The 62,769-nt window shown below is 33.8% G+C and overlaps 1 protein-coding gene across 1 annotated transcript; it reads right to left on the bottom strand.

Moving 5' to 3' along the window:
* Positions 1-56,524: 56,524 nt before the first annotated feature.
* LOC143052516 (uncharacterized) lies at positions 56,525-62,411 on the bottom strand. Its single transcript, XM_076225565.1, has 2 exons — positions 62,313-62,411; positions 56,525-58,440 (listed from the first exon to the last, which is right to left on the bottom strand). The coding sequence occupies exon 2, from the start codon at positions 58,392-58,394 to the stop codon at positions 57,492-57,494; it is 903 nt and encodes a 300-aa protein (XP_076081680.1). The 5' UTR covers positions 58,395-58,440; positions 62,313-62,411; the 3' UTR covers positions 56,525-57,491.
* Between the last annotated feature and the right edge of the window lie 358 nt (positions 62,412-62,769).

The raw sequence follows: 62,769 nt of genomic DNA, 5'->3' as shown, positions 1-62,769 counted from the left end.
ACTCTTGTTGTATTGCCCTCATAATCTGAAAATGTTTAAAGTAATGTAAGGCATGCTGTAAAATGTGGAATGGACTTTAATATCAGTTTTCATGATTTGGTGATTAAACTGTTTCTTTTACTCAGATTAACCATAAACAGAGTTGGCAATCCAATAATTCCTCCTAAATCACCATGTTTGACTTCTGTGTTGATTTGAAACATCATATATTTGGGTTTTGTTCACTTCTTAAGTAAAAATGGTAAGATGAAAAAAAGTGAAAATCTGCCAGATGGGGTAGGGATGTAATGTTTCATTTTTTTTTTTATAAGAAATGAGTGCAGACTAGTATTCTTTATTGTAATATGTTCCAAAGTAAGAAGTCTATGCATCATAGGTGTCATGACTGGTTTCAAGTTTGTTATGTCTTGGTTAAGGGGGATATATATTTTTACACTAAATCAATGAAGGAACTTTTTTTACCTATGCAATTTGTAAGTTTATCAATAAAAAGTTGATTAAGTGCAACTATGATAAAACAAGCCTTAAATTCCACCCCTGAGAGTAAAAATTGCTGATTCAGCAAATTTTGCCTGATCTGTAGGTAATAATGTAAAAATTTTCATAGAAAGTAGAACTTCATTATATTTATGTAACTTGCAATACATTTTTAATTATAAATGCTCGCTTTAACTTTTCGCAGTGTCTGACACATGTGCAACCACTGAAATTTGAGACGCGACATTCTACGGTTGCATGTTCATTCTATTATTTTCACCGAAATAAATAAATTGCATAATTTCTTATTTTTTTTCAACATAAGTACAGCTATACTAGCTTTCTTAAGGTTTAATTAGTAGTTCTGACGTTACATGACACCAGTAGGAGCTTTTGGGGAACCAGTAAGTGGTTAAGGGGTCCTTACTTATTCATTTAGCTCTCATATTGGTATGAAATAGAGATAGAAATAGGGGTTTCTGTACATTGAATAGACATTATTTTTGACAAAGAATGTATTTATGATGCTATATCAGCAAGATTAAATGATTTATTCATTTTCCATGCAAATACCATTAGTTGTTAAGATTTTCTGACAGTGAAAAGCACAATAAATGCAAATTGATTATGTAAGGGGACATAATTTAACTTAATGCATACATGAGAAATAGACAATCAGTCAACTTAGAGATGTATTCTAGTACATGTATTGTCAAACAGGTTACGGAATAATAGTTAACTGCAATCTAAACACTCTTGTTGTATTGCCCTCATAATCTGAAAATGTTTAAAGTAATGTAAGGCATGCTGTAAAATGTGGAATGGACTTTAATATCAGTTTTCATGATTTGGTGATTAAACTGTTTCTTTTACTCAGATTAACCATAAACAGAGTTGGCAATCCAATAATTCCTCCTAAATCACCATGTTTGACTTCTGTGTTGATTTGAAACATCATATATTTGGGTTTTGTTCACTTCTTAAGTAAAAATGGTAAGATGAAAAAAAGTGAAAATCTGCCAGATGGGGTAGGGATGTAATGTTTCATTTTTTTTTTATAAGAAATGAGTGCAGACTAGTATTCTTTATTGTAATATGTTCCAAAGTAAGAAGTCTATGCATCATAGGTGTCATGACTGGTTTCAAGTTTGTTATGTCTTGGTTAAGGGGGATATATATTTTTACACTAAATCAATGAAGGAACTTTTTTTACCTATGCAATTTGTAAGTTTATCAATAAAAAGTTGATTAAGTGCAACTATGATAAAACAAGCCTTAAATTCCACCCCTGAGAGTAAAAATTGCTGATTCAGCAAATTTTGCCTGATCTGTAGGTAATAATGTAAAAATTTTCATAGAAAGTAGAACTTCATTATATTTATGTAACTTGCAATACATTTTTAATTATAAATGCTCGCTTTAACTTTTCGCAGTGTCTGACACATGTGCAACCACTGAAATTTGAGACGCGACATTCTACGGTTGCATGTTCATTCTATTATTTTCACCGAAATAAATAAATTGCATAATTTCTTATTTTTTTTCAACATAAGTACAGCTATACTAGCTTTCTTAAGGTTTAATTAGTAGTTCTGACGTTACATGACACCAGTAGGAGCTTTTGGGGAACCAGTAAGTGGTTAAGGGGTCCTTACTTATTCATTTAGCTCTCATATTGGTATGAAATAGAGATAGAAATAGGGGTTTCTGTACATTGAATAGACATTATTTTTGACAAAGAATGTATTTATGATGCTATATCAGCAAGATTAAATGATTTATTCATTTTCCATGCAAATACCATTAGTTGTTAAGATTTTCTGACAGTGAAAAGCACAATAAATGCAAATTGATTATGTAAGGGGACATAATTTAACTTAATGCATACATGAGAAATAGACAATCAGTCAACTTAGAGATGTATTCTAGTACATGTATTGTCAAACAGGTTACGGAATAATAGTTAACTGCAATCTAAACACTCTTGTTGTATTGCCCTCATAATCTGAAAATGTTTAAAGTAATGTAAGGCATGCTGTAAAATGTGGAATGGACTTTAATATCAGTTTTCATGATTTGGTGATTAAACTGTTTCTTTTACTCAGATTAACCATAAACAGAGTTGGCAATCCAATAATTCCTCCTAAATCACCATGTTTGACTTCTGTGTTGATTTGAAACATCATATATTTGGGTTTTGTTCACTTCTTAAGTAAAAATGGTAAGATGAAAAAAAGTGAAAATCTGCCAGATGGGGTAGGGATGTAATGTTTCATTTTTTTTTTATAAGAAATGAGTGCAGACTAGTATTCTTTATTGTAATATGTTCCAAAGTAAGAAGTCTATGCATCATAGGTGTCATGACTGGTTTCAAGTTTGTTATGTCTTGGTTAAGGGGGATATATATTTTTACACTAAATCAATGAAGGAACTTTTTTTACCTATGCAATTTGTAAGTTTATCAATAAAAAGTTGATTAAGTGCAACTATGATAAAACAAGCCTTAAATTCCACCCCTGAGAGTAAAAATTGCTGATTCAGCAAATTTTGCCTGATCTGTAGGTAATAATGTAAAAATTTTCATAGAAAGTAGAACTTCATTATATTTATGTAACTTGCAATACATTTTTAATTATAAATGCTCGCTTTAACTTTTCGCAGTGTCTGACACATGTGCAACCACTGAAATTTGAGACGCGACATTCTACGGTTGCATGTTCATTCTATTATTTTCACCGAAATAAATAAATTGCATAATTTCTTATTTTTTTTCAACATAAGTACAGCTATACTAGCTTTCTTAAGGTTTAATTAGTAGTTCTGACGTTACCTGACACCAGTAGGAGCTTTTGGGGAACCAGTAAGTGGTTAAGGGGTCCTTACTTATTCATTTAGCTCTCATATTGGTATGAAATAGAGATAGAAATAGGGGTTTCTGTACATTGAATAGACATTATTTTTGACAAAGAATGTATTTATGATGCTATATCAGTAAGATTAAATGATTTATTCATTTTCCATGCAAATACCATTAGTTGTTAAGATTTTCTGACAGTGAAAAGCACAATAAATGCAAATTGATTATGTAAGGGGACATAATTTAACTTAATGCATACATGAGAAATAGACAATCAGTCAACTTAGAGATGTATTCTAGTACATGTATTGTCAAACAGGTTACGGAATAATAGTTAACTGCAATCTAAACACTCTTGTTGTATTGCCCTCATAATCTGAAAATGTTTAAAGTAATGTAAGGCATGCTGTAAAATGTGGAATGGACTTTAATATCAGTTTTCATGATTTGGTGATTAAACTGTTTCTTTTACTCAGATTAACCATAAACAGAGTTGGCAATCCAATAATTCCTCCTAAATCACCATGTTTGACTTCTGTGTTGATTTGAAACATCATATATTTGGGTTTTGTTCACTTCTTAAGTAAAAATGGTAAGATGAAAAAAAGTGAAAATCTGCCAGATGGGGTAGGGATGTAATGTTTCATTTTTTTTTTATAAGAAATTAGTGCAGACTAGTATTCTTTATTGTAATATGTTCCAAAGTAAGAAGTCTATGCATCATAGGTGTCATGACTGGTTTCAAGTTTGTTATGTCTTGGTTAAGGGGGATATATATTTTTACACTAAATCAATGAAGGAACTTTTTTTACCTATGCAATTTGTAAGTTTATCAATAAAAAGTTGATTAAGTGCAACTATGATAAAACAAGCCTTAAATTCCACCCCTGAGAGTAAAAATTGCTGCTTCAGCAAATTTTGCCTGATCTGTAGGTAATAATGTAAAAATTTTCATAGAAAGTAGAACTTCATTATATTTATGTAACTTGCAATACATTTTTAATTATAAATCTCGCTTTAACTTTTCGCAGTGTCTGACACATGTGCAACCACTGAAATTTGAGACGCGACATTCTACGGTTGCATGTTCATTCTATTATTTTCACCGAAATAAATAAATTGCATAATTTCTTATTTTTTTTCAACATAAGTACAGCTATACTAGCTTTCTTAAGGTTTAATTAGTAGTTCTGACGTTACATGACACCAGTAGGAGCTTTTGGGGAACCAGTAAGTGGTTAAGGGGTCCTTACTTATTCATTTAGCTCTCATATTGGTATGAAATAGAGATAGAAATAGGGGTTTCTGTACATTGAATAGACATTATTTTTGACAAAGAATGTATTTATGATGCTATATCAGCAAGATTAAATGATTTATTCATTTTCCATGCAAATACCATTAGTTGTTAAGATTTTCTGACAGTGAAAAGCACAATAAATGCAAATTGATTATGTAAGGGGACATAATTTAACTTAATGCATACATGAGAAATAGACAATCAGTCAACTTAGAGATGTATTCTAGTACATGTATTGTCAAACAGGTTACGGAATAATAGTTAACTGCAATCTAAACACTCTTGTTGTATTGCCCTCATAATCTGAAAATGTTTAAAGTAATGTAAGGCATGCTGTAAAATGTGGAATGGACTTTAATATCAGTTTTCATGATTTGGTGATTAAACTGTTTCTTTTACTCAGATTAACCATAAACAGAGTTGGCAATCCAATAATTCCTCCTAAATCACCATGTTTGACTTCTGTGTTGATTTGAAACATCATATATTTGGGTTTTGTTCACTTCTTAAGTAAAAATGGTAAGATGAAAAAAAGTGAAAATCTGCCAGATGGGGTAGGGATGTAATGTTTCATTTTTTTTTTATAAGAAATGAGTGCAGACTAGTATTCTTTATTGTAATATGTTCCAAAGTAAGAAGTCTATGCATCATAGGTGTCATGACTGGTTTCAAGTTTGTTATGTCTTGGTTAAGGTGGCACGGTAGTATTTGCATTCCAGAATTTAGGTTGCTCTTTTGTGTACCCTACTTAGGTAAATGTATCTAAACAGTGTGATTGGACAAAAAATACAGTATCAACTGAACATACTTTCCCAAACCGAGGGATGAATCAGGTGTAGAAAAATATGAAATAATTTTACATACAGATGAAAATGAATTTTTGAGAATTTTTTTAAATTTTGTATTCACTGCACCATAAAAGACCTAAAATTACTAGTGGCCTTAGGTTTCTAAAAATAGCAAAAAAAGTAAACGGTCATGATACATATTCAAATTCATTTCTGAATAGTAAAATGAAAGTACTTCAGTTAAGTGTGAATGTAGATTTTTTTGCAGTGTTAGAAAGTGGTGAAAATTCTAAAAAGGCTATCATTATCCCTATGGGCCAGGAAATACTACCGTGCCACCTTGAAGAACAAGATAAATCATTGTTTTAACCTCATTAAGAGCCAATAATTGTAAAATTTCATTGAACGTATGTTATGTATGTATGTACTAATGTAAGGGAGCTGGGTGTTGCTGGAATGTTGCTACATATAATTGTAAAGTTCAAAATCCGGAAGCTGGAATCATCTCCTATGTCGTTAAGTTTTGTTCTCACCGACCAAGTATGTTGCTAATGGTGAGCAGTGGGGGCCTCTAACTGCCTAAGAGGAGGCCCGCTCCGGTCATGCTCCATGGATTCCGTACATAGTCAACCAAAATTTTGCCAGAAAGATCTAGAGGAAACCTGGCCCCCTATCCCCCTCTAAATCCGCCTCTGATTAGTTTTGATTATAGGCAAGGTATCGCTATCTCGATTATACGTGAGGCTCCGCAGTATTGGCCACCTACCAGGAGGTAACTCTATCCTGGACCCGCTCATGGGCGGATTTAGGGAAGGGTAGTGCCCCCCTTCTTGGGAAAATATTTGGTTGCTTATATAGGGAATCACTGACGCGTGACTGGCGAGGCCCCCCTATTAGGCAGTCATTGGGCCCCAACTAGATCCGCCTGTGTCGCTAGAGTACCTCAGACCCTTCACCGAGGTACTGGCGAAGGGCGTACAACTAAAAAGGTATTGCTACGCCACTGCATTTTTCACTTTATATGTACCCTTCAGATTTAAGTTTTTTTTTTTTCTTTTAATGTGTGCTAAGTGTTTTGTGTTATTGCATATTATTATTCATAGATTGAATAACCGATTTTAATTCGTATCGCAAGTGATTTTTTTTCAATCTGTGTAGATGTGTTTTAATAATCGGGAAGAGTTTCAGACCTTTATCATATAAAAGACAATATAGTATCAAAAGGGACCAGATCAACTTGTTTTTTAAAACGAAATTAAGAAGTTGCAATCACAGAATAATCAATAAAATCAATAGCATTCCAGGCACTAGTAAGAAACTGATTTTATTGTAGTGTCCTAGGATCACATATGAATGAACAACAGATTGAAATAAAAAAAAAGGTGCATAAACGAGCTGCTTGCTACAGGGCGGATCCAGTCATTTTAAAAAGGAGGGTTCCTTATCCAGGACAAAGAGGGGGTTCCAACTACATGTCCCCATTCAAATGCATTGATCGTCCAAAAAAGGAGGTTCAACCCCCGGAAACCCTTCCAACCCCCTGGATCCGCCACTGTGTTATGTGCACAATAACGCAGTTTCACAAACATGCTAAATCAGTTGAAATAGCCATCACTTACTGAGAGGTGTTTAAAAACCAGACTTAAATGATTTCATAAACCCACACGTAAAACACTGTCTTTTTTAGTGGGGTTCGTGTTGCTTAATCTTTAGCTTTCTAGTTTGTTTCTTTTGTGCTATTATTTTTCTGTTTGTCTTTTTATGTTTTAGTCATGGCGTTGCCTATCAGTTTTCAATCTATGCGTTTGACTGTCTCTCTGGAATCTGTTGTCCCTCTTTTGTAACGCCTTCCAATGCATATTCTTTTTTACAGTCTATTTGTATAGTAATTGTGTATTTACATTCTATGTATTGACTATCTTTGATGTATCAATGTTCTTTTCCCTTATACTTGTATTCTCTATGTGCCCCTGTGTTGGCCCTTGATTAGTAATTTTATACTTCTTATCTTATCTATCTATCTATCTAACTATGCTTAAGCAAACAGACAGCAGAACAACTTGTGACACAAGAGTGCACACGCTGAAATGTCTCGCATACTTTACTTATCATTTGTACATGTATTATGTTGATAGTCCTAATGATAGAGCTTTATTACATTTGTCACATAAACTTAAAATTGACCAAGAAAACTAATCATTGACCAATGAACCATGAAAATGAGTTCAAGGTCAGATGAATCATGCAAGGCAGACATGTTCATCTAACAATTCTACCATACAACAAATATAGTTGACATATTGCTTAAGAAAAACAGACACAAACACTTAACACTGAACAATGAACCGTGAAAATGAGGTCAAGGTCAAATAAAACCTGCGCGACTGACATAGATCATAAAATATTATCAAACACCGAATATCATAGTTGACCTATTGCACATAGTATTAAAAAAATAAAAACTCCAAAAACTTAATTTTGACCAATGAACCATGAAATTGAGGTCAAGGCCAGATGACACATGTCAGCTGGACATGCACACCTTACAATATTTCCACACACCAAATATAGTAAACCTATTACATACCGAGTATGAGAATAACAGTCCAAAACACAAAAACTTTACTATAATCACTGAACCATGAAAACGAGGTCAAGGTCAGATGACACCTGTCAGTTGTACTTGTAGTCCTTACAGTCCTTCCATACACCGAACATATTAGATCTAATGCATATATAACAATGTCTAAGATATGGACTTGACCACCAAATCTTAAGCTTGTGCACCGATCTATGAAATGAGTCTGAAGTCAAGTGAAAACTATCTGACGGGCATGAGGACATTGCAAGGTACCCACATACTAAATGCTAAATAATAGTTATCCTATATTGCTTTTAATAAGAGAGAATTAAACATTTCAAAAAACCTAAACTAAATTTTTCACGTAAGTCACTTAACCATGAAAATGAGGTCAAGGACATCGAACATGTCACTGACGGAAACTTCGTAACACGAGGCATCTACATGTATATTATTAATTCGTATATTTTAACAAATTTGATTCGTTTAGAGATAGTCACATGTTAAACTATATTTTCGAAGGTAGAGAGAAAACGGCGGATCACAAAAAGCATATTGACCGGCAAAAAGCATAGTGCACGGTTATTTTTAGAATATCTAAAAACCGATTTACTTTGTGACGTCATGTAATGAATTCCAGGATATTGTTTAACGTTTTGAAACAAATGATATCTGTGATCGATTATTTGACGAAAAAAAATCTTCAAATACATAAGATGTCCAAAAAAATAGTAAATGAAATAACAACTAATATGTTGATATTGTCAAGGGGACAATGTAATATCTATAAAGTTCCAACAAACCTAAATGACGATTTTGATACAAACATGGTCGGAAATTAATAATATATCAAATATAGCCTTTGTATGAGGTCAATACAAGATATATCGACCCAAAGAAGTATATCGACCTCGGACTTCGTCCTCAGTCAATATACTTCTTTCAGGTCAATATATATATCCTTGTATCGATCTCATACAAAGGCTATATTTGTATAATACGAAGTATGAAGCCGCCGCGATTCACTATCCCTATGTCGAGCTTTTTGCGACAAAAGTCGCAGGATCGAAAAAAAAAAAAAAAAACCGTGATACACGGATAATACAAACCATAGATGTAATGTACAAACATATCACAGGCACTTGTCTCAGAAAAAATTTATATTAAGGTATATAGGGGAAAAAAATCTGAGACAAGTGCCTGTGAAACATATCCAAACTTCCAGGACAAACTTCAATGGGCAATTATACAATTGAATTTGCTACACCAAAGTTTATTTTTGAAACCACCTAGACAATTGACAGCTTTAGAGATCAACTACATTGTAATATCCTTGCGCTAATATGCAGCTGTTCCGTCTCTATCCTCAAATATTAAGCAAAGCAAGGATTTGTATAGTCTAACTATACAAATCCTTAAACAAATTCAAACCAAATACCAAATATGTTATACTACATAAAACCTGGGAACAGTATATATAACATCACGTCATTATATATATATATGTTCCTCATAAAACTTGTATTTTTAATCACAATCTGTATATATTATCAGAGAGATCGTAAATACACACAATTGTATAATACAGACATAGATCATAAAATATTATCAAACACCATGTTGTACTGTTATACCACTGTCCCAGGTTAGGGGGAGGGTTGGGATCCCGCTAACATGTTTAACCCTGCCACATTATTTATGTATGTGCCTGTCCCAAGTCAGGAGCCTGTAATTCAGTGGTTGTCGTTTGTTTATGTGTTACATATTTGTTTTTTTCGTTCATTTTTTTTACATAAATAAGGCCGTTAGTTTTCTCGTTTGAATTGTTGTACATTGTCTTATCGGGGCCTTTTATAGCTGACTATGCGGTATGGGATTTGCTCATTGTTGAAGGCCGTACGGTGACCTATAGACTAGTTGTTAATGTCTGTGTCATTTTGGTCTTTTGTGGATAGTTGGCTCATTGGCAATCATACCACATCTTCTTTTTTTATATGTCTCTGATATTATATACAAACCCTTAAAGGACCTTAAAATATGAATTTATACTTTTATAAAAAAATATTGTGTTTGTCAATCTTGCTTGAGCGACACTGTGTATTCTTTATTAATTATGTTTGCAAGAATGGGGCGATTTGGTGTGGGGCGACTTGTCTTACAAACGAAAACTGGAACATCCTAGATATTGACATTGTGATTAATCACGGAAAACAGTGATTTGCGAATGAAGATTGGATTACTTATACCGAGGTTATAATGTATCGAAGCTTATTTTTGTGGTAAGAATATAGTCATGTGTAATGAATTGATGTGAAAATCATGGATAACATAAGATATTTTATTGGTTTAAAATCCAAACTTATAGGATAAAAACCAAGGGCACGACAAAAACATAGGTCTGTCTTTATAGTTTTTACCACAGAACACCAAAGAATTAAGAATACCACAGAACACCGCAGAATACCAATAAACACTCTAAATATACTACAGAACTACACAAATCACATTTAAACTACTGAAATATCACAGTCGTTTGAATTTTAGTGATAAATAAACCAAAAAATAGAAAAAAGTCGGTAGATATATATATAATATAGGCCATATTATATACATGATATATATATATATCTAGCGACTTTTTTCTATTTATTTTGTTTATTTATCACTAAAATTCAAACGACTGTGGAAATATACAACGGAATATACAACGGAACCAGGGGCGGATTTAGGCGGGGGCGTGGCGGGCGTGCGCCCCCCCTAAAATTTGCAAAGCATGGGTTGTCCTCAGCTCAATAAAGTATCTGAACAGACGACGAATATTAATCTTGTCGCATTGCATCTGTTTTAACATTCAAAGAAGTATATAAAACAGTAAGTTTAACAGAATCAACGTGATTACTAATAAACTGACCTACGGTTTATTTATAAGTTCTATAAATATATTATACTTCATCGCGGTACTGCGTTTGGTGAAAAAATATCATAGGCTTTTAGCAGTTCAAGTAAAACAATGTGACATGGTAGTTGCGGATTTTATAAACAATTGCTTTGATAAGTTCAAAAACAACCCTACCTCACTTTCCCACGAAGTAGGGGAAAGTGCCCTACCCGCGATTCGGTTGGTTATTTCATTATGGCACGGCCAAGAAAACAGTCCTGTTTAAATTCTTTCTTAATGAAAGATAGGAATACTGGTTCAAGCGAAAGGTTCGTTTATTAATTTGTATCATTGTTTAACATCTCTGTATGATATCAATATATGTTTGTCACTTTCAACCTGTAAAGCTTGCCGAAGCATGCATAAACGGTGAAGGCCCCCAACCCGTACTACCGTATTACATAGGATCCCACGAAAATAAACATATCTTCGCAAGGACCTCATTCTGATTTTACAGGTTTGCGGTAGAAATGTATATAAAAAGTTTGACACGACCTCCGGAAATAGAAGAAAAAAAAATTAAGAAAAGACAATTAAAAATCGCTGGCAAAAGTAGAAATTCTTGTTTTCAAAATCTTATATTGGTCGGTGAGCTATTATTGAGTCAATGAATAGAAGCTCGCAGATTTCTTGTTAATTATAGTGATTACAAATTGTCAGGGGTGGATTTATGCGGGTTTAGCTTGATACTTAAATTTCTCGCTAATTTTACCACAAAATATTTATTTCTCGCCACGCTTGGCAAGATATCGACATTGCACCCTCTCTAGAGGAATATTTCAATAATTTCGATAATAATACCTTCAAAAAAAATTCTACTCGCTCCGCTCGGCGGAAATTTAAGTTTGCACACCCCCTAACTGAAAATCCTGGATCCGCCTCTGGGAACATTATGATCATGATGATAACTTTATAAAATGCAAATCTATTAATACAGTCTGTGGTGTTCTGTGGTATACAGATGCCACCTTTGTCTGTTGGTTGTACTCAAACATGATGTATTTTGGTATCAGGTACGTTCGTTCTGATAACATGTTTGTCCTGGTTCTGTTCGCCCAGAGGTCGTTCTCCCTACTTGTATTATAGGATTTAAACAACTTTTTAAAGGAATTTATTGGTGTATAAACTCGACCAATTCACTCACATGTGATATGTTTAGGAGTGACTTGGTCCAGTTTATACACCAATAAATTCCTGTACATTTTCTTTGTTCAGTGGACCGTGAAATTGGGGATCAAAAATTTAGTTTGGCATTAGGCCTAAAATAAAATATTGTTTGTTTCCCCAATCCCGACCGACCCTGCAAAAACAGTGCTACTCATAAAATTTTATTGTCAAATTTAAGTCAAATATTATTTTATTCATTTTTGATTTTCAGGCTTGCAGGATCGTCCAATGTTGTTCAAGCTTTTTGGAAAAAAATAAGATTATTTTCCTACCTTCCGACCCACACCTGGCTTGGTAGGGTCAGGATTGGGGAAACAAACAATATATTAATTTAGGCCTTAAAATCAGTAAAAACATCATATCATAGTTTACAGACTATTTGCAAAGATCTTTCTCTATCTTTTTACAATGTTTTAGCACTTATGGTTTTATTAACAGTTTGAAAATAGGCACTGGCTACGGTTACATGGAAATGTAACAATAATAAAAATATTATAATTGTTACATTGGAGTCTAATTGCCGGAATGGAAAGTTGGGTAAGGAACCGATTAATTACGAATGTAACAATAATTATAAAGGCTACGGTTACATTGAGTTAATGTTACATGAAAAACAGCAATGTACGTACGCTAGAACTTAAAAGTGAAACCATTGCACTATATATTTCGCCTTTGGAGTACTCAGTCCTAATCTGGAGTAGTACCTTAAAGAACATCAAAACCATGAATACGTAAAACTATTTACACACCATTTGTTGAATAATAATATTTATTATTAGCTCACCTGGCCTAAAAGGCCATGTGAGCTTTTCTCATCACTTGGCGTCCGTCGTCGTCGTCGTTAACAATTTTTCAAACATCTTCTCCTCTGAAACTACTGAATGGATTTGAATGAAACTTAGCATGATTGTTCCTTAGATTATCCTGCACAAAGTGTGTGCTTCGATTTTTGATCCGTCAAAAAACATGGCCGCCGTTACTTAAAATAGAACATAGGGGTCAAATGCAGTTTTTGGCTTATATCTCAAAAACGAAAGCATTTAGAGCAAATCTGACATGGGGTAAAAATGTTCATTAGGTCAAGATCTATCAGCCCTGAAATTTTCAGATGAATCAAACAAACCATTGTTGGGTTGCTGCCACTTAATGTAATTTTAAGGAAATTTTTTGGTCATTATCTTGAATATTATTATAGATAAAGATAAACTGTAAACAGCAAAAATGATCAGCAAAGTAAGATCTACAAATAAGTTAATATGACCAAAATTGTCAATTGAACCCTTAAGGGGTTCTTGTCCTTTAATGACAATTTTTCACAATTTGTTCATCACCATGATCACATTTGCTAACTTTAAAAAATCTTCTCTGAAACTACTGAATGGATTTGGATGAAACTTAGCATGATTGTTCCTTAGATTATCCTGCACAAAGTGTGTGCTTCGATGTTTGATCCGTCAAAAAACATGGCCGCTGTTACTTAAAATAGAACATAGGGGTCAAATGCAGTTTTTGGCTTATATCTCAAAAACGAAAGCATTTAGAGCAAATCTGACATGGGGTAAAAATGTTCATTAGGTCAAGATCTATCAGCCCTGAAATTTTCAGATGAATCAAACAAACCATTGTTGGGTTGCTGCCACTTAATTGGTAATTTTAAGGAAATTTTGCAGTTTTTGGTCATTATCTTGAATATTATTATAGATAAAGATAAACTGTAAACAGCAAAAATGATCAGCAAAGTAAGATCTACAAATAAGTTAATATGACCAAAATTGTCAATTGACCCCTTAAGGGGTTATTGTCCTTTAATGACAATTTTTCACAATTTGTTCATCATATTTGCTAACTTTAAAAAATCTTCTCCTCTAAAACTACTGAACCAAATTCAACCAAACTTCAACTGAATGATCAGTAGGGTGTATAAAATAAAGTTTGTGCTTTATTTTTTATTTCGTCAAAAAACATGGCCGTCATGGCTAAAAATAGAACACAGGGTAAAATGCAGTTTTTGGCTTATATCTCAAAAACTCCAGCATTTAGAGCAAATAAGACAAGAAGTTAAAGTATTTATTAGGTCAAGGTCTACCTGTCCTGAAATTTTCAGCCGAATTGGGTAACTGGTTTTTCAGGTATAATGCCCCTGAATTGATGATTTTAAAGAAATTTTGCAGTTTTTGGTTATTATCTTGAATATTATTATAGATACAGATAAACTGTTAATAGCAAAAATGTTAAGCAAAGTAAGATCTACAAATAAGTCAATTTGACCAAAATTGTCAATTGACCCCTTAAGGAGTTATTGCCCTTTAAAGACTTTTTTCACAATTTGTTCATCATGTTGACTTACTTTAAAAAATCTTCTCCTTTGAAACTGCTGTATCAATTTCAGCCAAACTTAGGCTAAATGAGTTTCAAGTATCTAGTATAAATTTTATATTTCATTTCCTTGTATGTCAGAAACATAGCTCCTATGGCTAAAATAGAACATAGGAGAAAATGATTTTTTTTTTGCTTTTGAAGAAAATAGGACGATTCAAAGAACATTTAAATAAATTGAAAAGCCAAAATAATCATTGATGTGAGATTTAACCAAAAAAATTAAGGTGAGGGATTCAGGCTCTTGAGAGCCTCTTGTTTCTCATTATTATCAGTATTATTTAGTACATAAGAAAGAATTAAGCAATAAAACTATAGATTTAAATTTTATTAATCTAGCGTACGTACATTGTGTGTGTGGTTTTTTATACGACCGCAAAAATTTTAATTTTTTGGTCGTATATTGCTATCACGTTGGCGTCGTCGTCCTGCGTCGTCGTCGTCGTCGTCGTCGTCCAAATACTTTTAGTTTTCGCACTCTAACTTTAGTAAAAGTGAATAGAAATCAATGAAATTTTAACACAAGGTTTATGACCACAAAAGGAAGGTTGGGATTGATTTTGGGAATTTTGGTCCCAACATTTTAGGAATTAGGGGCCAAAAAGGGCCCAAATAAGCATTTTCTTGGTTTTCGCACTATAACTTTAGTTTAAGTGAATAGAAATCTATGAAATTTTGACACAAGGTTTATGAACACAAAAGGACGGTTGGGATTGATTTTGGGAGTTTTGGTTCCAACAGTTTAGGAATTAAGGGCCAAAAAAGGGCCCAAATAAGCATTATTCTTGGTTTTTGCACCATAACTTTAGTATAAGTAAATAGAAATCTATGAAATTTAAACACAAGGTTTATGACCATAAAAGGAAGGTTGGGTTTGATTTTGGGAGTTTTGGTCCCAACAGTTTAGGAATAAGGGGCCCAAAGGGTCCAAATTGAACTTTGTGTGATTTCATCAAAAATTGAATAATTGGGGTTCTTTGATATGCCGAATCTAACTATGTATGTAGATTCTTAATTTTTGGTCCCGTTTTCAAATTGGTCTACATTAAGGTCCAAAGGGTCCAAAATTAATCTTAGTTGGATTTTAACAAAAATCGAATCCTAGGGGTTCTTTGATATGCTGAATTTAAAAATGTACTTAGATTTTTAATTATTGGCCTAGTTTTCAAGTTGGTCCAAATGGGGGTCCAAAATTAAACTTTGTTTGATTTCATCAAAAATTGAATAAATGGGTTCTTTGATATGCCAAATCTAACTGTGTATGTAGATTCTTAATTTTTGGTCCAGTTTTCAAATTGGTCTACATTAAGGTCTAAAGGGTCCAAAATTAAACTAAGTTTGATTTTAACAAAAATTAAATTCTTGGGCTTATTTGATATGCTTTATCTAAACATGTACTTTGATTTTTGATAATGGGCCCAGTTTTCAAGTTGGTCCAAATCAGGATTCCATATCAAGTATTGTGCAATAGCAAGAAATTTTCAATTGCACAGTATTGCACAATAGCAAGAAATATCTAATTGCACAATATTGTGCAATAGCAATTAATTTTCAATTGGAGTTATCTTTCTTTGTATAGAATAGTAGTTGATAATATATGTTGGAAATTTGCCAGACATGACTATGATGTCATTTTCTATTTTTATTTGCCAATAACTTTATGTAAATAACTTCATTGGAAATTTGCCAATATAAAATGTTGCTGATGAAGCTTTTTTTCCTTATCTTATCTAAAATGTTTTTAGATAATGTATGTTGGACATTTGCCAGACATGACTATGATGTCATTTTCTATTTTTATTTGCCAATAACTTTATGTAAATAACTTCATTGGAAATTTGCCAATATCAAATGTTGCTGATGAAGTTTTTTTTATTGTTTTATACAATAAACAATGTATATTCACTTTTACTACCAACCAATCTTTACCATTCAGTGAAAACAAGCACTTTATTTTACATTTTAATATTTTATGATGTATTTAAAAGAGTAGTTATTGTTGCAAACTCCATTAGAAATTTGAATTGATATCAGTTTTGGAAAAAGGGAAACGGGGATGTGAAAAAAATGGGGGGGGGGGGGGGGGATTAAATTTTTCTCATTTCAGATTTCATAAATAAAAAGAAAATTTCTTAAAACATTTTTTTGATAGGATTAATATTCAAGAGCATAGTGAATTGCTCAAAGGCAAAAAAAAATTTTTAAGTTCATTAGACCACATTCATTCTGTGTCAGAAACCTATGCTGTGTCAACTATTTAATTTTAGATTTAAATAAGTTTGAAGAAGAAATCTTTAATTGATTTGTAAAATCTTGACATTTGTTTTGTGTAAAAAACCCATGTAATGTCAAAAATTTGATCACAATCCAAATTCAGAGCTGTATCACGCTTGAATGTTTTGTCCATACTTGCCCCAACTGTTCAGGGTTCGACCTCTGCGGTCGTATAAAGCTGCGCCCTGCAGAGCACCTGGTTTTCATTAAACTGAGTGATATTTTGTTTTGGCAGACCTTTTTTGTATGAACATCTCCCAGCATCATTTTAACTGCCTAGACAGAATGATACATGCATTCATATAAAATACTTCATTTTGTATAGAAAATAACAAAGACTGAAAATGAGGCTAAAAATAAAGAACATACATGAAATATTTTATTAATTGAATGCTTCTTTTGATAACTTCTTTGGGGGTGTAAAAGCGTTGATTGAAGTACATTTTGTATGAAGCGCAGAAGGTTAAGTTTCATTGTCAAGTTCATATCTCCGCTGCTATAAGCAATAGGTCTAGTAATTATATTTGGCTCTGTGTACCTCCTTCTAGAGTAAGTATATTTGATAAGGCAGCCATGCAGAGTTTGCATTCATAAAATTCATCACCATTAGAGTTTTGTGGTCTTTGTATTTCCAGCTCATTTAGTTTTTATACGAATCGCAATTTGTTTACAGTCGTATATTGGTATCATGTCGGCGTCGTCGTCAGCGTCATCCAAAGACAGATGGTTTCCAGATAATAACTTTAGTATAAGTAAATAGAAATCAATAAAATTTTAATACATTGTTTATAACCACAAAAGAAAGTTTTGGGTTGATGTTTGGGGTTATGGTCCCTTAGGTTTAGGAAATAGGGGCCCATAGGGTGCCCAAAACAAGCATTTTTATACGACCGCAAAATTTGAAAAATTTTTCGTCGTATATTACTATCACGTTGGCGTCGTCGTCGTCGTCGTCGTCCGAATACTTTTAGTTTTCGCACTCTAACTTTAGTAAAAGTGAATGGAAATCTATGAAATTTTAACACAAGGTTTATGACCACAAAAGGAAGGTTGGTATTGATTTTGGGAGTTTTGGTCCCAATATTTTAGGAATTAGGGGCCAAAAAGGGCCCAAATAAGCATTTTCTTGGTTTTCGCACTATAACTTTAGTTTAAGTTAATAGAAATCTATGAAATTTTGACACAAGGTTTATGACCACAAAAGAACGATTGGGATTGATTTTGGGAGTTTTGGTTTCAACAGTTTAGGAATTAGGGGCCAAAAAAGGGCCCAAATAAGCATTATTCTTGGTTTTTGCACAATAACTTTAGTTTAAGTAAATAGAAATCAATGAAATTTAAACACAATGTTAATGACTACAAAAGGAAGGTTGGTATTGATTTTGGGAGTTTAGGTCCCAACAGTTTAGGAATTAGGGGCCAAAAAGGGACCCAAATAAGCATTTTTCTTGGTTTTCGCACCATAACGTTAGTATAAGTAAATAGAAATCTATGAAATTTAAACACAAGGTTTATGACCATAAAAGGAAGGTTGTTATTGATTTTGGGAGTTTTGGTCCCAACAGAATAAGGGGACCAAAGGGTCCAAAATTAAACTTTGTTTGAATTCATCAAAATTGAATAATTGGGGTTCTTTGATATGCCGAATCTAACTGTCATGACTGTGTATGTAGATTCTTAACTTTTGGTCCCGTTTTCAAATTGGTCTACATTAAGGTCCAAAGGGTCCAAAATTAAACTTAGTTTGATTTTGACAAAAAATGAATCAGTTAGGTTCTTTGATATGCTGAATCTAAAAATGTACTTAGATTCTTGATTATTGGCCCAGTTTTCAAGTTGGTCCAAATCGGGGTCCAAAATTAAACTTTGTTTGACTTCATCAAAAATTGAATAAATGGGGTTCTTTGATATACCAAATCTAACTGTGTATGTAGATTCTTCATTTTTGGTCCTGTTTTCAAATTGGTCTACACTAAAGTCCAAAGGGTCCAAAATTAAACTTAGTCTGATTTTAACAAAAATTGAAATCTTGGGGTTCTTTGATATGCTGAATCCAAAAATGTACTTAGATTTTTTATTATGGGCCCAGTTTTCAAGTTGGTCCAAATCAGGATCTAAAATTATTATATTAAGTATTGTGCAATAGCAAGTCTTTTCAATTGCACAGTATTGCGCAATGGCAAGAAATATCTAATTGCACAATATTGTGAAATAGCAAATTTTTTTTTAATTAGAGTTATCTTTCTTTGTCCAGAATAGTAAGCAAGAAATATCTAATTGCAAAATATTGTGCAATAGCAAGATTTTTTTTTAATTGGAGTTATCTTTCTTTGTCCAGAATCAACTTAAATCTTTGTTATATACAATATACAATGTATATTCACTTTTTACTACCAACTGATAAATTAAAATAATCTTTACCATTCAGTGATAACAAGCAGTTTTTTTACATCTTAATATTTTATGATGTATTTAAATGAGTAGTTATTGTTGCAAACTCCATTAGAAATTTTAATTGAGATTAGTTTTGGAATAAGGGAAAGGGGGATGTGATTAAAAAAATTGGGTTCAATTTTTATACGACCGCAAAAATTTTAATTTTTTGGTCGTATATTGCTATCACGTTGGCGTCATCGTCTGCGTCGTCGTCGTCGTCCGAATACTTTTAGTTTTCGCACTCTAACTTTAGTAAAAGTGAATAGAAATCAATGAAATTTTAACACAAGGTTTATGACCACAAAAGGAAGGTTGGGATTGATTTTGGGAGTTTTGGTCCCAACATTTTAGGAATTAGGGGCCAAAAAGGGCCCAAATAAGCATTTTTTTTTGGTTTTCGCACTATAACTTTAGTTTAAGTGAATAGAAATCTATGAAATTTTGACACAAGGTTTATGACCACAAAAGGAAGGTTGGGATTGATTTTGGGAGTTTTGGTTCCAACAGTTTAGGAATTAAGGGCCAAAAAAGGGCCCAAATAAGCATTATTCTTGGTTTTTGCACCATAACTTTAGTATAAGTAAATAGAAATCTATGAAATTTAAACACAAGGTTTATGACCATAAAAGGAAGGTTGGGTTTGATTTTGGGAGTTTTGGTCCTAACAGTTTAGGAATAAGGGGCCCAAAGGGTCCAAAATTGAACTTTGTGTGATTTCATCAAAAATTGAATAATTGGGGTTCTTTGATATGCCGAATCTAACTATGTATGTAGATTCTTAATTTTTGGTCCCGTTTTCAAATTGGTCTACATTAAGGTCCAAAGGGTCCAAAATTAAACTTAGTTTGATTTTAACAAAAATTGAATCCTTGGGATTCTTTGATATGCTGAATTTAAAAATGTACTTAGATTTTTAATTATTGGCCTAGTTTTCAAGTTGGTCCAAATGGGGGTCCAAAATTAAACTTTGTTTGATTTCATCAAAAATTGAATAAATGGGTTCTTTGATATGCCAAATCTAACTGTGTATGTAGATTCTTAAGTTTTGGTCCAGTTTTCAAATTGGTCTACATTAAGGTCCAAAGGGTCCAAAATTAAACTAAGTTTGATTTTAACAAAAATTAAATTCTTGGGCTTATTTGATATGCTTTATCTAAATATGTACTTTGATTTTTGATTATGGGCCCAGTTTTCAAGTTGGTCCAAATCAGGATTCCATATCAAGTATTGTGCAATAGCAAGAAATTTTCAATTGCACAGTATTGCACAATAGCAAGAAATATCTAATTGCACAATATTGTGCTATAGCAATTAATTTTCAATTGGAGTTATCTTTCTTTGTATAGAATAGTAGTTGATAATATATGTTGGAAATTTGCCAGACATGACTATGATGTCATTTTCTATTTTTATTTGCCAATAACTTTATGTAAATAACTTCATTGGAAATTTGCCAATATAAAATAATGCTGATGAAGCTTTTTTTCCTTATCTTATCTAAAATGTTTTTAGATAATGTATGTTGGACATTTGCCAGACATGACTATGATGTCATTTTCTATTTTTATTTGCCAATAACTTTATGTAAATAACTTCATTGGAAATTTGCTAATATAAAATGTTGCTGATGAAGTTTTTTTTATTGTTTTATACAATAAACAATGTATATTCACTTTTACTACCAACCAATCTTTACCATTCAGTGATAACAAGCACTTTATTTTACATTTTAATATTTTATGATGTATTTAAAAGAGTAGTTATTGTTGCAAACTCCATTATAAATTTGAATTGATATCAGTTTTGGAAAAAGGGAAACGGGGATGTGAAAAAAAAGGGGGGGGGGTTTAAATTTTTCTCATTTCAGATTTCATAAATAAAAAGAAAATTTCTTCAAACATTTTTTTGAGAGGATTAATATTCAACAGCATAGTGAATTGCTCAAAGGCAAAAAAAAACTTTTAAGTTCATTAGACCACATTCATTCTGTGTCAGAAACCTATGCTGTGTCAACTATTTAATTTTAGATTTAAAAAGTTTGAAGAAGAAATCTTTAATTGATTTGTAAAATCTTGACATTGTTTTGTGTAAAAAAAAACCCATGTAATGTCAAACATTTGATCATAATCCAAATTCAGAGCTGTATCACGCTTGAATGTTTTGTCCATACTTGCCCCAACTGTTCAGGGTTCGACCTCTGCGGTCGTATAAAGCTGCGCCCTGCGGAGCACCTGGTTGTAAGTTTCAAGAAAATAAATTGGAGTTGTCTTTCTTCGTCAAGAATGGTTATTGAATTACCTAAAACCAATGCTTTTTGAAATATTCTTTGTTTAAAATAGTAGTTGAATCAACCTAAATCAATGCTATATATACAGTATACAATGCAATATTCACTTTTACTTTAAATTTAGTTTCTATTTTGTTTCGCATTTTACATGTTCCCTAATATTTTACATAAATGACATACATGACATGCATGTGTTTCTATACTTAAAAAAACTGTTCCTGTAATATGATGTACTGAGCTGACAAAAGCCATACTAATTGCAAATATTCTTTTGTTCGCATGGTGCTTCTCACAATTTTATGATTTTCTTCTCTTATTCAGATTGCAGGCCATTCTGATAAAACAAAGGACGTCAATTCACAAAGAAAACGAAGAAAAAAATGTCGGACCCATTTAGTGATAAACCCCATGACTGTACAGTATGTGGTAAAGGGTTTGGTACGAGTCAGATTTTACAAAATCATTTGAAAATAAATACTGTTGAAAAACCCTATGAATGTACTGTAAAATTGTCGGAAACATTTAGTGATAAACCCTATGAATGTACAGTATGCGGTAAAGGGTTTGGTTCAAGTCAGAGTTTACAAAAACATGGGAAAATACATACTGGTGAAAAACCCTATGAATGTACGGTATGCGATAAAAGGTTTGGTGTGAGTGATTATTTGAGGGATCATATGAGATTACATACTGGTGAAAAACCCCATGAGTGTACAGTCTGCGGTAAAAACTTTAGTTTGAGAAATTACTTAAATAGGCACATGAAAATACATACTGGTGAAAAGCCCCATGAATGTATAGTATGTGGTAAGAGGTTTAGTATGAGTAATCCCTTGAAGAAGCACATGAGAGTACATACTGGTGAAAAACCCCATGAATGTACATTATGTGGTAGAGGGTTTACTAGGAGAACTCAAGTGAAGGAGCACATGCGAATACATACTGGTGAAAAACCACATAAATGTACAGAATGCGATAAAGAATTTATTACAAGTAACCAACTTACGAAGCACATGAAAATACATTCTAGTGATCCTGGGGACAAACCCCATGAGTGTACAGTATGCGGCAAAGTGTTCAGTACGATTCCAAACTTAGAGAGACATGAGTATATACATACTGAATATAAACCTTATAAATGTGGAGAATGTGGTAAAGAGTTTAGTCAGGAACAGAGCTTAATACAACATTTTTTTGTGCATTCTCCAAACAAACCTTTATAATGTATACACATGATACATGTGGAAGATGGTTTTTGGTGGTTGGAACTTACAGATAAAAACACATGAAGCACACACTGTCGATTACCCTCATAAATGTGACACATTTACAACGTGATAAACAATTCATTCAAAGTAGTGATTTACGGAGAAACATAAGATAAACCTTATAAATGTGATGGACAATTCATTTTAAGGATTGACTTAAAGAGACACATGAAAACATAGTACTGGTGAAAATTGGAACTGACAAAGGCATATGAGAACACACACTGGTGAAAATGGGAACTGACAACATGGACAAAGGCATATGAGAACACACACTGGTGAAAATGGGAACTGACAAAGGCATATGAGAACACACACTCGTAATACACATTATAAATGTGATGAACATTCATTCAGAGGATTGACTTGCAGAGACACATGAACACACACTGGTGAAAATGGGAACTGACAAAGGCATATGAGACTGACACACACTCGTAATACACATTATAAATGTGATGAACATTCATTCAGAGGATTGACTTGCAGAGACACATAACACATACTGGTGAAAATGGGAACTGACAAAGGCATTATGAGAACACACACTGGTAGTACACATCATAAATGTGATGAACATTCATTCAAAAGATTGACTTACAGAGACACATGAACATATACGTGATAAACCTAATAAATGCAGTGTATGGGGAAGTGAGTTTGGTAAAAATGGGAACTTACAAAGGCACATAAGAACAAATACGGGTGATAAACCTTATAAATGTGATGTGTTTGGAAAAGGTTTGAGCCAGAATCATAGCAAAGATACATTTGTTAGAAACCACTCTGGGGATTCATCTAAATCTTAAACGTGCATTTTTTCCATGCATTATGTTTACACACACATTGAGTGTATTCTTTGTTCCCAATTTTTAAAGAGAGACGGATTTTTATAGATACTTCATGTTTCTGAATTCTTTTTTAGCTCTCTTGGTATTTTGGCGTGTGTCGTCGTCGTTCACTCTTTACACATGTTACATTTTAAACTTTTTCTAGAGAACCACTGAATGTTCCTTATGAGGTGCTGACCTATTTTTTGTTACTCTGTATCTGGTGGGGGACTTAGTTTAACATATGACCCTATGGGAAATACATACAAATGTCTTTAGAGAACCATTGAATGGAATAAAACCAAACATAGCATGAATGTTCCTAATGAGGTGTTGACCAAATATTGGTACTTTGAAGCTGATCTATCATCCAAGATGGCCACCGTGGGGGGCTAAGTTCAACATAGGACCTATTGGAAATACATGCATACAAATGTCTTATTTAAGAGAACCAGATAATGGAATAAAACAAAACATAGCATGCCTGTTCCTAATGAGGTGTTGACCAATTGTTATTACTTTGTAGCTGATCCATCATCCAAGATTCCAGCCAGCGGGGTACTTATTATAACATAAGACCCTATTGGAAATGCATACAAAAATCAAGAACCACTGAATGGAAAGAAACCAAACAGCATGAATGTACCTTATATGGTGCTATCCGATTGTTGTAAGTTTGTAGCCTATCCATCACCCAAGACGGCTGCCAGAGGGGGACTTAGTTTAACATAGGACCCTAATGAGAAATACATACAAATGTTGTCGTTAAGAGAACCACATAATCGAATAAAATATTAAACCAAATTTTGCCTCAATCATTATTTAAGTATCTGTTATGATTTTTATCTTTTTTTTATATGATGTCAAAAAGCCAAGTAGAGTCAGGTGAGCGACACAGGCTCTTGGGAGCTTCCAGTTTTCTATTGTATAATTGTATGTTGTTCATTTTTTAGCTCACCTGGCCGAAAGGCCAAGTGAGCTTTTCTCATCACTTGGCGTCCGGCGTCCGTCGTCGTCCGTCGTCCGTCGTCGTCGTCGTCCGTCGTCCGTCGTCGTCGTCGTCCTGCGTTAACTTTTACAAAAATCTTCTCCTCTGAAACTACTGGGCCAAATTTAACCAAACTTGGCCACAATCATCATTGGGGTATCTAGTTTAAAAAATGTGTCCGATGACCCGGCCAACCAACCAAAATGGCCGCCATGGCTAAAAATAGAACATAGGGGTAAAATGCAGTTTTTGGCTTATAACTCAAAAACCAAAGCATTTAGAGCAAATCTGACATGGAGTAATATTGTTCATCAGGTCAAGATCTATCTGCCCTGAAATTTTCAGATGAATCGGACATTTCGTTGTTGGGTTGCTGCCCCTGAAATGATAATTTTAAGGAAATTTTGCTGTTTTTGGTTATTATCTTGAATATTATTATAGATAGAGATAAACTGTAAACAGCAATAATGTTCAGCAAAGTAAGATCTACAAATAAGTCAACATGATCAAAATGGTCAGTTGACCACTTTAGGAGTTATTGCCCTTTATAGTAAATTTTTAACCATTTTTCGTAAATCTTAGTAATCTTTTAGAAAAATCTTCTCCTCTGAAACTATTGGGCCAAATTTAACCAAACTTGGCCATAATCATCATTGGGGTATCTAGTTTAAAAAATGTGTCCGGTGACCCGCCCAACAAACCAAGATGGCCGCCACGGCTAAAAATAGAACATAGGGGTAAAATGCAGTTTTTGGCTTATAACTCAAAAACCAAAGCATTAAGAGCAAATCTGACAGGAAGTAAAATTGTTGATCAGGTCACGATCTATCTGCCCTGGAATTTTCAGATGAAGCGATAATCGGTTGATAGGTTGCTGCCCCTGAATTGGTAATTTTGAGGAAATTTTGCTGTTTTTTTGTGATTATCTTGAATATTATTATAGATAGAGATAAACTGTAAACAGCAATAATGTACAGCAAAGTAAGAACTACAAATAAGTCAACATGACCAAAATGGTCAGTTGACCACTTTAGGAGTTATTGCCCTTTATAGTCAATTTTTAACCATTTTTTGTAAATCTTAGTAATCTTTTAGAAAAATCTTCTCTGAAACTACTGGGCCAAATTTAACCAAACTTAGCCATAATCATCATTGGGGTATCTAGTTAAAAAAATGTGTCCGGTAACTCGGCCAACAAACCAAGATGGCCACCATGGCTAAAAATAGAACATGGGGGTAAAATGCAGTTTTTGGCTTATAACTCAAAAACCAAAGCATTAAGAGCAAATCTGACAGGAAGTAAAATTGTTGATCAGGTCACGATCTATCTGCCCTGGAATTTTCAGATGAAGCGATAATCGGTTGATAGGTTGCTGCCCCTGAATTGGTAATTTTGAGGAAATTTTGCTGTTTTTTTGTTATTATCTTGAATATTATTATAGATAGAGATAAACTGTAAACAGCAATAATGTACAGCAAAGTAAGAACTAAAAATAAGTCGTATTACCAAAATAGTCAATTGACCCCCTAAGGAGTTATTGCCCTTCATAGTCAATTTTTAACAATTTTCTTAAGATTTGAAGATTTTCAATAACATTTTCCACAGAAAGTACTGTTATAGATAGAGATAATTGTAAGCAGCAAGAATGTTTAGTAAAGTAAGATCTACAAACACATCACCATCACCAAAACACAATTTTGTCATGAATCCATCTGTGTCCATTGTTTAATATTCACATAGACCAAGGTGAGCGACACAGGCTCTTTAGAGCCTCTAGTTTAAATTAATTATTGTTTAAACTAGTACACGAAAATCAGTCTTGTCAAGCAGACACGCACACTAGTTAGAAATCTCATAAATATGATATATATTAAGTAATGGGTTTTGTTAGTGTTAATTCACAGCCTCACATGAGAGGCCTCACAATATACATGATATATGACGAATGTGATAAAAGAACTTGCCAGAGACAAACTATATATTACTTTAAAGGAGCAGGAGCATAAAGGCCTGGGTTTGGCCCAAGAAAATGAAATGTTTGATAACTATTTCAAATTGGCACATTATTTAGAAATGCATAGGGTCAAGAAATGTAAATGAAAAGCATAAGGTTTTTATCTGATGACATCACAATCACGTCAATACATGATATGGACTGTTTTCACAAAAAAGATGAACAATACAGTATTTATGCAGTTTTCTGTCTTTATTTCCATCTTGTGCAGACAAGAAACAACAAAATAATTCCACATTCCTGACATGATACAGACAGTTTGGCATCCCAGTGATAAATTCATTTAAGTTAACCATGATAGATACATGATATGTACTTTAGAAATGTATGAACAGTGTATGCATACACATAAGTATCTGTTACGAATTAGACGATTATCTATACCAAATATTAAAGGTAATAGATTGTAGTCAGTATAGGTAACAGTACATCTGTAACAATAGGGAAAGTCCATATGATAACTTAAAGTCAGCTATAAAAGAGAATAATGGTCAAAAAGAACAGAGCAACAATGACGCTAAGATGAGATAAATCTTTCAGACAGACATGTATCTGATATAAAAAAAAAAAAAAGAAGATGTGGTATGATTGCCAATGAAACAACCATCCACAAGAGACCAAATGACACAGTAATTAACAACTAGAGGTCACCGTACTGTCCTCAAAAATGAGCAAAGCCTGATGTTCAGTAGTTGTCGTTTGTTTATGTGGTTCATACGTGTTTCCCGTTTCTCATTTTTATGAGCATTTTTATATAGATTATACCGTTGGTTTTCTCGTTTGAATGATTTTACTCTAGTAATTTTTAGGACACTATATCTTTATCGGTCACCTTACAATCATTCCATAAAAAATTATACCAAATATAGTAGACCTATTAATAACCACCACTGAACCATGAACATGAGGATAGGTCAGATGACACCTATCAGTTGGACATGTACATCATTACATCTTACAATTCTTTTGTACACCAAATATACTAGATGTTTTGCTTACGATATCTGAGATTTGGACTTCTCAACCAAAACTTAACTTTGTTCACTGATCCATGTTATCCGGTCGAGGTCAAGTGAGATCTGACAGACATGAGGACCTTGCAAGGTACGCACATACCAAATATTAGTTATCCTCTTGCTCATAATAAAAAAAGAAAATTAAGTTATCGACCAAGCAAGTCGGTATATGGCATTTAATCTGCACGGCTCTGGTGGCCCATATTAACCTAAACGACGTAGGAGTTCGGGTTAAAGGGTCAGCCCGAGCAATGCATATTAAATGGTATATACCGATTTGATTGACCAATAACTGTTTTTAGTCATGACGCCGCCAATTAACGTGAACATTTTTAAAATATGAGTACGATATTCTGCAATTCATGGCTCAAATGAAAGTTTCTGATAGAAAAAGAAAATTTCGATTTAAGGATAGATCTTTTTTGATCGATTCTGGTAAATTAATTCAATAATGTGGTCATTTTTAAAATTTCCAGTTAACAAAACTTTAAATTTTTCGAAAAACTAAGGATTTTCTTATCCTAGTCATATATATATTACCTTAGCCGTATTTGGCACAACTTTTTTGAATTTTGGATCATCAGTGCTCTTCATCTTTGTACTTGTTTGGCTTTAAATATATATTTTTAGCTCACCTGGCCCGAAGGGCCAAGTGAGCTTTTCCCATCACTTGGCGTCCGTCGTCGTTAACTTTTACAAAAATCTTCTCCTCTGAAACTACTGGGCCAAATTAAACCAAACTTGGCCACAATTATCATTTGGGTATCTAGTTTAAAAAATATGTGGCGTGACCCGGCCAACCAACCAAGATGGCCGCCATGGCTAAAAATAGAACATAGGGGTAAAATGCAGTTTTTGGCTTATAACTCAAAAACCAAAGCATTTAGAGCAAATCTGACAAGGGGTAAAATTGTTTATCAGGTCAAGATCTTTCTGCCCTCAAATTTTCAGATGAATCCGACAACCCGTTGTTGGGTTGCTGCCCCTGAATTGGTAATTTTAGGGATTTTTTGCAGTTTCTGGTTATTATCTTGAATATTATTATAGATAGAGATAAACTGTAAACAGCAATAATGTTCAGCAAAATTAGATTTACACATAAGTCAACATGACCAAAATGGTCAGTTGACCCCTTTAGGAGTTATTGACCTTTATAGTCAATTTTTAACCGTTTTTCGTAAATCTTAGAAATCTTTTACAAAAATCTTTTCCTCTGAAACTACTGGGCCAAATTAATCCAAACTTGTCCACAATCATCTTTGGGGTATCTAGTTTAAAAATGTGTGGCGTGACCCGGCCAACCAACCAAGATGGCTGCCATGGCTAAATCTAGAACATAGGGGTAAAATGCAGTTTTTGGCTTATAACTCAAAAACCAAAGCATTTAGAGCAAATCTGACAAGGGGGTAAAATTGTTTATCAGGTCAAGATCTATCTGTCCTGAAATTTTCAGATGAATCAGACAACCTGTTGTTGGGTTGCTGCCCCTGAATTGGTATTTTTAAGGAAATTTTGCTGTTTTTGGTTATTATCTTGATTATTATTATAGATAGAGATAAACTGTAAACAGCAATAATGTTCAGCAAAGTAAGATTTACAAATATGTCAACACGAACGAAATGGTCAGTTGACCCCTTTAGGAGTTATTGCCCTTTATAGTCAAATTTTAACCATTTTTTCGTAAATCTCAGTAATCTTTTACAAAAATCTTCTCTGAAACTACTGTGCCAAATGAAACCAAACTTGGCCACAATCATCATTGGGGTATCTAGTTTAAAAAATGTGTGGCGTGACCCGGCCAACCAACCAAGATGGCCGCCATGGCTAAAAATAGAACATAGGGGTAAAATGCAGTTTTTGGCTTATAACTCAAAGACCAAAGCATTTAGAGCAAATCTGACAGGGGTTTAATTGTTTATCAGGTCAAGATCTTTCTGCCCTCAAATTTTCAGATGAATCCAACAACCTGTTGTTGGGTTGCTGCCCCTGAATTGGTAATTTTAGGGAATTTTTGCTGTTTTTGTTTATTATCTTGAATATTATTATAGATAGAGATGAATAGTAAACAGCAATAATGTTCAGCAAAACAATATCTACAAATAAGTTTTCATGACCAAAATAGTCAATTGACCCCTTAAGGAGTTATTGCCCTTTATAGTTAATTTTTAGCATTTTTCATAAATTTTTGTAAATTTTTAGAAAATATTTTCCACTGTAATTACTGGGCCAAGTTCATTATAGATAGAGATAATTGTAGCACACAATGTTCAGTAAAGTAAGATCTACAAACACATCACCATCACCAAAACACAATTATGTCACGAATTTATCTATGTCCATTGTTTAATATGCACATAGACCAAGGTGAGCGACACAGGCTCTTGAGAGCCTCTAGTTTACTATGTATGATAATTACAACTGTTTATTATTGAATAAGTAAAATCCAGAGTGTATCGAAAGAGTCCGGTATGCGAGAACAAGTTGATATTTGACCAAGTTGTTGGATAATTGACAAGTGATAATGGTTTGATTTAGGTTGCACTTTATAAATACAGCTGTTTCTCAAACCGCACCTCTTTATACACATGCATATTGTTTACATTGAAATCTGTGGAAACCTTCATTCGAGGTAGGGATAATTAAGAAAATATGCCGCACAGCCCTATATTTTGACCTTTGAAAAAAATTGAAGCGATATGAACTTTCAATTCTAGGATAAGATTTTTTTTCAAAACTTCATAGTAAAAGTGGTACAGTTTTAGCCGTAAAAGGAGTTCCTATGGGAAATTGCATTGTCAATATTTACAGAAATGCAACCTATATAGGGTGAAAAAAGAGAACATTCAGAATTTAACCAAAGGAGTAGGTTCAGTTAGACCAAATAAGCTTTTTTGTAAGTTCCAGACAATAACTTGTGTTTTAGTGTATGAATCTCTCTGAAATTATAACACAAGTTTCCATACTACAAAGGGATGGTTAGGATTGATTTTTGGGGGTTATTGCTAAAACATTTAGGAATTGGGGGAAAAACAAGGCTTTTACTGGTTACTGGACAATTAAGACAATTTGAAAGCAGTGTAAGGGAGGTAATTCAATCACATTTAAAGAACAATGTATTTATATGAGTAGTTATGGCTGCAAACTCCAAAAGCCAAAAATTAAATATAATTTCAAATCATATCACCAATTCTAAGTTCTTTGACTACAGTTATTCTGTCAGAAACCTATTGCAGTAAAACCTGTATAAACCGACTGGCTACGGGACTATGGAAAAGGGCCAGTTTGGACAGTGGGCCGGTGTATTCACGTTTCCTTTTTGTCCAGAAGTTGGTTAATCAATTTATGATGGCCGATGTATTGCATGTAAAAGTACTTTCTGATTGTAAATTGAAAAAATGTAAATAAAAAACGTGAAAAAGTAATAACTTTAAAAAAATCGTTGTTTTGAATCTTCTTAATTCATTGTCTATAGAAATTTAAGAAACTTGTTGTTCCCTGAATTTTTAACCGTTTTTTTACATATCCTTGTATGTCAAATAGACCTCAGTAGCATCAGTCTCCAACTTGTCAGTTTCACATTCAATTGTGGTCATTGGCATTGTTTTCATTTACATTTGCAACGTTTCATTCTTGCATTGTTTGAATTGTGACTTGAGAGTTTTGTTTTACTTCCATCATTCATTTGAAACGTTTGTATAGCCGATTAAATAAGCAGAACTTCATCAAACGAAATATTATCACGATCGAGACATTGTCGCACAGTGTACTTTATCCATGGTTTGTTGTCATATGGGTGTTCTTCATTATCAGGGTCGTTGGTTTAGGGGTTCACAAAAGGGAACTTAGGATTTAAAAAATACGATATAATTTCTTGTTCCGTTACAACAAAATTCCTAACCGAGATATATTCGGAGTGTCTTTTAGTTTAATTAACACTTTTATAGTTTTTTCAATAATACAGCGTACTACTATACCATGTGTAAACGGGCGATATCTTTTTGCGCCAAAAAGTAACTCATTTGCGCCACAACTTATTTGCGCCAATACTTCTTTTGCGCCAACTAATTTTCAAAACCATAGGTATCATTTGCGCCAATAAAATAATCATCTAATTGCGCCAATTCTATTTATTTTTATTCATATATAACAACTAAATGATTGACAGGGGCGGATGCAGGAATTTTCGAAAGGGGGGGTGCTAACCCAGGGCACCCAGGGCAAAGGGGGGGTGCAAAACATATGTCCCGATACAAATGCATTGATCGGCAAAAATAAAGGGGGGGTGCGCACCCCCGGAACCCCCCCCCCCCCCTGGATCCGCCACTGATTGACTAGGTACCATCAGCAAACAATCCTCAAGGCTTACATTGTACAAAGAAATTTTAAATTAGCCTCGCATCCTAATAAAATCATCCCGCTTTCTGGATCGTTACACAATACAAAGTCATCATCTTTGTTTGTAACAACACCAATATCATCCAATATTGTGTGAAATTCTTCTTGATTTTTAGGTTGAGCCGGATGTAGTTTTCTTCTCTCTATATACATTGACTGACGCACATATTTTAAATCTTTCTTTTCTAAATTTTCTTTTTCAATTTTGAAGAGCTCTGAATTTATTATTTATGAAGGTCGCCCTGACAACAAATCGGTTACTTTTGTTTTGCACGAAGTTCTTTCTTTCTTTTTACAAATGAAAATATGGTATTTTATACTGCCAAAATATGCTATGAAATTTTAATAAAGCGAAAATGTATTTTATACTCATGATAGTTGACTTGTATTTGTATTATAATTTTAATAAAAATTGTTTTATAGTCTCTCAAAACTCTTTATTGAGTGGCTCTTGTTGTTAATTTGTGTTTTAAAAAGCTGTATATTTCATATGTACATGGGTGGTGAGAGTATTTGTCTTGTCTTGTCTTGTCTTGTCTTGTCTTGATAGGTAAAACATGTACAGGTATGATATAGGTAAAAAATATTAACAGGTAAATGTGGCGCAATTTCATTTCATTTATTGGCGCAATTAATACTATCAAAATAAAAGAGAGTGGCGCAATTAATACCTTTTCAAAACTGCAATTGGCGCAAATTGATTCTGCCCGTGTAAACTCACGGTTAACACCTGGCTAATTGATTATCCCGAAAAGCCATCCTGTATAAACAAATATGTTTTGATTGCATATCGATCAATATTGTTATCATTTTCAATTAATCAGACAAACCTGTTTTGACAGGTAATAATTGATGTAATTGGGTATTGGGACTGCATCATTAGACCGGAATTCAGAATACACAGGGTCAGGTTTATAAAGGGTATTTTAACAAAGACTTTGGAGGGAATAAAATTGGTAAAAATGTGACTTTACTTTTTGTCCGGAATGGACAGGAATCCGATTTATTCAGGGTCCCATTTACTCAGGTTTGACTGTATAACTGCTCAGGGTTGGACCTCTGCTGTAGTATCCAGCTGAGCTCAGCGAAGCAATTTGTTTAAAAGATATTTTTTATTAATGATAAATGACATTTTGGATTTGTTCCCTTTTCTTAGGTAAATTGTTTGAAGAATTTAGTGGTAGGTTTGTTTGTTATTGATTCTGAATGGACTAATTTTCTGAATGCTTTATATTAAAAAAAAAAATGGATGAAGTGAACTTTTTCATTTACCAAATAATCTTTTTTGATAAAGGATATATTTCATTTAAGAAATAATTCACGGAAGTCATAGATTTGTTGGAAAGGAGTAGGTCCGTTAATGGCCGATTTTGCCCTCAAATTTCAGGTTCATCTGACGAAAGATTTTGGACACTTTTTAAACACTTTGGTGTCTATTTCAATTGATTCAATTAGTTTGTGTGAATGATTTAAACTGATTTACTCATTAAAAACGCACCGATTTTAGCTTAAACATGAAAAATCTATCAAATATGCCAAAAAATGTCACTTTTCAGATTGTTTTTGTCAAAAATGAAAGTGGCCGCATCCGTGTTCATCCTCAACCTTTATTTTTAGCTCACCTGGCCCAAAGGGCCAAGTGAGCTTTTCTCATCACTTGGCGTCCGGGTCCGCCGTCGTCCGTCGTCGTCGTCCGTCGTCGTCCTGCGTTAACTTTTACAAAAATCTTCTCCTCTGAAACTACTGGGCCAAATTTAACCAAACTAGGCCACAATCATCATTCGGGTATCTTGTTTAAAAAATGTGTCCGGTGACCCGGCCAATCAACCAAGGTGGCCGCCATGGCTAAAAATAGAACATAGGGGTAAAATGCAGTTTTTGGCTTATAACTCAAAAATCAAAGCATTTAGAGCAAATCTGACATGGGGTAAAATTGTTTATCAGGTCAAGATCTTTCTGTCCTCGAATTTTCAGATGAATCCAACAACCTGTTGTTGGGTTGCTGCCCCTGAATTGGTAATTTTAGGGAATTTTTGCTGTTTTTGGTTATTATCTTGAATATTATTACAGATAGAGATGAACTGTAAACAGCAATAATGTTCAGCAAAACAATATCTACAAATAAGTTTTTCATGACCAAAATAGTCAATTGACCCTTTAAGGAGTTATTGCCCTTTATAGTTAATTTTTAGCATGTTTCATAAATTTTTGTAAATTTTTAGAAAATATTTTCCACTGTAATTACTGGGCCAAGTTCATTATAGATAGAGATAATTGTAGCACACAATGTTCAGTAAAGTAAGATCTACAAACACATCACCATCACCAAAACACAATTATGTCATGAATTTATCTATGTCCATTGTTTAATATGCACATAGACCAAGGTGAGCGACACAGGCTCTTGAGAGCCTCTTGTTTACTATGTATGATAATTACAACTGTTTATTATTGAATAAGTAAAATCCAGAGTGTATCGAAAGCTTCCGGTATGCGAGAACAAGTTGATATTTGACCAAGTTGTTGGATAATTGACAAGTGATAATGGTTTGATTTAGGTTGCACTTTGTGAATACAGCTGTTTCTCAAACCACACCTCTTTTGGGGAGATTTAAAATATTCATAGAAAATTAATTTTGTTTACATACTGGTTCCCAGTTATGCTCTTTGTGTTCCATCTCATAGAGACATAACTTGGGAATGTTACCAGTAAATATACACATGCATATTGTTTACATTGAAATCTGTGGAAACCTTCATTCGAGGTAGGGGTAGTTAAGAAAATATGCCGCACAGCCCTATATTTTGACCTTTGAAAAAAATTGAAGCGATATGAACTTTCAATTCTAGGATAAGATTTTTTTCAAAACTTCATAGTAAAAGTGGTACAGTTTTAGCCGTAAAAGGAGTTCCTATGGGAAATTGCATTGTCAATATTTACAGAAATGCAACCTATATAGGGTGAAAAAAGAGAACATTCAGAATTTAACCAAAGGAGTAGGTTCAGTTAGACCAAATAAGCTTTTTTGTAAGTTCCAGACAATAACTTGTGTTTTAGTGTATGAATCTCTCTGAAATTATAACACAAGTTTCCATACTACAAAGGGATGGTTAGGATTGATTTTTGGGGGTTATTGCTAAAACATTTAGGAATTGGGGGAAAACAAGGCTTTTACTGGTTACTGGACAATTAAGACAATTTGAAAGCAGTGTAAGGGAGGTAATTCAATCACATTTAAAGAACAATGTATTTATATGAGTAATTATGGTTGCAAACTCCAAAAGCCAAAAATTAAATATAATTTCAAATCATATCACCAATTCTAAGTTCTTTGACTACAGTTATTCTGTCAGAAACCTATTGCAGTAAAACCTGTATAAACCGACTGGCTACGGGACTATGGAAAAGGGCCAGTTTGGACAGTGGGCCGGTGTATTCACGTTTCCTTTTTGTCCAGAAGTTGGTTAATCAATTTATGATGGCCGATCAGTGGCGGATCCAGAAATTTTCATAAGTGGGGGCCCACTGACTGACCTAAGAGGGGGCCCGCTCCAGTCACGCTTCAGTGATTCCCTATATAAGCAACCAATTTTTTTCCCAAAAAGGGGGGGGCCCGGGCCCCCTGGGCCCCCCTCTAAATCCGCCTCTGCCGATGTATTGCATGTAAAAGTACTTTCTGATTGTAAATTGAAAAAATGTAAATAAAAAACGTGAAAAAGTAATAACTTTAAAAAATCGTTGTTTTGAATCTTCTTAATTCATTGTCTATAGAAATTTAAGAAACTTGTTGTTCCCTGAATTTTTAACCGTTTTTTTACATATCCTTGTATGTCAAATAGACCTCAGTAGCATCAGTCTCCAACTTGTCAGTTTCACATTCAATTGTGGTCATTGGCATTGTTTTCATTTACATTTGCAACGTTTCATTCTTGCATTGTTTGAATTGTGACTTGAGAGTTTTGTTTTACTTCCATCATTCATTTGAAACGTTTGTATAGCCGATTAAATAAGCAGAACTTCATCAAACGAAATATTATCACGATCGAGACATTGTCGCACAGTGTACCCCTTTATTTAGAGCAAATCTGACAGGAGTAAAATTGTTTATCAGGTCAAGATCTATCTGCCCTGAAATTTTCAGATGAATCGGACATTCTGTTGTTGGGTTGCTGCCCCTGAAATGGTAATTTTAAGGAAATTTTGCTGTTTTGGGTTATTATCTTGAATAAAAAGTAAAATCACAAAAATACTGAACTTAGAGGAAGATAAATTGGGAAAGTCCATAATCACATGGCAAAATCAAATAACAAAACTCATCAAAAACGAATATTATTATAGATAGAGATAAACTGTAAACAGCAATAAAGATCTACAAACACATCACCATCACCAAAACACAATTTTGTCATGAATCCATCTGTGTCCATTGTTTAATATTTACGTAGACCAAGGTGAGCGACACAGGCTCTTTAGAGCCTCTAGTTTTATATGAGCATCACTGATGAGTCTTATGTAAACGAAACGCGCGTCTGGCATACTAAATTATAATCGTGGTACCAGATAACTATTATTCACAATTTTCATATACATTAATGACGAATTAGATATTGGCATATTGTGTAGACACCTATCTATTGTTGAAACTTATACCGAATAAGACTATTTACCGGATTCGTAATAACATAAGCAACAAGACGGGTGCCACATATGGAGCAGGATTTGCTTACCCTTCCAGAGCACCTGAGATCCCCCCCCCCCCCCCCAGTTTTAGGTTGGGTTCGTGTTGCTTAGTCTTTAGTTTTCTATGTTTTGTCTTCTATACTATTATTTGTCTGTTTGTCTTTTTATTTATTAGACATGTCAGTTTATTTTTAATGTGTGAGTTTGACTGTCCCTCTGGTTTCTTTCGTCCCCCTTTTATACTTGTGTGGCCTTCTTGATGTCCTTAGTTTGTTATTGTCGTATGGTTGCAGTCACTTGTCTTTGTATATGGGAAGGTCGACTATCCATATGTTATGTAAACGAAACGAGCGTCTGGCGTATTAAATTATAATCTTTGTACCTTTGATAATTTTATACATAGTCGACCTCCACATGTGGAGATGTACCTTTAAATTAAAAATATTACGAAAACAGAAAAAAAATATTTAACTTCGCCTCCCCCTCCTATTATGTTTCTACTGTATCATTCTTTGAAGACATGGCGCGTCCAAAGAAAATCTGATTGATCTGCAGCTTATCTCTCTTCCCCCACGCTGTTCTGGAATTTACTTTAATATGAGTCTCATTAAATTCGATCATAAAATAGTCGAGCAATGTGTTTTCAATTCTTGATTAATATTACACTCTTTTCAAAATTGAGGCTCCGCCCCTAAAGGTAAATGTACCTTTGAATTGTGCAGTATATCTGATGTCGTTAATGCACACCTCAGCTGTACATTATCCAGATTATAGCACAGTAAGAACAAAATATTTTACCCTTGTCACGTATTAGCATAACATAAAGTAGTCACTGAGCTAGGAAAATGGGGTCAAGGACAATGGGCATGTGACAGACGGAAATTTAGTAACGTAAGGCATCTATATATTCAAATTATGATGCACCCAAGTTTGCCACCCTCTTCTAAATATATTTTTTTTAAGAAGTTAGCTAACACCGCCGCCGGATCACTTTCCCTATGTCGAGCGTTCTGCAACAAAAGTTATAGAATCAACCATTGTTTTCCCTCTGCATTATTGACGTATCAAGGTAAATATATGCACAACTCGTGTCAACCTGGTCTGTTGATAACTATGCAATACACCAAATATACTCCGATTTACTGAGTCAACGACATTTAGAATAAAGGATTGCAAGATTTCAAATGAATACGTTCCATATTTGAGTTTGCATTCAGTAACTGTGAGCATATCACATCCTAGTATAAAATTTTGGGCAATTGAAACATAAAGTAGAAACAGATCTATAATTGTCGGGGAAATTGTAATCATAGATGTAATAACATCTATGTTGTAATATAAAGTAGATACCTATATTTGATTGGCGGAAAATACAAAAATGTAGTAATATTAAGTATACACCAATTTATGATTGACGGGGAAGTTGAAAATAAAGTAGATCCCTATCTATAATTGGTCACCAAAATGCTTACGGTACTGGAACTTGGAAACATGCAGTCCAGAAGAACAAGCGAAAGACTGCGGAATGTATGTATATGTACAAAGTGATTGTGGGTTTGATTCCAGCTGTCAAATCTGACGAGTTTTTGGTAAAAAGCAAGGCCAAAAGGATCAACAAGCCTACATGCTTTGTAGACTTTGAAAGCCCTTATATATTTCCAACTCAGTTGAAAACAACGGACTGTAAAACAGAGCAAATCGTAAAGACTGTGATTCATTGGAACCAACTGGTTGAAGACAATTGAAGTCAGTTGAAAGCTTCAAAACAGATCTTCAACGCTCTCCATGCGAGTTAGAGCAAGAATTAGTACCTTCGACGTAACAATACAGATACGGACATGATTGGCAGAGATATTTGGCTTTTTTTTTTTTTTTTTTTTTACTTTTTTGGATTCGAGCATCACTGATGAGTCTTTGGTAGACGAAACGCGCGTCTGGCGTATATATAAAATTTAGTCCTGGTATCTATGATGAGTTTATTGACACATAAAGCAGACCCCAATCTATGATTGGCGGGGACATTGATACATAAAGAAGATGCCTACCTATGATTGGAGGGGACATTGATACATAAAGTAGACGCCTACCTATGATTGGAGGGGACATTGATACATAAAGTAGACGCCTACCTATGATTGGATGAGATATTGAAACATAAAGTAGACACCTATCTACGATTAGCCAGGAAATTGTAATATGAAGTAGACATTTATATCTATGATTGTAGATCGTATGTCCTTTAAATTCTAATTCTTAAAAAAAAGAAAAGACAGAATGAGATCTGAGAATAATCGCAGTAACCTTGGTTACTGACAGCTTGATCAAAGGCAATAACAACTTGTAAAAAAATCATGTTCAAAAATATCAATCAGTAGACATCCTACATCCAATGGGTAGGTCTTATGGAGGTTCGCTACTCAGTTTCAAAATAACAAGCTTTTCATAACACTAGTATATATTGATAGGGGATTAATAAAGGGACCAAAAGAGTAAAAAAATATAGGTCAATGTGCTTGTTTTCGAGATATTAGCCATTGAAAGTTTGGCGGGAAAATGTTCTCTCTTGATTTTTCATAGCTTTATCATTGAAAGTCCTCAAAAAGTATTAAAAAATAACAAAGATTTTATAAGACTTATACAGATGGCTTATAACTATACATGTGTAACACTGGTTCAGAAATGTTTTAATAGGATAACTTTATACAAATACAACATAGAGTTATTCATCTATACACTTCACAATTGTAAATATCCTCAATCACTACGTAATATCCAACTGTACGACTCACACTACCGGAAACACCTTCTCTCTTCTCCAACACCTAAAACCTTCGATGTCCCGACCAATTTCAAGGTGTCACACATGTAACAGATTTATAAAAAGAAAAATAGGGGGGGGGGGACAGAGGGTTAAAAAATATGACAAAAATCCCAAAACATGACAAGCGAACATCCTTAAGACAATAAGACGTATGGTGTTTACATATCTCAGTTGGTACGTTATGCTCGTGCATGTTCACACTATACGGACTTCATATACAGGAGTGTGCTCCTAACGCAAAAACTGCTCGTACAAAGTGATGAGGAGGACAGATTAAAAAGACACTCCGTAAATTTTACGGACACCATCACGAATTGGTTGATCCATACAATGTGTCTTTGTTCAAACTAACTAAGGACATTTTACCACGTGTTAGATTGTGGTTTGTCATTACGTCGTCTGATCTTTTAACTAATTACCGAACGTGAATTATTCCCGATTGTGACTGTTTTACTTAGTGTGAATTCGCATGGCTATAAGACGTGTCACGGTACTTTTCTATCCAAAATTCGTGCATTTAGTTTTGATACTATATTTGTTATTCTCATCGGATTTTGTCAAATATCGTTTGTAGTTGTAAATGTTATTTTTTCCTGTTGTATTCGTGTGTTATGGTTAAGATAATTAAGCACCCAGATTCATTTATTAGATTGTATACGACATATTTGGTTTACAGTTTGATTTAGAAGAAACACCGACATAGCTAGATAATACAATTAATGATCTAATTACTACCACAATTTTACATTAACATGATTAAATAGTATTGTAATTTTCATTGTTATTCATAAATGTTATATCAGTATTACAAACCTAATCTTGAATTCTATCCTATGTTGGAGATTTTTTTTAGAAATTCCAATGTGACGTCACTTTGTACGTTGATCTCTTTGGCTAACTCAGCTGTGACTTTTTATATGCTGGTTTAGGTTGTATTATGCATTCGATTTTATTCTGTAGTTGATCACCATTTCGGTGTTATCATTTATATCTATTATATAGTCATTTTATAAATTTACTGTTTGTAAAAGTATGAACTATTCTAAACAAGAGTGCACACGCTGAAATGTCTCGCCTTCTTTACTAATCATTGATTTTATGTTGATAGTCCTAAGTATAAAGCTTTATTACAACTGTCACATAAACTTAACATTAACCAAGAAAACTAAACATTGACCAATGAACCATGAAAAAGAGGTCAAGGTCAGAGGAACCATGCCGGGCAGGCATGTACAGCTAACAATTCTTCCATACAACAGTGTAGTTGACCTTATAGTTTAAAAAAAACCAGATCAAAACACAAAAACTTAACACTGAGCAAAGAACTGTGAAAATGAGGTCACGGTCAAATAAAACCTGCATGACTGACAGATCATAAAATATTTCCATACACCAAATATAGTTGACCTATAGCATATAGTAACCCCCCCCCCCCCCCCCTGGATCCGCCACTGATTGACTAGGTACCATCAGCAAACAATCCTCAAGGCTTACATTGTACAAAGAAATTTTAAATTAGCCTCGCATCCTAATAAAATCATCCCGCTTTCTGGATCGTTACACAATACAAAGTCATCATCTTTGTTTGTAACAACACCAATATCATCCAATATTGTGTGAAATTCTTCTTGATTTTTAGGTTGAGCCGGATGTAGTTTTCTTCTCTCTATATACATTGACTGACGCACATATTTTAAATCTTTCTTTTCTAAATTTTCTTTTTCAATTTTGAAGAGCTCTGAATTTATTATTTATGAAGGTCGCCCTGACAACAAATCGGTTACTTTTGTTTTGCACGAAGTTCTTTCTTTCTTTTTACAAATGAAAATATGGTATTTTATACTGCCAAAATATGCTATGAAATTTTAATAAAGCGAAAATGTATTTTATACTCATGATAGTTGACTTGTATTTGTATTATAATTTTAATAAAAATTGTTTTATAGTCTCTCAAAACTCTTTATTGAGTGGCTCTTGTTGTTAATTTGTGTTTTAAAAAGCTGTATATTTCATATGTACATGGGTGGTGAGAGTATTTGTCTTGTCTTGTCTTGTCTTGATAGGTAAAACATGTACAGGTATGATATAGGTAAAAAATATTAACAGGTAAATGTGGCGCAATTTCATTTCATTTATTGGCGCAATTAATACTATCAAAATAAAAGAGAGTGGCGCAATTAATACCTTTTCAAAACTGCAATTGGCGCAAATTGATTCTGCCCGTGTAAACTCACGGTTAACACCTGGCTAATTGATTATCCCGAAAAGCCATCCTGTATAAACAAATATGTTTTGATTGCATATCGATCAATATTGTTATCATTTTCAATTAATCAGACAAACCTGTTTTGACAGGTAATAATTGATGTAATTGGGTATTGGGACTGCATCATTAGACCGGAATTCAGAATACACAGGGTCAGGTTTATAAAGGGTATTTTAACAAAGACTTTGGAGGGAATAAAATTGGTAAAATGTGACTTTACTTTTTGTCCGGAATGGACAGGAATCCGATTTATTCAGGGTCCCATTTACTCAGGTTTGACTGTATAACTGCTCAGGGTTGGACCTCTGCTGTAGTATCCAGCTGAGCTCAGCGAAGCAATTTGTTTAAAAGATATTTTTTATTAATGATAAATGACATTTTGGATTTGTTCCCTTTTCTTAGGTAAATTGTTTGAAGAATTTAGTGGTAGGTTTGTTTGTTATTGATTCTGAATGGACTAATTTTCTGAATGCTTTATATTAAAAAAAAATGGATGAAGTGAACTTTTTCATTTACCAAATAATCTTTTTTGATAAAGGATATATTTCATTTAAGAAATAATTCACGGAAGTCATAGATTTGTTGGAAAGGAGTAGGTCCGTTAATGGCCGATTTTGCCCTCAAATTTCAGGTTCATCTGACGAAAGATTTTGGACACTTTTTAAACACTTTGGTGTCTATTTCAATTGATTCAATTAGTTTGTGTGAATGATTTAAACTGATTTACTCATTAAAAACGCACCGATTTTAGCTTAAACATGAAAAATCTGTCAAATATGCCAAAAAATGTCACTTTTCAGATTGTTTTTGTCAAAAATGAAAGTGGCCGCATCCGTGTTCATCCTCAACCTTTATTTTTAGCTCACCTGGCCCAAAGGGCCAAGTGAGCTTTTCTCATCACTTGGCGTCCGGGTCCGCCGTCGTCCGTCGTCGTCGTCCGCCGTCGTCCTGCGTTAACTTTTACAAAAATCTTCTCCTCTGAAACTACTGGGCCAAATTTAACCAAACTAGGCCACAATCATCATTCGGGTATCTTGTTTAAAAAATGTGTCCGGTGACCCGGCCAATCAACCAAGGTGGCCGCCATGGCTAAAAATAGAACATAGGGGTAAAATGCAGTTTTTGGCTTATAACTCAAAAATCAAAGCATTTAGAGCAAATCTGACATGGGGTAAAATTGTTTATCAGGTCAAGATCTTTCTGTCCTCGAATTTTCAGATGAATCCAACAACCTGTTGTTGGGTTGCTGCCCCTGAATTGGTAATTTTAGGGAATTTTTGCTGTTTTTGGTTATTATCTTGAATATTATTACAGATAGAGATGAACTGTAAACAGCAATAATGTTCAGCAAAACAATATCTACAAATAAGTTTTTCATGACCAAAATAGTCAATTGACCCCTTAAGGAGTTATTGCCCTTTATAGTTAATTTTTAGCATGTTTCATAAATTTTTGTAAATTTTTAGAAAATATTTTCCACTGTAATTACTGGGCCAAGTTCATTATAGATAGAGATAATTGTAGCACACAATGTTCAGTAAAGTAAGATCTACAAACACATCACCATCACCAAAACACAATTATGTCATGAATTTATCTATGTCCATTGTTTAATATGCACATAGACAAAGGTGAGCGACACAGGCTCTTGAGAGCCTCTTGTTTACTATGTATGATAATTACAACTGTTTATTATTGAATAAGTAAAATCCAGAGTGTATCGAAAGCTTCCGGTATGCGAGAACAAGTTGATATTTGACCAAGTTGTTGGATAATTGACAAGTGATAATGGTTTGATTTAGGTTGCACTTTGTGAATACAGCTGTTTCTCAAACCACACCTCTTTTGGGGAGATTTAAAATATTCATAGAAAATTAATTTTGTTTACATACTGGTTCCCAGTTATGCTCTTTGTGTTCCATCTCATAGAGACATAACTTGGGAATGTTACCAGTAAATATACACATGCATATTGTTTACATTGAAATCTGTGGAAACCTTCATTCGAGGTAGGGGTAGTTAAGAAAATATGCCGCACAGCCCTATATTTTGACCTTTGAAAAAAATTGAAGCGATATGAACTTTCAATTCTAGGATAAGATTTTTTTCAAAACTTCATAGTAAAAGTGGTACAGTTTTAGCCGTAAAAGGAGTTCCTATGGGAAATTGCATTGTCAATATTTACAGAAATGCAACCTATATAGGGTGAAAAAAGAGAACATTCAGAATTTAACCAAAGGAGTAGGTTCAGTTAGACCAAATAAGCTTTTTTGTAAGTTCCAGACAATAACTTGTGTTTTAGTGTATGAATCTCTCTGAAATTATAACACAAGTTTCCATACTACAAAGGGATGGTTAGGATTGATTTTTGGGGGTTATTGCTAAAACATTTAGGAATTGGGGGAAAACAAGGCTTTTACTGGTTACTGGACAATTAAGACAATTTGAAAGCAGTGTAAGGGAGGTAATTCAATCACATTTAAAGAACAATGTATTTATATGAGTAATTATGGTTGCAAACTCCAAAAGCCAAAAATTAAATATAATTTCAAATCATATCACCAATTCTAAGTTCTTTGACTACAGTTATTCTGTCAGAAACCTATTGCAGTAAAACCTGTATAAACCGACTGGCTACGGGACTATGGAAAAGGGCCAGTTTGGACAGTGGGCCGGTGTATTCACGTTTCCTTTTTGTCCAGAAGTTGGTTAATCAATTTATGATGGCCGATGTATTGCATGTAAAAGTACTTTCTGATTGTAAATTGAAAAAATGTAAATAAAAAACGTGAAAAAGTAATAACTTTAAAAAATCGTTGTTTTGAATCTTCTTAATTCATTGTCTATAGAAATTTAAGAAACTTGTTGTTCCCTGAATTTTTAACCGTTTTTTTACATATCCTTGTATGTCAAATAGACCTCAGTAGCATCAGTCTCCAACTTGTCAGTTTCACATTCAATTGTGGTCATTGGCATTGTTTTCATTTACATTTGCAACGTTTCATTCTTGCATTGTTTGAATTGTGACTTGAGAGTTTTGTTTTACTTCCATCATTCATTTGAAACGTTTGTATAGCCGATTAAATAAGCAGAACTTCATCAAACGAAATATTATCACGATCGAGACATTGTCGCACAGTGTACCCCTTTATTTAGAGCAAATCTGACAGGAGTAAAATTGTTTATCAGGTCAAGATCTATCTGCCCTGAAATTTTCAGATGAATCGGACATTCTGTTGTTGGGTTGCTGCCCCTGAAATGGTAATTTTAAGGAAATTTTGCTGTTTTGGGTTATTATCTTGAATAAAAAGTAAAATCACAAAAATACTGAACTTAGAGGAAGATAAATTGGGAAAGTCCATAATCACATGGCAAAATCAAATAACAAAACTCATCAAAAACGAATATTATTATAGATAGAGATAAACTGTAAACAGCAATAAAGATCTACAAACACATCACCATCACCAAAACACAATTTTGTCATGAATCCATCTGTGTCCATTGTTTAATATTTACGTAGACCAAGGTGAGCGACACAGGCTCTTTAGAGCCTCTAGTTTTATATGAGCATCACTGATGAGTCTTATGTAAACGAAACGCGCGTCTGGCATACTAAATTATAATCGTGGTACCAGATAACTATTATTCACAATTTTCATATACATTAATGACGAATTAGATATTGGCATATTGTGTAGACACCTATCTATTGTTGAAACTTATACCGAATAAGACTATTTACCGGATTCGTAATAACATAAGCAACAAGACGGGTGCCACATATGGAGCAGGATTTGCTTACCCTTCCAGAGCACCTGAGATCCCCCCCCCCCCCCCAGTTTTAGGTTGGGTTCGTGTTGCTTAGTCTTTAGTTTTCTATGTTTTGTCTTCTATACTATTATTTGTCTGTTTGTCTTTTTATTTATTAGACATGTCAGTTTATTTTTAATGTGTGAGTTTGACTGTCCCTCTGGTTTCTTTCGTCCCCCTTTTATACTTGTGTGGCCTTCTTGATGTCCTTAGTTTGTTATTGTCGTATGGTTGCAGTCACTTGTCTTTGTATATGGGAAGGTCGACTATCCATATGTTATGTAAACGAAACGAGCGTCTGGCGTATTAAATTATAATCTTTGTACCTTTGATAATTTTATACATAGTCGACCTCCACATGTGGAGATGCACCTTTAAATTAAAAATATTACGAAAACAGAAAAAAATATTTAACTTCGCCTCCCCCTCCTATTATGTTTCTACTGTATCATTCTTTGAAGACATGGCGCGTCCAAAGAAAATCTGATTGATCTGCAGCTTATCTCTCTTCCCCCACGCTGTTCTGGAATTTACTTTAATATGAGTCTCATTAAATTCGATCATAAAATAGTCGAGCAATGTGTTTTCAATTCTTGATTAATATTACACTCTTTTCAAAATTGAGGCTCCGCCCCTAAAGGTAAATGTACCTTTGAATTGTGCAGTATATCTGATGTCGTTAATGCACACCTCAGCTGTACATTATCCAGATTATAGCACAGTAAGAACAAAATATTTTACCCTTGTCACGTATTAGCATAACATAAAGTAGTCACTGAGCTAGGAAAATGGGGTCAAGGACAATGGGCATGTGACAGACGGAAATTTAGTAACGTAAGGCATCTATATATTCAAATTATGATGCACCCAAGTTTGCCACCCTCTTCTAAATATATTTTTTTTAAGAAGTTAGCTAACACCGCCGCCGGATCACTTTCCCTATGTCGAGCGTTCTGCAACAAAAGTTATAGAATCAACCATTGTTTTCCCTCTGCATTATTGACGTATCAAGGTAAATATATGCACAACTCGTGTCAACCTGGTCTGTTGATAACTATGCAATACACCAAATATACTCCGATTTACTGAGTCAACGACATTTAGAATAAAGGATTGCAAGATTTCAAATGAATACGTTCCATATTTGAGTTTGCATTCAGTAACTGTGAGCATATCACATCCTAGTATAAAATTTTGGGCAATTGAAACATAAAGTAGAAACAGATCTATAATTGTCGGGGAAATTGTAATCATAGATGTAATAACATCTATGTTGTAATATAAAGTAGATACCTATATTTGATTGGCGGAAAATACAAAAATGTAGTAATATTAAGTATACACCAATTTATGATTGACGGGGAAGTTGAAAATAAAGTAGATCCCTATCTATAATTGGTCACCAAAATGCTTACGGTACTGGAACTTGGAAACATGCAGTCCAGAAGAACAAGCGAAAGACTGCGGAATGTATGTATATGTACAAAGTGATTGTGGGTTTGATTCCAGCTGTCAAATCTGACGAGTTTTTGGTAAAAAGCAAGGCCAAAAGGATCAACAAGCCTACATGCTTTGTAGACTTTGAAAGCCCTTATATATTTCCAACTCAGTTGAAAACAACGGACTGTAAAACAGAGCAAATCGTAAAGACTGTGATTCATTGGAACCAACTGGTTGAAGACAATTGAAGTCAGTTGAAAGCTTCAAAACAGATCTTCAACGCTCTCCATGCGAGTTAGAGCAAGAATTAGTACCTTCGACGTAACAATACAGATACGGACATGATTGGCAGAGATATTTGGCTTTTTTTTTTTTTTTTTTTTACTTTTTTGGATTCGAGCATCACTGATGAGTCTTTGGTAGACGAAACGCGCGTCTGGCGTATATATAAAATTTAGTCCTGGTATCTATGATGAGTTTATTGACACATAAAGCAGACCCCAATCTATGATTGGCGGGGACATTGATACATAAAGAAGATGCCTACCTATGATTGGAGGGGACATTGATACATAAAGTAGACGCCTACCTATGATTGGAGGGGACATTGATACATAAAGTAGACGCCTACCTATGATTGGATGAGATATTGAAACATAAAGTAGACACCTATCTACGATTAGCCAGGAAATTGTAATATGAAGTAGACATTTATATCTATGATTGTAGATCGTATGTCCTTTAAATTCTAATTCTTAAAAAAAAGAAAAGACAGAATGAGATCTGAGAATAATCGCAGTAACCTTGGTTACTGACAGCTTGATCAAAGGCAATAACAACTTGTAAAAAAATCATGTTCAAAAATATCAATCAGTAGACATCCTACATCCAATGGGTAGGTCTTATGGAGGTTCGCTACTCAGTTTCAAAATAACAAGCTTTTCATAACACTAGTATATATTGATAGGGGATTAATAAAGGGACCAAAAGAGTAAAAAAATATAGGTCAATGTGCTTGTTTTCGAGATATTAGCCATTGAAAGTTTGGCGGGAAAATGTTCTCTCTTGATTTTTCATAGCTTTATCATTGAAAGTCCTCAAAAAGTATTAAAAAATAACAAAGATTTTATAAGACTTATACAGATGGCTTATAACTATACATGTGTAACACTGGTTCAGAAATGTTTTAATAGGATAACTTTATACAAATACAACATAGAGTTATTCATCTATACACTTCACAATTGTAAATATCCTCAATCACTACGTAATATCCAACTGTACGACTCACACTACCGGAAACACCTTCTCTCTTCTCCAACACCTAAAACCTTCGATGTCCCGACCAATTTCAAGGTGTCACACATGTAACAGATTTATAAAAAGAAAAATAGGGGGGGACAGAGGGTTAAAAAAATATGACAAAAATCCCAAAACATGACAAGCGAACATCCTTAAGACAATAAGACGTATGGTGTTTACATATCTCAGTTGGTACGTTATGCTCGTGCATGTTCACACTATACGGACTTCATATACAGGAGTGTGCTCCTAACGCAAAAACTGCTCGTACAAAGTGATGAGGAGGACAGATTAAAAAGACACTCCGTAAATTTTACGGACACCATCACGAATTGGTTGATCCATACAATGTGTCTTTGTTCAAACTAACTAAGGACATTTTACCACGTGTTAGATTGTGGTTTGTCATTACGTCGTCTGATCTTTTAACTAATTACCGAACGTGAATTATTCCCGATTGTGACTGTTTTACTTAGTGTGAATTCGCATGGCTATAAGACGTGTCACGGTACTTTTCTATCCAAAATTCCAGAGTGTATCGAAAGCTTCCGGTATGCGAGAACAAGTTGATATTTGACCAAGTTGTTGGATAATTGACAAGTGATAATGGTTTGATTTAGGTTGCACTTTGTGAATACAGCTGTTTCTCAAACCACACCTCTTTTGGGGAGATTTAAAATATTCATAGAAAATTAATTTTGTTTACATACTGGTTCCCAGTTATGCTCTTTGTGTTCCATCTCATAGAGACATAACTTGGGAATGTTACCAGTAAATATACACATGCATATTGTTTACATTGAAATCTGTGGAAACCTTCATTCGAGGTAGGGGTAGTTAAGAAAATATGCCGCACAGCCCTATATTTTGACCTTTGAAAAAAATTGAAGCGATATGAACTTTCAATTCTAGGATAAGATTTTTTTCAAAACTTCATAGTAAAAGTGGTACAGTTTTAGCCGTAAAAGGAGTTCCTATGGGAAATTGCATTGTCAATATTTACAGAAATGCAACCTATATAGGGTGAAAAAAGAGAACATTCAGAATTTAACCAAAGGAGTAGGTTCAGTTAGACCAAATAAGCTTTTTTGTAAGTTCCAGACAATAACTTGTGTTTTAGTGTATGAATCTCTCTGAAATTATAACACAAGTTTCCATACTACAAAGGGATGGTTAGGATTGATTTTTGGGGGTTATTGCTAAAACATTTAGGAATTGGGGGAAAAACAAGGCTTTTACTGGTTACTGGACAATTAAGACAATTTGAAAGCAGTGTAAGGGAGGTAATTCAATCACATTTAAAGAACAATGTATTTATATGAGTAATTATGGTTGCAAACTCCAAAAGCCAAAAATTAAATATAATTTCAAATCATATCACCAATTCTAAGTTCTTTGACTACAGTTATTCTGTCAGAAACCTATTGCAGTAAAACCTGTATAAACCGACTGGCTACGGGACTATGGAAAAGGGCCAGTTTGGACAGTGGGCCGGTGTATTCACGTTTCCTTTTTGTCCAGAAGTTGGTTAATCAATTTATGATGGCCGATGTATTGCATGTAAAAGTACTTTCTGATTGTAAATTGAAAAAATGTAAATAAAAAACGTGAAAAAGTAATAACTTTAAAAAATCGTTGTTTTGAATCTTCTTAATTCATTGTCTATAGAAATTTAAGAAACTTGTTGTTCCCTGAATTTTTAACCGTTTTTTTACATATCCTTGTATGTCAAATAGACCTCAGTAGCATCAGTCTCCAACTTGTCAGTTTCACATTCAATTGTGGTCATTGGCATTGTTTTCATTTACATTTGCAACGTTTCATTCTTGCATTGTTTGAATTGTGACTTGAGAGTTTTGTTTTACTTCCATCATTCATTTGAAACGTTTGTATAGCCGATTAAATAAGCAGAACTTCATCAAACGAAATATTATCACGATCGAGACATTGTCGCACAGTGTACCCCTTTATTTAGAGCAAATCTGACAGGAGTAAAATTGTTTATCAGGTCAAGATCTATCTGCCCTGAAATTTTCAGATGAATCGGACATTCTGTTGTTGGGTTGCTGCCCCTGAAATGGTAATTTTAAGGAAATTTTGCTGTTTTGGGTTATTATCTTGAATAAAAAGTAAAATCACAAAAATACTGAACTTAGAGGAAGATAAATTGGGAAAGTCCATAATCACATGGCAAAATCAAATAACAAAACTCATCAAAAACGAATATTATTATAGATAGAGATAAACTGTAAACAGCAATAAAGATCTACAAACACATCACCATCACCAAAACACAATTTTGTCATGAATCCATCTGTGTCCATTGTTTAATATTTACGTAGACCAAGGTGAGCGACACAGGCTCTTTAGAGCCTCTAGTTTTATATGAGCATCACTGATGAGTCTTATGTAAACGAAACGCGCGTCTGGCATACTAAATTATAATCGTGGTACCAGATAACTATTATTCACAATTTTCATATACATTAATGACGAATTAGATATTGGCATATTGTGTAGACACCTATCTATTGTTGAAACTTATACCGAATAAGACTATTTACCGGATTCGTAATAACATAAGCAACAAGACGGGTGCCACATATGGAGCAGGATTTGCTTACCCTTCCAGAGCACCTGAGATCCCCCCCCCCAGTTTTAGGTTGGGTTCGTGTTGCTTAGTCTTTAGTTTTCTATGTTTTGTCTTCTATACTATTATTTGTCTGTTTGTCTTTTTATTTATTAGACATGTCAGTTTATTTTTAATGTGTGAGTTTGACTGTCCCTCTGGTTTCTTTCGTCCCCCTTTTATACTTGTGTGGCCTTCTTGATGTCCTTAGTTTGTTATTGGCGTATGGTTGCAGTCACTTGTCTTTGTATATGGGAAGGTCGACTATCCATATGTTATGTAAACGAAACGAGTGTCTGGCGTATTAAATTATAATCTTTGTACCTTTGATAATTTTATACATAGTCGACCTCCACATGTGGAGATGTACCTTTAAATTAAAAATATTACGAAAACAGAAAAAAATATTTAACTTCGCCTCCCCCTCCTATTATGTTTCTACTGTATCATTCTTTGAAGACATGGCGCGTCCAAAGAAAATCTGATTGATCTGCAGCTTATCTCTCTTCCCCCACGCTGTTCTGGAATTTACTTTAATATGAGTCTCATTAAATTCGATCATAAAATAGTCGAGCAATGTGTTTTCAATTCTTGATTAATATTACACTCTTTTCAAAATTGAGGCTCCGCCCCTAAAGGTAAATGTACCTTTGAATTGTGCAGTATATCTGATGTCGTTAATGCACACCTCAGCTGTACATTATCCAGATTATAGCACAGTAAGAACAAAATATTTTACCCTTGTCACGTATTAGCATAACATAAAGTAGTCACTGAGCTAGGAAAATGGGGTCAAGGACAATGGGCATGTGACAGACGGAAATTTAGTAACGTAAGGCATCTATATATTCAAATTATGATGCACCCAAGTTTGCCACCCTCTTCTAAATATATTTTTTTTAAGAAGTTAGCTAACACCGCCGCCGGATCACTTTCCCTATGTCGAGCGTTCTGCAACAAAAGTTATAGAATCAACCATTGTTTTCCCTCTGCATTATTGACGTATCAAGGTAAATATATGCACAACTCGTGTCAACCTGGTCTGTTGATAACTATGCAATACACCAAATATACTCCGATTTACTGAGTCAACGACATTTAGAATAAAGGATTGCAAGATTTCAAATGAATACGTTCCATATTTGAGTTTGCATTCAGTAACTGTGAGCATATCACATCCTAGTATAAAATTTTGGGCAATTGAAACATAAAGTAGAAACAGATCTATAATTGTCGGGGAAATTGTAATCATAGATGTAATAACATCTATGTTGTAATATAAAGTAGATACCTATATTTGATTGGCGGAAAATACAAAAATGTAGTAATATTAAGTATACACCAATTTATGATTGACGGGGAAGTTGAAAATAAAGTAGATCCCTATCTATAATTGGTCACCAAAATGCTTACGGTACTGGAACTTGGAAACATGCAGTCCAGAAGAACAAGCGAAAGACTGCGGAATGTATGTATATGTACAAAGTGATTGTGGGTTTGATTCCAGCTGTCAAATCTGACGAGTTTTTGGTAAAAAGCAAGGCCAAAAGGATCAACAAGCCTACATGCTTTGTAGACTTTGAAAGCCCTTATATATTTCCAACTCAGTTGAAAACAACGGACTGTAAAACAGAGCAAATCGTAAAGACTGTGATTCATTGGAACCAACTGGTTGAAGACAATTGAAGTCAGTTGAAAGCTTCAAAACAGATCTTCAACGCTCTCCATGCGAGTTAGAGCAAGAATTAGTACCTTCGACGTAACAATACAGATACGGACATGTTTGGCAGAGATATTTGGCTTTTTTTTTTTTTTTTTTTTTTACTTTTTTGGATTCGAGCATCACTGATGAGTCTTTGGTAGACGAAACGCGCGTCTGGCGTATATATAAAATTTAGTCCTGGTATCTATGATGAGTTTATTGACACATAAAGCAGACCCCAATCTATGATTGGCGGGGACATTGATACATAAAGAAGATGCCTACCTATGATTGGAGGGGACATTGATACATAAAGTAGACGCCTACCTATGATTGGAGGGGACATTGATACATAAAGTAGACGCCTACCTATGATTGGATGAGATATTGAAACATAAAGTAGACACCTATCTACGATTAGCCAGGAAATTGTAATATGAAGTAGACATTTATATCTATGATTGTAGATCGTATGTCCTTTAAATTCTAATTCTTAAAAAAAAGAAAAGACAGAATGAGATCTGAGAATAATCGCAGTAACCTTGGTTACTGACAGCTTGATCAAAGGCAATAACAACTTGTAAAAAAATCATGTTCAAAAATATCAATCAGTAGACATCCTACATCCAATGGGTAGGTCTTATGGAGGTTCGCTACTCAGTTTCAAAATAACAAGCTTTTCATAACACTAGTATATATTGATAGGGGATTAATAAAGGGACCAAAAGAGTAAAAAAATATAGGTCAATGTGCTTGTTTTCGAGATATTAGCCATTGAAAGTTTGGCGGGAAAATGTTCTCTCTTGATTTTTCATAGCTTTATCATTGAAAGTCCTCAAAAAGTATTAAAAAATAACAAAGATTTTATAAGACTTATACAGATGGCTTATAACTATACATGTGTAACACTGGTTCAGAAATGTTTTAATAGGATAACTTTATACAAATACAACATAGAGTTATTCATCTATACACTTCACAATTGTAAATATCCTTAATCACTACGTAATATCCAACTGTACGACTCACACTACCGGAAACACCTTCTCTCTTCTCCAACACCTAAAACCTTCGATGTCCCGACCAATTTCAAGGTGTCACACATGTAACAGATTTATAAAAAGAAAAATAGGGGGGGACAGAGGGTTAAAAAAATATGACAAAAATCCCAAAACATGACAAGCGAACATCCTTAAGACAATAAGACGTATGGTGTTTACATATCTCAGTTGGTACGTTATGCTCGTGCATGTTCACACTATACGGACTTCATATACAGGAGTGTGCTCCTAACGCAAAAACTGCTCGTACAAAGTGATGAGGAGGACAGATTAAAAAGACACTCCGTAAATTTTACGGACACCATCACGAATTGGTTGATCCATACAATGTGTCTTTGTTCAAACTAACTAAGGACATTTTACCACGTGTTAGATTGTGGTTTGTCATTACGTCGTCTGATCTTTTAACTAATTACCGAACGTGAATTATTCCCGATTGTGACTGTTTTACTTAGTGTGAATTCGCATGGCTATAAGACGTGTCACGGTACTTTTCTATCCAAAATTCGTGCATTTAGTTTTGATACTATATTTGTTATTCTCATCGGATTTTGTCAAATATCGTTTGTAGTTGTAAATGTTATTTTTTCCTGTTGTATTCGTGTGTTATGGTTAAGATAATTAAGCACCCAGATTCATTTATTAGATTGTATACGACATATTTGGTTTACAGTTTGATTTAGAAGAAACACCGACATAGCTAGATAATACAATTAATGATCTAATTACTACCACAATTTTACATTAACATGATTAAATAGTATTGTAATTTTCATTGTTATTCATAAATGTTATATCAGTATTACAAACCTAATCTTGAATTCTATCCTATGTTGGAGATTTTTTTTAGAAATTCCAATGTGACGTCACTTTGTACGTTGATCTCTTTGGCTAACTCAGCTGTGACTTTTTATATGCTGGTTTAGGTTGTATTATGCATTCGATTTTATTCTGTAGTTGATCACCATTTCGGTGTTATCATTTATATCTATTATATAGTCATTTTATAAATTTACTGTTTGTAAAAGTATGAACTATTCTAAACAAGAGTGCACACGCTGAAATGTCTCGCCTTCTTTACTAATCATTGATTTTATGTTGATAGTCCTAAGTATAAAGCTTTATTACAACTGTCACATAAACTTAACATTAACCAAGAAAACTAAACATTGACCAATGAACCATGAAAAAGAGGTCAAGGTCAGAGGAACCATGCCGGGCAGGCATGTACAGCTAACAATTCTTCCATACAACAGTATAGTTGACCTTATAGTTTAAAAAAACCAGATCAAAACACAAAAACTTAACACTGAGCAAAGAACTGTGAAAATGAGGTCACGGTCAAATAAAACCTGCATGACTGACAGATCATAAAATATTTCCATACACCAAATATAGTTGACCTATAGCATATAGTACTAGAAAAATAGACCAAAACTCAAAAACTTAACTTTGACCACTGAACCATGAAAATTAGGTCAAGGTCAGTCGACACCTGTCAGCTAGACATGTACACCTTACAATCATTCCATACACCAAATATAGTAGACTTATTGCATATAGTATAAGAAAAACAGACCAAAACACAAAAACTTAACTATAACCACTGAACCATGAAAATGAGGTCAAGGTCAGATGACACCTGCCAGTTGGACATGTACACCTTACAGTCCTTCCATACACTGAATATACTAGACCTATTGCTTATAGTATCTGAGATATGGACTTGACCACCAAAACTTAAAACTTGTTCACTGATCTATGAAATGAGGTCGTCAAGTGAAAACTGTCTGACTGGCATGAGAACCTTGCAAGGTACGCACATACCAAATATAGTTATCCTATAACTTATAATAAGAGAGAATTTAATATTACAAAAAATCTTAACTTTTTTTTCAAGTAGTCACTGAACCATGAAAATGAGGTCAAGGACATTGGACATGTGACTGACGGAAAGTTCGTAACATGAGGCATCTATCATATACAAAGTATGAAGCATCCAGGTCTTCCACCTTTTAAAATATAAAGCTTTTAAGTAGTTAGCTAACACCGTAGCCGCCGGATCACTATCCCTGTCATCCCTATGTCGAACTTTCTGCAACAAAAGTTGCAGGCTCGACAATAAAAAGGATGTTCTTATCCTAGGCATAGAAATAAGCCGTATTAGACAACTTTTTTTGAACTTTTGGTCTTCAACTTTGTACTTGTTTTGGCTTTCGAACTTTTTTATCTGAGCGTCACTGGTTAGTCTTGTGTAAAAAAAAAAGCGCGTCTGGCGTATTAAATTATAAACCTGGTATCCTTTGATAGCTATTATTCGTGCGTTGTCTTATATGTTCTCCTATTTATTTGTATTGTAGTCCTGGCATGTAATTTTGTCATTTCAATGTTATATTCAACATTGCAATAAAAGCGGGAATTTTAGCTGCCATCAAACCAGATTCAACCCATAATTTTTTTCATAAAATGTTCTGTACCAAGTCAGGAAAATGGCCATTGTTATATTATAGTTCGTTTCTCTGTGTGTTACTTTTTATTGTTGTGTGTCTGTTGTGTCTTAGTTCTCTTATATTTGATGTGTTTCCATCAGTTTTTGTTTGTTACCCGGATTTTTTTTTCTCTATCGATTTATGATTTTCGAACAGCGGTATACTACTGTTGCCTTTATTTACAGATCTAGATGCACTGTTACCAATACTGGCTGAAATCTTCCACTTTTAATATCTGGTATATTTATCTAATTAGCTACATATCCTTATGAATACAATGTTTATATATTTCTAAAGTATAAATGATATATTCACGGTAGATATAGTGTCCGGCTAGGATCGTGGTTTTTTGAGTGATTTGATTGGGCTTTTTCGAGTGTGGCCACTTTTTTTTCGAGTGAATATGATCAAAAATGTAAACGAACAGACTTCCTTTCTGACAAAACGTGATATAGAAGCTTCAGTTTAATATACAAGTTAATACAAGGTATGTTAATTATTAGTATTTGAGTTAAAAACTTAAGATATTATCATTTTGACATTGTTTTTCTTAAAAAAGTTAAATTAAGCCTTACAATGCTTTTATTCCAAAATACAGAATTTTGCTATTTTCAAACACATATCAATGTAAATGTCGACGGAAATGCATACATAGTTCCATACATCCTTAGATATATACACTCTACAAAAATTATTGTTAAAATGCATTGAAAACCACATTTTGAGACTAAATTTATTTCTTCATGTCCGGGTTTTTTCGAGAACAGTCCGGGATTTTTCGAGTGCTTCCTTGTTTTATTGAGTGATTATACACATTCCTTATAAAAATGTTATGTGTTGTATTTACGTTTAAAACAACTACAAAATTAAGGTTAAAATTAAGTACTTTCAAGGCACATGGTGTATTTACAAGAAGAACTTATATAAATCTGTCTCCGATTAAAAATATTACAAATTGGGAACATAGTGTACACAAAATGTCACGTTGTGCATGTATACATAATACATGTATGCATAACATGCACAAGGTTTAGGTTAATCCCCAGAGTGTTTTCTAACATGTGTATCTCTGCTATGACTCTCACTAAATCCTTTTCCAAACACATCACATTCATGACATTGATAAGTTTTATCTTCAGTAAGTTCAGTGTGTGTTCTCATGTGTCTCTGTAAGTCATTAAACTATGAATTAATTGTGTATCACTTTTGTCACATTTTATTATGTTTATCACTAGTGTGTGTTCTCATATGACTCTGTAAGTTCCAACAACCAGCAAACCCTCTTTAACATACATTACAAAGGTTTTTTTTCAATATGCACATAAAAGTGTTGTATCAAGCACTGTTCCTGACTAAACTCTTTACCACATTCTCCACATTTATAAGGTTTATATTCAGTGTGTATATACTCATGTCTACCATGTCTACGTAAGTTTGGAATCGTACTGAACACTTTACCGCATATTGTACACTTATGGGATTTGTCTCCAAGATCACCAGTATGTATGTTCATGTGCTTCTTGAATTTGTAACTAGTACTGAATCCTTTACTGCATACCGTACATTCATAGTGTTTTTCACCAGTATGTACTCTCATGTGCTCCTTCAATTGAGTTCCTATACTAAATCCTTTACTGCATACCGTACATTCATAGGGTTTTTCACCAGTATGTACTCTCATGTGCTTCCTCAAAAAATCCCTCCTACTAAACCCTTTACCACAGACTATACAGTCATGGGGTTTTTCACCTGTATGCATTTTCATGTGCCTACGTAAGTAATTACTCAAACTAAATCCTTTACCGCATTCTGTACATTCATGGGGTTTTTCATCAGAATGTGTTCTCATATGATCCTTCAAGTAATAACTTAAACTAAACCCTTTACCACATACTGCACACTCATGGGGTTTTTCACCAGAATGTATTTTCCCATGTCTTTTTAATAGCCGTTTCGTACCAAATCCTTTAGCGCATACTGTACATTCATAGGGTTTTTCACCAGAATGTATTTTCCCATGCCTTTTTAATAGCGGTTTCGTACCAAATCCTTTACCGCATACTGTACATTCACGGGGTTTTTCACCAGAATGTATTTTCCCATGTCTTTTTAATAGCCGTTTCGTACCAAATCCTTTACCACATACTGTACACTCATAAGGTTTTTCATTTAATGTGTCAGACATTTTGTTTTCCATTTTCTTTGTGAATTGATGTCCTTTGTTTTATCAAATGGCCTGCAGTCTGAATAAGAAAAGATAATCATAAAATTGTGAGAAGCGGACACAAGCATATTTGCAATCTTTAGGGAGCTACCATTTGATTTTTATGGGGGGGCTAGGATGAAAAATTTTGTCCTGCTTTTTTTTTAGTTGTAATCTCTGTCCTGCCTTTTTATTTTTTACTCTATTCGGTCCTGCCTTTTTTTTTACTAGTTATCCTGACTTTTTTTACACAAATTGTCATCCTGCCTTTTTTTTTTACCAAGTTGCTCATCCTGCCTTTTTTTTTTACTCAAAACTCCTGTCCTGCCTATTTTTTTCAAATTTCATCCTAGCCCCCCATAAAAATCAAATGGTAGCTCCTTTATAGCTTTTGTCCACTCAGTAAATCATGCACAGGGTTGTTTTTTTTTTTAAACTTCAATTTTAAAGTATAGAAATAGGTGAAATATTGGAGTACCTGAAAATTGGAAATGAAATGGAAACAGAATGGAACAAAATATATATCTAAATGAAATGAAACAGCGCAAAATAAAACGAAATACAGCAAAACAAAAAGATATATATGAATAGAACAAATTGAAATGAAAAATAACATGTATTTATAGGTCTTTTAACCTTTCTGTGGAAAGACCTTCTTGTTTTTGTTCTGACTAGGTCTTTCCACTTTTCTGTGGAAAGACCTATTGTATTTGTTCTGATTATTAGGTCTTTCCACTTTTCTGTGGAAAGACCTATTGTTTTTCTTCTGATTATTTTTTTTTTTCTTCCGCCAAATTTTGTTCTTGCGATAAATATTTGTTTCGCAATATGTCGCTTAGATATTTGGTATATGATATCGAACAGTTAATGCGCCTTTGAAATTTACCCTGCGTGACTGAATACTTTTCTTTGTAGGAGTTATCTCCCCAAACACTGTTTTCCTTGTGTCCACTACTCCTTCGCAACCGTAAAAGATTACAACAAATTTATTTTATAAAATTGATCGTTATATCCTTCGCATGATTTGTCCTATTTTGACGGAAGCAATATGAACGCTCCATATGACAGTTATTTCCCCTTATGCATTTGATATAAGTGATATGCATTTCTATCATGTAAACCATAAGTGATAGAGACCTAGGATCTTTTGATTTGAGGTCCTTGGTCCAAAAAAATGAAAATAAGGTCAAAGTCAAAGGTCAAGGTCATATTCTACTTTTTGAATTTGGTTTATTTTCACTCATTCCCAAAAACCATATAAGATATCAACAAATTATTTTTACTAAATTGTTAGTTGCAACACGTAAATTTTGATTGCAAGGGTACATTGAATGTAAAAGGGAGCTTTCTCCCCTCTAGTATTTAAAAATATGCACATGGTGATATCAATCATTAACCAAATAGAATTAATATTTTGACCTTTGCTTTTACCTCATATGTATACATGATAAAGCCATGAAACTTTTGGCAATAGGTATCAAACCATTGAACCTTGAAAAAACAACGGGAAGTGACCTTGTGTAAACCGGAAGTAGCTTTATTTATACTTTATCAATATAAAAGTATATAGAACAAGATATTTTTGGAATCAGTGTCAAGTAAATATTCAAATATTATTATTATAGGTAACATTTTTCAAACTGTAAGTATTAAATTATCTTTCTTAAAAAATATTGTATAGAAACCATCTATTTTTTTAATAAGCGTACAATACGCTATCATTTGATGATTGAAATGACCTTTTAAACTTAATTTTACTACTTTCATATTAGAATACATTATTTTTGGTGGAAAGACCTTCAATTGTTCTCTGAACAATTGGTTTTTAATTATTATATTTTTTTTCTTCCCTCAAATTTTGTTCATGCCATAAATGTTTGTTTCGCAATATGTTGTTAAGATATTTCTCATATTGTATCGTATGGCGCTTTTAAATTTCACCCTGCTAAGCCGAACCATTTTCTTTGTAGGAGTTATCTCCCAATTCACTGTCCATCATATGTGTGCATCTCCTTTGTAACAAAAAAAGATATCGACAAAATTTCTATTACTAATTGGTCGTTACTTCCTCAGGAATTTTCACCTAATTTGGATCGAAGCGATTCCATGAAATTTTATGGGAGTTATCTACCTTTACAAAATAAATTTGTCGGTATGCTTTAACTCATAAACCTTTATCAGTAGAACTCTGGCACCATTTAATTGAAGTCCTTAGGTTCTAACTGAGAAAATGAGGGTCAAGGTCAAAGTTCAAGGTCAAGTTCTAAATTTTGACTTTTGCTTATTTTTGCATTTTCCCAAACACTTTTAGAGATATATATATATTAAAGAACAAGTGCAAAATGTTTGTTTTATTGTATGAAGAAATGTTAAATTTGGTATGAAACAATCCAATTGCATCTTATAGGAGTTACTGTCCCTGAAATGATTAATTATAAGGTTAATTGATTATTACTTCAACTTGGTTCATTATAAACTAAAAGCCATATGACCTTTAACATAATATTGGGTGACATATGACCTTGAAAAATGTCAACCAGAAGTGACCTTGAGAGCTAGTAGCCATTTTTGCACTTTTTTCATGAAAAAGTACTTGGAATTCACATATTTTGTAATCGAAATACATTAACCTATCACTCAGGACAAGAAATGACTTTTGATCAACCAGAAGTGGCCAATTATCTGGTTTAAAGGCTTAGTATATGAAAAACTATATATTTTTGGAATCAGTGTGAAAGATGCTACAGTGTTCTAGCATGTCTAGCCAGGATTTGAAAAGAGGAGGGTGCGAGTCAGAAAAAGGGCAATTTTAATGTGTAAATTTATTTTAGTCTTATAATTAATTAGCACATAATTTTAAGCTTGTATTATTGAAACATCAAGTTTCAGTTAAAATGGAGTTATGTAATTTATGTCTTTTGGCACTATTTTTTTTTTTTATAGTTGACTTTATAAAATCTATGGTCATGATGCTGATACCCTCTTTGGGAAGCATTTGTCTAATATTATACATGATCATTAAGCTGTCTTGTAGTTGCTGTCACCATGTATATTATAGCCATGTGCATGGGTTTTATATCTATGCTGTCATCATACCAGGTAACCAGGCTGACTCTCAACAGGTTATAATTTTAGGAATTCATCATTGCTTTTGATAGATCAATTAATGGAAGTACAGATGCAAAACTTTTTGGGAATTCACAAATTATTTATGACCTGAACCTAAGGTAATTGGTGTTAATAAACAATGTTTTTGACACCAAAGCCGTCAGCATGGTCAGGTAAAGCCATACACTTAATGGGTCACTAAATTTGACAGCTTGTACAGGTAGCTGAACTTCCTGTTCATGGAACATTTACGATTTTACCAGTATTTTAATGCATAAAAATGACAATTTTCGGTGATAAAAACAGCAGGGCGCCCGAGGAACGACAGAAAAAAGGTACTGGCGTCAATAAAAAAGAGTGGGCGCTGCGCCCTGTTCAAACATTGTAGCTAGAACACTGTACTAGCAAATGAGACTGAAAATGACATCTGATTCACCAGAAGAAGCAAATTATCTCCCTTATTTCACTCAAAAGTATATCAAAATCACTTCAATTTTCATCAGTATAAAGTAATAAGCATCTTTTCAGAATTTCTTTGATGTGGAAAGACATTTGGTTTTTATTTTATTTTAATTATTATTTTTTTTCTTCTGCCTTATTTTGTTCTTTCTCAGTATTATTGTTTCACAAGATGTTGCTTAGATATTTGGTATATGATATTGAACAGTTTATACGATTTAAAACTGACACTGTTGAACCGAAGACTTTACGTTGTAAGAGTAATATCTCTTATTTTTGAACCAATACAATATCAGTGATTATCATGACAACACCTCAATCCATTACAAATGAGTATATTCTCACCCTATAAATTAGCTTCAATACATTATAATCACTGTATCAAGTAATATAATCTTCATTCACAAAATCACCGTTTTCCGTCAGTGATGTCAATATCTAGGATGTTCCAGTTTCCGGAAGTAAGCCAAGTCGCCCCACACCAAATCGCCCCACTTTTCATGAACTCGCCACCTTTTTAAATGAATATAGTCCGACGCCCAATTAGTCCGACACCCCATTGGTCCGACACCCTAGTAGTCTGACACGAAACAATTGAACAATATTTTCAATAAATAATCTCTTTTTCAAGAGAATAATCCCATCAGTTAAAACTTAAACCTCCTGAGAGTGATCAAAATAATAACACCCCAGCTTTATTGTTATACTTCACGGTTTCTATTTCTGATATCATATTCATAAGGTACTTGCAATATTATATTTTTGTTTCATGTACAGTGGCAAATATAACATTTATGTTCAG

This window comes from Mytilus galloprovincialis, chromosome 11 (assembly GCF_965363235.1).
Source record: "Mytilus galloprovincialis chromosome 11, xbMytGall1.hap1.1, whole genome shotgun sequence".
NCBI lineage: Eukaryota > Metazoa > Mollusca > Bivalvia > Mytilida > Mytilidae > Mytilus > Mytilus galloprovincialis.
Note: the sequence above shows the minus strand (reverse complement) of the source record. Positions and strands in the feature narration are given on the sequence as shown.

Bases quoted from the DNA above. Each gene is read 5' to 3' on its own strand.
- LOC143052516 (XM_076225565.1), bottom strand. From the start codon at position 58,394: ATGGAAAACAAAATGTCTGACACATTAAATGAAAAACCTTATGAGTGT.